Here is a 60,948-nt window from a genome sequence, read left to right on the forward strand (position 1 = left end):
AATGATGCCCTGGACTTGCTACAGTATAATTTGTACTGATGTAGATCACATTTATGTCCTTTTTATTGGTATCAGATATTTCCTTTTTTTCTCTTTTTGTTTTCTTAGACACTCCTTAAAAGCTCAAGCAGTAGCTGCAATTTTGTCACTTACCCAAAATTTGGCAAGAATTCTTTTGTCCCCGAGTTTTGTTTTTCTCCAGGGGCAGGTACACCTCTTAGAACCTGTTACTAGCTGATTTTGCAGCCTCCCACACTTCTAATTTACAGGCAAATTTGAACTGCTTTCTTCTGCTTGTGATGTGCCTCAGGTCTCCTGGGCATTGCAATGGCATGGTAATTCCTATCTTTTCCTTCCAGCTTGATGCTGAGCTGGCTCATCTGCCCTCCTGCTCCCAATTTCTCCTCTCAAATTATTTTGGGAACCATCACACTAGTCAAATGATGAGAAATGAGAAGTGAAAAATAGGGTTTAAAATAAAAAATTTAAATCACATCACTGTTTAATTTTTGGTGTTCATGTACTGCTCTTTGCCTTTTCTGCACTTTTGCACAAACAGGGAGGGATCTGATGAAAGTTGCTCAGGTCTAAGCAGTTTCATAGCTCATCTCATGTGTGGGAATGTGTAGATTTAGAGCACCAAAGAAAGAATTTGCACATGCTTTAAAGGGGATTGTCTATTCATTTTTGCTGTAATTCTCCAACATGCTTGCACTTGAAATATGTCCTCTTTCTCAGATAAAGAGGAAGCCAACCAGCCAGGGTAGGAGAGTGGAGCTCAGTGTGGAGTAAAGCACACTGCAGCTGCAGTTGTTGGAAATAGTCTTTTAACGTCCTGGCTTGGTGCCCCTGCTTTCTTGGTGCCCAAGGCAGTTTCACACATTTCCTAGCAATCCATCTGTGAACGATAGAAATGCAGCAACAATGCTCAATGCACAAGCATCAGTGAAGACAGAGGAAGAGCCTTTGCTCTCAATGGCTGAGCCCAGTAAGACACTGAGAAATTCATTCAATTCAGTTGACACATGCTGCAGAGCAAAAGGATGTTTAGGAAAAAAATCTTTACAACACACTATAAAACACACATCTGCAAGTGACTGTAATTGCTGACATACCTCTTCACCAACACAGATGTATAGAATATTGAGATTTTGGTGGTGACTGTCTGCAGGACAGGTTTTTATTAATAGGTAACTGTTGGGATTAGAAAATAATGAAATTGCATTCTGACACCATGAAAAGCCACTGATACTCTTTTGGAAGGTGAATTTTCAATAAAAATGTCCTCAGTGACTTTCAATTAGAGTATTTCAATTTTACCTGAAGTCTGTGTGGTAAAATAATATAATTCTCAGGAACATAGGATCTGGCTATTTTAAATAAATAAAATATATAACCTCTTTGTTTAGCATTCAATATTATATATATCCTTTTCATCCCTAATTAATTCCTTTAATGCCTTTAATTTTTGAGAAGCATCATCTGTAGATTTGGATGTTTAGTGAAGCTGGGTGATTTTCATGGAAGCAGGAGTGTTCCAAGGGTGTACTCTCACCCTTGCTACTTTTTCAAATCTGACCACCCTTAACAAAGAGGTATACCAGAAGACTGACATTGTCAGGGCAAGCACTCAAAACTCACAAATGCTTCATTTGTTTTAATTAACCCAAAAGCTGATCTGTAAAGAGCATCTTCTGACAATCCAGAAACTTTGTGCTGAATGAGTGCAGCAGTTCAGCCAGTGTGGAAAAAGGCTCCTATTGCAGTGTCCAGTGTGAAAACATGACTGAGACTTTGGATCATAAGTGAGAGGTGGTATTATTATTATTGGTGCATAGAATGCATTTTAATGTTGCTTCACATCAAAGGGCCTTGGTTAGATATTTGCTACTTGACCATGAAGATTCAGGAATGAGCAGAACATTCAAGATTATTAAGTCCAGTGAACCCTGAAATGAGAAGATATTACCTAGTTTACAATCTCTTTCTGAGATGGTAGCATGGCATTCCCTTGTAATGCTTTCCCTTTTTTTTTTAATTGCCTTTTCTTTTTCTTTTTTGCCTCCTCAGGTTTTTCTCATTTTAGTAATATCTTTGGGCCAGTAATTAACACTGTACTTGACAAAGGTACTTCCTTATCAATATGGTATTATTGATTTTAAATCTGTCTGCATTCATATTTTTATACTTGCTACGATAGGATGCTTTGGAGCAGAAATGATAAAGTCATTCACATTAACACCTGGACTTCCTGAAATATCTGTTTGCCTCCCAGTTCAAAAACTCTCTGCCTTTTGGGGAGAGGAAAAAAGGGAGGAACTTTTTCTTTTTTTTCTCTCATTTGTGTTTTTAATGGACTAGAAAACCCAATGGATTTATTGTAATTACAGTGCATTTAGTTTCACAGAATTAATGCTAATGCTACAAAGGATAAAGTTGATTTAAATTAGAGCTGTATGACTGGGCTTTTTATGCATTCAGCCCAGGAGTGTATGTAGGTACAGAGCCCCATCAGAACTGCTTAGCCACTTTAAATTCTAAGTTAATTTTACTGTGAGGAGAAATATTGGACTATAATGTATTGTACAGATTTCCTGGGCCAGTCTATGTGTACCTGAATGTGTTGGTGGCTACCTTTACTAAAAGATTTGACAATGAATTAAGAGAGGGATGCCAAACTGGCAGCTAACACTTTCATTAACTTGTGCATTTGCTGCGATTTCTTCATTGACAAACATATTTGTTAGAACACAGATCAGGCAGTGTCATCCTAGGAGGGAAGCAAGAACAAGGAAATTAAGACAGTTTGCTTGACATGCAAATTATCATCTCAACTCCAACCAGATTGTGAAAAAGATACACTTTACAAGAATGACACACACTAGAGAATACACATCAGCCTCATTTTATTTTCAGGAAACTGCTGTTCCATTTTTTCACAGTATTTAAGGTAAAGCCCCTCCTTTCCTAAGTATATTATTCTGGATTCTCTTTAAAGAGAGAAGCTTTTTGCTCCAGCTGCAAGTTTCCATCTTATTCACCTTTCTTCTCTCAGGCTGTAATTGAATCTGTAAGGCATGCTTCTTATGGTTCCGTAATCCGGTGTCATGGAAACTTTGGAGTCAGCCAAAAGGAAAGCGATTCAGAGGCTGGCAATCATTAAATAGTGCAAAGGATAGTTTCTGAAAACAAAGGCTTCAATATTTTAGACTTCCAGGAAGATATAGAAAAAGGTCTCCTTTGAGCAACACCCAGCACACACCCAAGTTCATATACTGACATCTTTCCTTAGAGTATTACAGTGATGGAGACCTGGACCAAAGCTATCAGCACTGGTAAAAGGGTTCTCATGAACTGAATTTTTCTAATACCTAACACTTAAACAACTTAAGAACTATTCAGGCCTAAAAAGAATGGTCTGAAAAAATATTTGTTTGAAGCTAAACTCTTCACTACTAAAAAAAAAAAATTAAAACAAAAAACAAACCAAAGAAGCCTAAAAGTTGAATTTCTAAGGTAAATCTATACCTTTTATGAACCAGAGCTGTAATAAAAATGCTGTCTGTGTGTATAAAAGCTGTTGTTTCACAAAGAAAATGATTTGATTTGTATTAATGCAATAGATGAGACAACAGCAGAAGAAAAGAGTCACAAATCAATGGCTATGCTTCTCAACAAATTGAATCTTCCATAGCAGCACTTTTCATACATACACATTAGGTATAGAGACTTCCAGAAGCAAAACTGAACACAGAGAAGGAAAAATCCTATACCTTTGCCCTATAATCTTAGTCATACATTGTTACAACCAAACTGCACTAATAAAGCAGCAAACTTGTCCCTTCAAGACTAAGAATAAATAACACCAATTGCAAGTGTGACATTACAAAAGAAATATATTTTGTCATGAAAAGTGGACACTGACAGTTAGGAAGTTGTAGCTAGACTGAGCCACACTGAATAAAATGTTTATTAAAGTCCTCTTCTAGCTAACAAAAAGCATTTCCAGTTCTCTGTTCTGAAGACAGCTAGGCCAAACAGCACAACTCAGAAATACATTTTAATGCAGCATTTCAGCTGCTGCACCTGCAGCAACTTAGTAAAAAGCATTTCACCGATCTCACAATGAGGTAACAGGGTGTGAGGAACTCAGATTTACTGTGGAAATGGTCTTATCTTCACCTTTTTCCACATGCAGGACCTCTGAAATGGCACCATGGCCTAATAGCTGAGGAACAAAAGGGCAAAAGCAAATTTTTATTTTCTTACTTTTCCTTAAACCAAAGATTTTACATTTCATAACTGGAAGGACGTTGCAAAGTGATGGGAAGCAAATATGAATAGTTCGGCAGTGCTAATACAGACACTGGAAAGCCTATACCTACTCTTGTGGTTCTGGTTTTAAAAAAGCCTCATTTTTTTGTGAGTAAAAGGAAAGGCCAGTTATTCAAACTGGTATTGCACAGGCAGCCTCATGAAAATAGGGCTAGCCCAGCAGATGAGCAAAAGCTTCCCCTATAAACAGAGCCAGCCCTTCCCAACAAGGGTAACACTCCCTGCTTGGAGTGAGGGGCACTTTGAGGGTTTGGAGAGTATCCCTAGATCTAAGAGCTCACTCTTTACAATTGCCATCACTACCTGTGGCCACATTTTTTGGATCTGATCCTTCCCTCAGGGATCTTGGTGTGAATTTTAACCACATCACAGTGGAAGTGTCAGGTTTTATGTGATGTTTTTGGCAGCAGATCCCACTTTAAAACTCCAGCTTGCATTTGGGTGCTTCCATTCTCAGCATTTACCCTTCTTGGTGATGATTTGACGCAAGTCCACTACAAGCAAGAAGCACTGGCACTGATGGGGTTTTCTCACTTGTAATTCTTTGAAAGAAAGGAAGCATGCTATTTGGGCTGCCCTGATGTTAGCATCTGTCTTGCTTTTGAGATTTTAAGCACTGAAGTACAATTTTCACAGCCAGTATTTATGACCAGATCTGATTGAAACAAGTAACCATCAATCATCTGGTGGTACCCATATATCAAGCACTGAAGGACCTAAATGGAATTAACTCCCTAGTGCTTAATTGTGGACATAGTATTTTTGGCTGCAACTTGTTTACCTGCAAATTCTGTGCGGAAAGCATATTCTAGGACTTAAAGATCTGGCCTCCAGATTTTTTCCTTTTTTTTTTTTTTTTTTGGTAATCTCCTCTCAGCTTGTATTTCTGCCTTTTTCTATTCAAGTTCAATATTTTAGACTTCCATGACACCAAAACTGACTTTTCAATCTTTGTTCAAGTTAGTAATTTCTTTGCAATGTCCCATTTATTTTAGTAAGTATTACTTGCAGGTGGAACACCTTGCTGGTTTGGACTCCTTTTCAGCAGAAGAGAAGGTACCCAACAGCAGTAATTATTTTCCAGCACATAGCAAGCACCAAACTGTCAGGAAGAATGTGTTTACTTTGGAATATGAAAAACAACTAAATGAAATGAATAGGCATGAGGCATCCATGAGACAGCAGCAGGTGAATGTTGTTTTCTTCTCCCCTCTTTCAAAACAAAAATATGATGTCCAGGAGAAACAAAATCATGATGCCAAATGGTGTCTCAGGAAGCTGTACTTGTGTGATGCTGTGGTCAGAACAAAGGACAATCTGCTATAACAATGGTCTACGTTTTTCTCACTGATGTTTTATTATAAGCAATCAGATAAAAGATGAAAAATACCTGTAACAAAATTTTTGATAAAATAAGGATTTCTCTCTCTTATTTGCATTATTAAACTTACTATCTTTTTCTGAGAAAGACACAGTACCATGCTTTATATTTTTGACATGTATAAAATGTAAATATTTTAACCAAATTGACACAGCTGCATGGCAGAGATATGCTTGGTATGGTTACCTTGCTTGTCAGTGGATTCACAGCTTCTTTTTAATTTGTTTTCTGCTGTGGCACCATGCACATCCTCTCTCATTTCCCTGGCAAGCAAAACAGAGCCTTAGGGCTCTTAGGGATGGTCCCAGCTCCATGGAACCTGGGCTGACTTTCTTGTCCGTGTGTGCTGGCTGAAAGTTGTTCTGATAACATTGCTGTGGAGAGTTTCTGCCAGAACAATGTCACCCTATCACTGCATTTGAAAGTAATTGTATCTGCCAAGGGAAGCCTCTGCAACGTGCATGCTAAAGTACACCTTATTTAATATATTTAATTACTCTGCATGGTCAAAACTGAGTTACAGATGCTGCTCAAAAGTTGTGGTTCATTCCTGCAGTCTGTCCACAAACAAAACTTACCGTCCACTGGTGAGGATGGCATTATTCAGTGCAAATAAATTTAGTGTGTGCAACAAATTCCATGAATGGAATTAATGGAATTAATTAATGAATTAATAGCTTGCAAACTGATTCCCTGCTTTTCTTGAAGACATCCTAGCACAGAAGAATTTGCTGGGCACAGCGTCTTTGCTGGCAGGCAGCTAAGCTACAGACCCCTTCCAACAGCCACTAGCTCTGCCAAGCCACCAGCACCTCAACTTCTGGTGCCTGTAATGTGAAAGCTGCAAATGGCAAACTGCACTCATAATCATGAACCTTCAGCACTTGCAAGTGCAAAGCATTCAGAGGCTATAAGTGTGTCTCAGACCCAAGGTCAGACTGAAGGGACTGTCCTCTGTACAGCTCACAGTCCCAGTTTTCACTTCTGCCCATGGAAAATATTCACAAATTGACTTATCTTCTTGGTTAGCTGATCTTATTTGCCTGTGCATGTGTGGGGAGACAGGGAGGGAAGGGATGGCAGGCAGATCACTGAAGAGGTGAAATTTACAGCAGATTTGTTCCCTCGTGGCTCTGCACTTGCAGACCATAGCTATGTACTGCAGACCACTGACCACCCCAGCACTAATCTATCTTCTAGGTAATTAGAAACACTCAGTATCACTTTTTTGATTAAGTTCTCGGTCCTCAGCATAAAACTAAAAGAAGTAGCTCTCTACTATTTTAAGAAGAAAGATTTTTCACCAGTTCATAAGGAATCACTGATACATTTTTTTTTGCTTTTTGGGACAATAACTTGTCCCAAAGGAAAACAAGCTGCCTACTTTCCTTGGACTTCATATTGTCAGTGGCAATTCTGTATTCTATAGGATAATGGCTTCAGGTTGACGGTGTTGGAGGCAGAAGTGTTGCTGGGGACACTGGTGCAGAATGAATATGTTTGTGTTTTGGTAGGCTTGGGACTTTGGCTGAAAAAAAGTGATGAATAGCAAACCACCTACTCAAGTCAGCCTCTCTAGATGTACATAACTAACTTTTAAAAGAGCAGTGTGGAAAAAACGTTAAACACCAAATACAGCTTCCAAGTGAGTCTGTCTAGTATATCTGGCTTTTTTGCATACACTAAATCATTTGGGGTTTGTTAGGCAGTATTATTTTTACTAAAATTATACTTTGCATTCCACAGCTTCCCATTTCCTGTAAAGGAAAACAGTCTTAAATACATTGCTAAGCAGCAGGAAGACAGGAACAAGCTAATGCATAGATTGGCTCCACCTGTATAAGCCAGAATTTTTTAAAAAGCCCAAAAACCAGCAAACAGATAAAAAGTTACAAAGGTGAAGTTGAAGCAGAAAGGCTTCCTCCTTAAACTTTGCAATTGTACTCAATTCCAAGTATCGAGAAGCACAGGACAGTATGCTGTGTAGGCTTTCAAGCTCACACCTTACTAGAGGTAGCCTTTTATTCCTGTCACAGGCTTCCTGACCGAAATAACCTCTCCCGGAAAAGTGGTGTCTCTCACAGGGTGCAGGACTGAGTGAAACTGCTAATTGCAGGTTACCAGGCAGCTGCTCCAGGAAAGCCATGTGCAGGGACACAGAACTGACCTGGTTGGGGAAGCTTTGAATAAACACTACAAGTGGCCTTGCTTCACCCCGGTTTTCACAGTGAGCTGGCTTTCCCTCTTCCCCTGCTGACACACATTTGTTAGCTCCTCCATGCATCACACTTTGTGTGGGCACAAGTGTCGCTGTTGAGCAGCTAGCAGAGTAATGAAAGCACCAGTTCTCAGTGGCAAGAAGGAATGACCTTTATTGTTTTGATTTCATCACATATATAGAGTTCTCAAAAGTCACCCAGATTGGTCAGTCAGAAGCCTTCCCCCAGGCCTGATTGGCCAGGCCTGCACTGTCCAAGTTCTGGGACACTGTTCCAATAACATCCAAACTTTATCTTTATTTATAAAACACAAGAAGAATTCTCGTGGGAAAAACCTGTGCTAGCCACACACAAGCACATAAGAAGGCAGAGAAAAACTTTTTGCCAGAGTCTGTCGTCACAGGATGAGAGACAAGAGTTTTGAACCAAAAGAGAGTAAGTTTTGATTGGATATAAGGAAGAAAATTTTACAATGAGGGTGGTAAGACACTGGAGTAAATTGCCCAGAGAAATTTGGGATGCCCTATACCTGTAAGTGTTCAAGGCCAGACTGAATGGGGCTTTGAGCAACCTGGTCTTGAGGAAGGCGTTCCTGTCTATGGCAGGGAGTTGTACTCGATGATTTAATGTCCCTTCCAAACCAAACTATTCCATGATTCTGTGTAAGATGAAGGGCAAAAGCCACCTTGACAATGAAACTAGTGCAGATGGCACTCAATATTTTGGCTGTGCTTAGATGCTCCTACTTCCCAGATGGGTAGCTACTTAGTGCAAAAAAGTTGCCAATCCTGCCTAAAATTACAGAAAATAGTGCCATTGCAATGCAATCCCTAATTCCCTGAAAAAACTCTGGACAAAGCCACACCAACACATGGAGCAACTGGGCTAGTGATATGGCAAAGCCACGGGAAGCTCCCTCCTCACTGGGAGCCAAACAGCGGCTCCTAACACACTTGGTGGAATCTGGAGGATGTGCATCATGTGATGGAGGCATCTCTGAGCCTTTCCCTGCTGTGCTGGGAGCAGCTTTGTGGTCGGTGTGTCACCCTTGTCACCAGCTGCTGCAGACATCCAGTCACTGCTGCCACATGAGTGGCATCTGTGAAATTGCTTCTGACTTCTGCTGGTGCTTGGGTTTATTAGTCCTGAAGTGTAAGTCCCCTCCAAGGCTGGAACTGGCGTGTGTCAGACATCTCCTCCCCACCTGTGATAACTGAGCTCATCAATGCCATGATACACCCTGGTAACCAGGAGAACGGTATTTTCAGTGCTGGAGTGTAGGCAAGGAGAAGTCCTAGTAGGGAACCTGAGAGTCTAGAAGAAAAAAACCCTCAAGAACAGGCAAATCCCAGAGCACAGGAGTCTCGTTTTGTCTCGTGCCTTTGACTTTGCTGTGTCTTTTGCCTTTGTTGATTATGGGACCAGCCCCTCAATTTTTCTAACATTTAGTTGCTATTTTCCTTGTTTGAGGCTTCCTACACCTGGTTTCTAGTTCTGAATTTGTCAAGCAAAGCATCTCAGAAATCTTTTTTAATGTCAGTTGCAATTCCTTTCTTATCGACCATTCTCTTCCATGTTTCCTTACTCACTGCTTTTGCCCATGCCCCAGGATGACAAGAATCTGCAGTGTTCCAATTTCCCTTCTCTCAGATACTCATTTATGAGGGATCTATCTAGCTGGTAACATATTTCTCATAAAAGCAAGATAAAAATGTAGCATTATGTTTTCAGAAAGTGGTGAATGCAACAAGAAGGCTTCCATGTCAATTGAAAGTCCAGACCAGTAGATTCCATGAGGTCTCCAAGCCTTTTGTTGTGAGGGCAGTTACCTCTGTAAGGCTTGTTGGGGCTCCAGCTTGCATGAGGGTGAGGAGAATGACTGGAATCCCTAGGAACATGGGAAACCCAGAAAGCAAGTAGCCCTACAACTCTGTTTAACCCAGTGTCCTGCAAAGTCAATGGGGAATATGAAAAATCAGCTGGCTTTGGATGAGGCCCCTGGTACCTTCCTGTTGGTTTGTAAGAAATAAGGAGGGCCAAGTGGTTACATGAAACCCATAATTCTTGGTGGGGATCTACACACAAGAAGCAGAGCTGCACACAGATATGTGTGTGTGTGAGAAAGTACCACTCTGCCATGGGAAGTTAGCTTAAGCTGTTGGGTTTTTTTAACAGAATTAAAACCAGAAGGTTTTTCAAACTTCAAATATTTATATGAACAGGAGTACTGTGCTATATCAATCACTTGTGGACTGAAAACACATTGAAACCTATGTACCTGCTCTCTCAGAGAGCTCTGTGAGCTGCATGGAGCTAGTTTATATTTAAAAAAAAAAAAATCTCTTGCCCAAATGACAATACCAGAGCTTGTTAGTTCTCTGTTTATGCTGTGTGAACTTAAGTTACCAGCATGACAGGAGAGGATGTATATTTTAGATAACACAATCTGGTTTCTATCTTTTGTATTTTTAGGTTTTAATCCTATCAGTCTCTTAGCCAAGCAACTGAGTATCAGATTTAACTATTGTTGTATAGAGGGAAAAATCCCAGCTTATCTTAAAAAAACAATAGGTTTGAGTATATCTATTTTAAAAAGTTAAACCTAATAATTCCCCTTGGAAACTGAGTCAAATTGCTCAGACTCCTCTTTCAGTTCATGAACTTAGCAGTGATAAAACAAAAGGAAATGGATTTGCAGAATTTTGATTCTGGTGCACGCCGTTCACGAACAGAAATAGACTCTGAGAACTACCTTCTGCAGGCATTATTTCTCAATGATTTCCATAACATTTCAAGTAAAACATCCATTTTTCCTCTGCCTGCCATGTAAACACCAATCTGAGAGTCAAGCCAGATACTCTGCTCTTTCCATGCAGTTGCAGAGCCCAGCCCCACACCCAGAGCAGTTCCAGGAACTAGTGGACCTGCTGGGAGCATCTGTCCTGCATGAACAGGCCACCTTCATTTTCTACCTCAGCTACTACTGCCTCACCTCACTCTCCTGCTCTCTGAAATAACACTTCAACCTAATAAGTCAACCTCTGCTCTGGCAGACTTATCTTAGATTTATCTGCATCAGACAAGTCCAGTGGTGCTGGGATTGAGGGGGAATATTTTGCAAAGGTCTGACTGCTGTCCCAGAAGAATGGATCAGTCTTCATGATGACCTTACCCAGCTGCGCCTGAGGTTCAGGAGCTGGCTGTGTCCAGGTGGTTTGCCCAAACCCTCCCTCACTGTTATGACCATATCTGTTGTGATAACCACTGCCTGCACCGGATGAGCAAGGATACCTTGGTCAAAGAAGGTTAGCATCAAGCTATGTGTGTAGGTCAGGGTATCATATCAAGCTGATTTCTACTAAAGCAAGAAAAGCCAGGGCATGACAAGATCCAAAGGCCTGGTTAAAATAAAAAGGAGTTTTGCCTGAGTAAGGTTTGTCACTCAGGCCTTTAATTCTAACCAAGTAAAGAAAAATATGTTTGACTCAGCACTAGGCTAGCTATTTTAAAAGCTTTGAACAGCACCTCTGATGTGAGTGACCTTGAAGAAATTTTGAATTCCTACCAAGGCTTTGCAGGGTGGTTTCCTAGGAAATTTATAGCAGTGGTAGTGAAAGCAGCAAAAGCAATTCAGATAAGCAAATAAGTACAGACCTGCATTACAGAGGGAGTAAAATGTAGAGCCAGAGAAAAAACAGAAGAATTCTGTTTTACCTAAATTATAGTACTTATTAATAGATAAGTTATCATTAACACATTATTAATTCCTAAGGAACAATAGATAGTTCACAACTGTATTGTATAACAACCACAGCAGCATTTACTGATGGACTTCAACTTGCCAGGAGGACAGACTAGGCAATCAGCTGCTGTGTATTTTCTCCCTTTGCCAGCACATTCTTGTGGGCTTTCTCCACTCCCTACAGTGATGCAGGCTGCTGCCATCCCTCATGGCCACTGCAGCCACCCACTCTCCCCCTCAGCCACATCACCCTTGCCACTACAGAGTTTGGTTTTCTCCGGTCCTGCTAGTCACACCTCACCTCACAGTTCAGTTAATAAAGTCCCAAATATATCACCTTGCAGCCGGTTAATAACCTTTTCAAAATGGTGTCATAAACATACCTTTTTACAAAGAAGAGCAACAAAATATTCAGGGTCAGTTCCACCTCCAAAGCAATTTTGGAAAAAGTATCTGCAAACACTGGCAATGTCCCCTTCATGGGTTTCTTTGCGGACTCATTGCCACCAATGTATTCCTTCCAGTTACTCCTGCATGAGCATGTCAAATTTGGTAATGCTTTAGAAACTACAGGAATATTTCTGAAGGTTTTCTTTGCCCCTGTCTTTGTCCTTTTCCCCCTGCAGGTACCCCCAGCACTCTGTGAGCCCAGGCACCTGTGGCCCCAGTGCCAGTGCTGCCTGCTGCACCGAAAGGCAGTGCATGGAGCCCTGGAGGAGGCTGAGTTCATGCTGATCCTGGGGCTTCTGGGCACTGCAGATAACCTCACCACAAGCTCAAGCTGACTTTTGCTTTGGTGGTGGTTGTGCTCTGCGATCCCCACTGCTCAGCTGTTTTCAGCCCCATTGCTTGATTTGCAGGGTGATTTATGATCTCTGTTCTATTCAGCATGAGGAGCTCGACTGATAAAAGGACAGGGCCAAGGGTCTTTTAAAGGAACAGATGATTATAGTCCTGTGACAAAAATCAGAAGACTTTTGAAGACCCTGAGGTATCAGAAGTCATCCTAGGAACATATTGACAAACTCATTTCAAGATATGCTGTCAAAGAAAATTAACTACCTAATTCTTTTCCTTGTCCAGTGCTGTAAATAGTTCATATTCATGTTTCATATTTTCCTGTGACCACATACAGTTATATCTCCTTAGCAATAAAAACCAGCACTTGTATCCACAGCTACAGGGCCTCAAAGCTTTATCCAAGATTGATATTTTGGTTGATCTTCAAAATCCTCTAGGCACAGGATCTATCTGTGGCATCCTTTAGTTTAATACATCAAATGTGAGGTAAGAGGCAAAGGCACTGATTGGAAACTAGAAACACAAATATCTGTGTGCCTCATTTCACTTTTTAAAGAGGTTTTACCACCCCTTGATTTCTGCAGAGGTTTAGGGACTGCATCACCTCTCTCTGCAGCACCTGAATGTGGCAGCATGCTAGCAATGGTATGGTGCAGGGGCCTTAGAGAGGGCCATCTTCTGGGGAGGCTCAGCTCATGCCCTACAACAGGAGAGCAAAGGGGCTCCTCTTCAGTGTCCTTAATATTTTCATGCTGGCTTTTGTGTGCACTGTGCCCCTCTCCCCTCACTGCAGCAGGACCTGAGAGCCAGCACATCCCTGACACCATGCCAGGGCAGTGACCAAAGCCAGCCTGGACATCTTTGAGTGCAGGTATGCCCAAGACAGGGGGAGGAGAAAGCCAGGAGAAATGCCTGAGACACAGATAGATTGAAACTCAGATAGAGAGGTGTTTAGAAGAGGAGGAAAGCAAGGCAGATGAATCATTACATGAATAGCAGCACACTGTCTCTGTTCATACCCCACTTAACAAACAATGTGATTTTCTAATGAGAGATCATGGGACACACCAGAAGCGAGCCAACAAGTGACTTACATAATAAGTTTACATTAAAGGATGAGATGCCAAAACACCCTGTAGCAAGGATACTAGAGAACACTTTTAATAATATATTCCAAACTTCCTGAGGTTGTTTATACCTTACTTCAGACTGATGAAATACTTTTTCTTACATGTGTACTGGTGTGAAATACCTTTCAACTGCCGCTAAAAGATCTGGGTGTAGAACACAACACATACTTTCTTAGCTAAAGACTATTGCTTATTCACCTCAAGAAAAAAGCCAGTCACCTAATTACAAGATTTGGGGTATATTCCAAAGCATTTCCTTCTATAAATTAGCATCTCAACTGGGAGATTAACTGTTATTTTAAGAGTAATTTTATGGCATATTTGTTCTTCTGCAACTTTTGCTTTCTCAGACATTAGAAGTACTCTGGTGATCAGTGGGGAGCTGAGAAACTTCATATGAAAATAATTAGTCTGACTAGAAAGAGGGACAGATCCAATTCTGTACCTGGATGTATGCTCACGCAAACCCCACTGACAGTGGCACAAAGTTCAAGAGGTACAACCAAAAATCAGACCCAAAGTCATTACAAATTGAAACTAGTTACTAATGAATGATTTGTTTGGTGAGCCATATGAAAAAAGATGGTGTTTTCAGTACAGATCCTAGAAGACAGATGTCCACATTTCAGAAATTACTTCCAAACTGGTGCTACTTGGCACTCTCAGAAGAGAGAAAAAGAGATTTGAAAGAACACTTTACATCTAAAAACGTATTTGTATCTGAACTATATTTACTTACAATGGCTTTTGAAATTTTGAAGGAAAGAATTAATTTTCTGCAGTTGTGTTGTTGATTGGGGCAATCTTAAGACCTCAGAAATACTTGAATGCATCTCACCTGAACTGATAAAAGCCAAAAGAGAATGCAGCTATTCTTAGTTTTAATTCATCTACAGAGTGTTGCAACCCTTTACACAAGCATCTCTCCATTTGTTTCCAGCTCATCTAATTTACTGAATTTCCACAAAGTTGCCAGGTAAGGATTCTAGTATAAAGGATTTAAAATGTCCCCTACAGGTTCTGAGCATGAGCACTTTTCATGGTCCTTTGTCCAGCTCAGAGACTGGAGAAGTTTCCACACCCAAAGGGAGCTCCACAGAGCCACAGGCTTGGCACATATTCAGAGTGAAGGAAAACCCAAATCTGCCCTGCTTTCCTCTGTACAAGGAGATTTGTAATTGCATCCCTTCCCCAGGAGACTGTCTTAACCTTGCAAACTGTTCCACACCGCTGAAAGGCTTCAGTAGTCTCTCCCCTTGGTGTGGTCTCACTTTGCACGTTACATTGAACACGAATTGCTCCAGAGGGAGCATTACAGTGTGGTGATTGGGGCACCCAGGTGGGAGCTGGGACACAGAGCACCATCAGCACTAATAAATATTTAATCTTTGTATGCAGAGTATAACAGCTTCATTGAGAGAGACTCTGCACCTGCCAGCTCTGCTCAGCCCAGAGCCTGCTCAGCAAGGGCTGCAGGAAGACGAGGCTTGAAGCAGATGGCGGAGTTGAACTTGGATCACCCAAACCACAAGCATGTGCTTTAGTCAATCTGTACATTCAGCCCAATTAGTGAATAGTGCCAGATCCGCCAAAGCCACATTTTTCTCACGCTAAACGATTGATCAAAACAAAAGAAAACATCTCACCCAGGCTCACCAGTCAGTCTTGCTGCTGATCTTGGCCCCACAGGCAGTGCCAGTGTTTCACAACAGTCGCTTTCCTCAGCTGTCAGCGTGCATCCTTTAGACACCAGCAGGAAATAAAGCACAAAACTGGAGACAGGAAATTGTTTAATGACAGAAATTGGCAAAGACAGGTGTAATCCTCAAGCTACTTTTAGCTCACTTTAGGAAATATGCAGGTATCATTTTGACAGCATGCTTTTAACAGAAAAAGGTAGAGATTTCCATGATAGGATGTGTTTTTCTTAGAGGTCCTACCCCTCATTCTGTTGGTAAATTGAGTGCCAATAATAGCTGGGATGTGAGTTTTTGTGAAATCAGTCTAGAAAAGGACATTTTAAATTCCACTTTTAGTGCCTTTTAATGCTATTGTTGAATGACAGCAGTGGTGTGATACAGATTGAGGGAAGTCTATTAGTACCTGCCCTTGGTTTCACAGCCTCTGTATAAACACCATCTTTGCCTCTGATATTGGCCTTTCCTCATCTACAGCTGCTCCTTTGCTGCAAACTTTGAGCCAGGTTTAACTTTGGTTCATTTAATCTCTAGCACCTTCCCTAGCTGTGGACTTGTCTCTGCACTTTTCCTGACTCTTCTCATTAGCCCAAGACACTCAGCTTTTCTTCTCAGTTCCCCATTTCTCATTAATTTATTTTCCAAGAAGCAAAAAGTGAAAATAATTATACATTGAAAACCCCAGGAAGTACCAAATTAAAACCAGGGAGCTGATTTGTGTCCTGAGAAGACTCCAAGGTCACAGTCCTCTACTGCTCCTCGTTGCAACCCCGAAGCCTCCCTGACAGCTCCAATGCACACAGCAAGAGCAGCTGTAGGAAAAAACAAGGACAAACATCACCACTCTCCAGCTGTGCCTTCACATACACAGACAAATCCTGCTAGGAAATGACAAGGAGCAGCTAAAGGAAATGGACTTCAGAGATACAAAACGCTCATCAGTGCCTCGCTTGGAATGGATGAGATGAAAGAGGAAGTGTCAAATCCAAACCAGACCCTGCACATACACCTGCATCTGGGTACACACAGCCATCTGAACCTGCAGGAGATGAAAAGCAGATGAACAACTCAATTTGATAAGGGAATACAGGTATTTATGTTGTTAGGTGCTAATGACTGCACATAGGACAGAGTATAAACCTGACTTTGTGAAAATGGGGGAGATAAATAGAAGTTAATCATGGCTTTCTTACAGTTCTGCTTTATATATATCTGAGACTGAAGGCTGTGCCTGAATCTCCCATTCAGTACAGCTTCTGAACTCTCTTTCAATTTATTCAGGTTGCTGCTAGTTATTAAAGCTCAACAGACAAGTTCTAGAACTATTTAGCAACAGATTCTGGGATTCTCATTTTAAAGAAGTTACTAGCAAATTGAAAAAGACAAGTTAAAGGACTTTTTCCCTGACAAAGCATGTAACTGAGTATACAGTTCTACTTAATCAGCTAAATGCTGATGGTTTTCCCACAGAGTGAATTTCTGGAGAAGCCCTGTAATCTGTGAACTCCCGTGGACTTCTGGCAGGAGAGTTGCACTGGTGATGTGCTGTATCAGATTCCTTTGCCATGTCTTTCTGATGGATGGTGAAGTCTCAGCTACTGGGATCACAGCTTGTTCACTGTCATTTGTGCATTGCTAACTCCCACTGTTGTGGATAAACAGCATCATGTGAAGCAATCACAAACTTGAAAGTCCATCAAGTGGAACTGAAAGAACCCAGCATGTTTTGTCTTGGTTTTAAATCTTGCCTTGGAGGATCAGCTTATGACTTGTCATTATTTAGTACAGCAATGCTGCAGGTTTTTTCTTGAGCACCATAATAATTTTGGCTCCTAGACATCAGTCAGGGTTAATAAGGTCAGCCAGTGAGGAGCAGATTGCCCACTATGTAATCAAGGCAGACTTTGAGTCAAAATCTTTCTATGCCAGTAGGAATATTTTCAGACTTGTACAAGAAGATGAATGGGATGAAATGAGGACTTTTTAAATAACCCTTTGATAATATTTTGGAAGCAGAGATGAAAATGGGCCTTTTTTTACAAAGGATTGAAGAGTCATGAATTGAGGAACTGGAGATGATATTGGGACACTGGTGCATATTATCCATTTATGGTTTTGATAATACTGTTTCTCTGCTTTGTCTGTCTCTTCTCCAACTGGCAGCTCTTGCATCAAAATGCATATTTTTAAAGAGACAATCTTTCTGAGTTCCTGCACAGTTACTCACATGTACATCCCTTTGAAATCTGTAGGCTTTAAACCCAAGGCCAATCTGTGATTCAAAGTATTGCAGCAAGCATGGAGCAAAGTACCTCAGTGAGCACTGAGCAAAGCATTTGTGTCCTCCAGAGCAATGTTCAGGCAAATGACTCACAGCACCTGCAGGGAGGGAAGAAGGAGTCAAACTGATTTTCCAAAGTACTGACCACTGACATACCATGGGGGTGATGTGGCCTTAAGGGAGAGGAAGGACAAGAAAGGACAGTAGTGTTGTTAGTTTGTGACTGCCATAATTATATGTTTGCAGAATTAGGAGGGAGGGAGGAAAGACAAATATTTATCAGTTGCCACTTTCTGCTTTTTGCATGCTAAGGAATCTTTCTGCCAATTTCTTTGCAAAAAGAGCTGAGCTTGCTGAAACCTAAGCTGGGGGAATTATATTGGGTACAGGACATGGGCAAGCCAAGCCACTGCCCAGGTAGCCCCAGCTCCTCCAACTCTCCTAGGACTTTCTCATGACCTAACATCCTTTGTTTTCATTACTCCATCCAAAACAATAGCTGCATTTTCATGCAAAGTGTTCTCTGCTGAGAAACTGTGGCCCTTTTGAGCAGATCTATAGCTGTACATTCACATATTTAACAGAATTTATTATACAGAATTACTGACAACTAAGATCACATGCAAAGGTTGATAAGCTAAAACTGCATGTCTAGATTTAAAATAAAATTTCAACAAACCATTTTTGATGTAGTCACGAAAATGTAAGGGAAAGTTTGAAAGATGTACAACTTCTGCAATAAATGAATATTCACTTTTGTTTTGAAGTATTAATACTTGTGTCTGGACATTGAGCACTTCCAATCACAGAGCTACTAAAGCCAGAAGAATTCAGGTGGCTAGCAAAAATAGTATGTCTTCAAGAAGTGCCTGCTGTACTAAAAAGGTTTTATCTCAGCCTAGGCTCTGGGTCATGTAAGATAGATTATAACTAATTTTCTATTGTTATTTTTAAAATAGTTTGTGTAATTTTAATTTTTTTACTATATTCTTTTTTCCAGATTCATTAAAATATTAGAAACTTGCAAACATTCCCAATATTTGGAGTGCTTGACTATTCAAAGAGAAAGAAGGTACAGTTACATACATATGAATATAGACAATCCAATTTCATGACATCCCATCAAGTTCAACAATATAATGATATAAAAATAATAATCTGACAGTATTTTAGCAGTTGCTTGGCTATTTGATGTAAAACTCTAGGTAAAATGAAGAGTGGGTGATTTGGGGTGTTGCCAGGAGGAGCAGTTGTCAGCCGTTCAAATCTAGCCTAGGCTGCTGACAGCACTAGGGGCAGCAATGGAACTACCACTGCCATTACCTTCTGGCAGCTGTTTGACTGGGTGAAATGAGGCAGTGGACTACTCCCATCTTTTTAGGTTGCCCATCCCTCTGTTTTCTAGACAGTGCCAAAAAAGCTCTCAGATCACTCCCCAGAAGAGAGATGTCGATGCACAAAACTCAGCAAGGGTGTCTTGATTGATGGTAAGTACATCTAGAAGTAAGAAACTTCAGGACAGAATCACAATATCCTCTGACCCCTAAAAGAGCCTCCTTCAATGCAGTGGCTTCTTATAAGATTTTGTGAAGGTTTCCTGGTGATATCCTCAAGTCTAAATCTTTTATTGTTTCTCTTGGTGAGCCAGGAGTGCCACACTTTTGGATTTACTGGTCTTGACCAATACTCCTGTGTGAATGACAACAAAGGTGCTTGCTTTGTCCTGGCCATGGTGACAGGGTTTAATCCCTACTAGGACTCTAGGGATGTGTCATATGATGATGTTTATCCTGTCTAGTGCTTACATGGTACTGTTCCTTCTCCTACCACGTACTACCATACAGGGGTCCTTCTACCTCCCTCTCCAGCAGCAGACCCTGTTTTTGGAGAGGTCTCTTGGAACAGAGGTACTGTTTCCCCACACCGTGAGTCAGACAGGTCTCAGCAGTAGGGCCAGCAGTATGTGTGTGGCTGAGGGACCTCATCAGGAGCCTGGGGACACCATGATAGACAGGCTGTTGGGATCAGATACATAGTACTAGAGAGAGGAGAAGCAGGGAGCCAGGTTTGCCCTGAGCTACATGACCACTGCTCCACAGACATGTAAGAAAATTCTTCTTTTCTGCTAACTTAGTATTCTCATGAGCCTCCTGGTCACTCCTTGGTGCAGGAGAAGAAGATAAACCTGAGCAGTGTTGTAACAAAATTCAGTGCTGGCACAGCAGAGCTCCCCTGGCTGAGATGGTCTCAGGATTCATATGTGGCAGGCTGGCAATGTCTTTTATGAGCCCTGTCCACATGGCTGGCAAAACCCAGGCAGCACTGGCAGCATCTCTAAAGGGCATGAAGTGGTAAGGCCGTGGTGGGGCTCAGAGCCTTCCTTCACCTTACTCCTCGGCCATCAAGGTGAGGGCCCCATGGGCAGGGAGCAGCCAGCAGGCAGGCGTGTGCCCAGGTACAAGCACTGCTGTGTTCCACTCACACACGTGAGCCCCTGTGTCAGGGACCCTCTCAGGAAAGGAGCCTCTCACTGGCTCCCAGGGCTGACTGCCACAGGGCACAGCAGGGCAACAAAATGCATTTTTCATGCCTGGACATCCTTCATCCACAGCCTGAGCAGCATCCCAGCAGAGGCAGCTCTCGTGCCCCTATCCTCTCCCAGCATTTATTTGGAACCTCAGGAGGGAGGACGTAAAAGTGGATTTCAACTGGGTCAAAAAACCCCAATAGCTTGCTTTTTACTCCATAGCAAAAAATGGAATTTTCAGGAGAAAATTTGAATACCAAAATATTCAAGCCAAAAAATAAAGTTTTTAATTTTTGGCAGCTCAGGACAGGTTTGGGATGCTCAGTTTTTGACAGTAAAGCAACATATATTCGCACCATTTTTTTCATCTTCTTTTACAGTATGCTGACATTTTCAAATGCATTTTCTCTCGAAATGCAGTTTCTCTTGAACATTTTCAACAACGCTTTTTCACGGTATTTAATTCTCAGGGTTTCTCACTGCCAGGGGAACAGCCAAGGATCCAGGATGGAGCCATGGAAATGCATTAGCTATGCCGGCTCTCAAGAGCAGCTTGAAGTGGCACTGGACCCCTTCAATCCTGGCCCTTGGCAGTGGCTGGTGTTGTCCAAGTTTGAAGTGGGGCAGACATGCAGCAGAGCTCCCAGCCCACTTCTCCAGGGGGAAAGCTGAAAAGGGTAGGCACAGGGGGAAAGAGCCAAGCCAAATGCACCTTGGATCAAATGGTGCAGTCTTAGCAAGACAGCAGAAAAAGCAGACTATGTCATGCCCCAGCATTGTCTCACTAATTGTGCCAAGCCTTGCAGTCAACACAGAGCATCTCCTGAGCAGCCCACAGCTGTAAGAGAGCATGGACAGTCCCCTGTACTTGCAGCCAAAGGCAGTCACAAGCCTCCGTGTTGCGCCATTGCATTGCACTTGGAAATGCTATGGAGGATCCTCTATACATTCCTGCTTTTGCATACATAAAAGCCAAGTGCAAGCAGCTCTGACCCAGCCCAGGAAGGGTTGGCAGTGGCACCCCTCCTTCTCTTCACAGAGCAATCTCTCTGGGCCATCCGACAGGGAGACACAGCTCAAAGAAGTATGAGAAGGTCTTGTGACAGAGTGGGAAAACACTTTTAACTAAATTCACCTGCCTTTTTTTACTGAATAAAAATGTTATGCCATTTTTTTTCTTCCAGGCATCTTTTCTCCTTCAAGGCTGTCCACCTCCACTAACTTCTAGCCAGAGGAATTCTCGCTTCATATGCAGAGCATCAGAGTGTTAAACACACATAACCAGAATTGCCAGAGGCAGACACAAGGAACTACGCTGCTGCTACTACTACTACTACTACTACTTACTACACTAAAAATTATTAAAATGTGCTGATGAAATCCCACTTCCCTGCTCATCCAGCCCACCAGACTAGAAATGATGAGGTTTCTGATCTCCTCTGAGCAAATAGTGTGAAAATACAAGTCTTGGTTTGGTGCATGCCCAGAGTGTTGAACTAATAACACTTGTCTCATATGTAAGCAGCTGCAAAACCTGATATTTACACAAGGATTCACAGAGATGAGAAAAGACTGCTTTTTTTTTTTCTTCTTCTTCTTTTTTTTTCTAGACGATAGGCTCTGGTTCAAATGGGAATTAATCTGGGAAAACCCTCTGGTTTGTCTCATACAGCATGCCAGGTTAAATGACAACAGTAGACTCTATTTTTTGTATAATTGAAGATTAGTTTTAGAGCATTGACATAGTTCCCACATCAGCATAGAAGCATTTTTACCTACCAAAGCACCCATAATTTTGCATGTCAAATAGATTGTGAACAAAGTAGGACTCTACATTTAAAAGCACTCAATCAACGAGATCACAAATGCACTTGGCATAAATACAATTACACCTAAATACGCTTGCTGGTGGGAGCCACTTTTTTGCAGAGCTGTCTCTGGAAACCCACACATGCTTGGCTTACCTTCAACAAGGTGGCTCCAATTTCAAAGCTCAGAGCTGCCTTTAAATAGGTTTTTCTAAGACTCTGGTATCAGCTGGCACATGCTTCTGCTGGCAACACAAGGGCTGTCGTCTCAGCCACCCAGAAGTAATATGCAAAATATAGCTTTTATGAGGCAAATTAGTAGAGCTGGAAAACACAACCCAAGTTTTAGCTACCCAAGACCTACCTCAAGACTTGAAGTGAGTTTCTTCTCATTTTTTTCAGATTTATCAGGTGATCTAATAAATTACATCCCCCTTCTTACAAAGCTTGCATCTTTTATGGAGAAATTATGAAGGAGGTGGTGCTCCTGCTGGCACAGCAAAGCTAATGGCAGGGTGGATACAGTAATGTCTAACACATCAGATTGGTGCAGGGAATAGCTTGCAAACTTGAGCTAACCTCAAACCCACATGCCTTATGGGGGTTACACTTTGGGGGTCTTGGTACATACATTAGGCTGGTCCCAAATATTTTTTCTGATTATCACAAAGGCACATGAATCTGGCTCTCAGCTCAGCAGTCCTTCTGGCTCCTCATCTAGCACCAGCACAACACTAAAGTGACAAAAGAATGAACACAGATAAACAGACATGTTTAACAGAGATTGGGATATATAAGGTCTCACTCCTTACCATATTTAAAAATCATCTTTTATTTTAAATCCCTCCCTCTCTCTCCACAAGAGGTAAGTTTTTTGAGGCAAAAGGCAGTGTCCTTCAGTGCTATCAGGGATAGCAAGGCACTTGCCAGTCTCATCCTGAGAAAAATTATGGTTATCACAATAGGTTCAAAGTTCTTCCAAAAAAACAGCTAGAGCTGATGGACGCTGCCCGTTCTTCCTATTGCTTTGAGAGCTCCAGCTGCTCTGCTTCTGCAGTGGCAGTACATCTGTGTTGCTGTGCAAGCAAAAACAGAAAAAGGAGGGTGAAAAGAACAATTTCACATATTTTTGTCTGATGCTTCCATCTTGTGGCCAACTCAGAAAAGAAAATTTTGGGTCTTTATTTCAGTTAAGTTATTATTAACAAATTAAAGGAAATGCTGGAATTTTTAGAGGTGGTTCTAATCCTTACCTCCAGTTGTTTGGATAGGAATGAATTCAGGTTGGAAGTTAGGCTTTCCCTTTGAAAAGCATTGAACATCAATGCCGCCAGAGGAAGGGGCTGGTGCCTCCTCTGCCACACGCTCTGTTCTGGTCTCACACGAGCTGGCTGTGCCACGGGGTGCAGGACAGAGCTGGGGTCAGAAGGACAAGCCCATGAGTGCAGAGTGCAACCCCTTACCTTGCTGTAGGCAGCAGTGATGGGACTCCCATGAAATATGGACTCTGCTTCAACTGCTGGCTCAATGAGCTAGCCCAGATCCACGAGGCAACTTTCTCTCCTTTGTTTTTGAGCTGACAAAGGCTTTTCTTTGTTTCCCTTTCATTTTTCCTGGGGATTATGCCAGCACACAACTCCCATACCACACAACCTCTAACAATGGGGATAACTTGATGGGACACAGCAATCTTGCTGAGACAGTTGCAAAGGCACCATGCCTCAGGTTTCCAGAGCCACTGGGAGAATCTCAATGTGGCTGGATAACTTCTTTCTGGGTGGTGAACATGCTGCTTCCTCTTTGCACCACTCATAGCAATACAGAAGCTTAGCCAAAAATCTTTTTATCTGCCTAACTTAAAGGCTCCTGCACAAAAGCTATGTGGAAAGCCATGCCCTTCCTATCCACCTGGCCAGAAGCTTGCCCTTCTCTGCTGCTCCAGCCACAGTGCTGCCCTCCCTCAGCTCCCTTTTCCTGGGCACACTGCCTCTGTTATGTGCCAGTGCACTGCCTCAGCACATTTCCAGCCAAATACTTGCTGAGGCCTCAAGATGGGGAGCAAGATGATGTGTAGAACTCATGTCAGACCCCCAGTCTGGTGGAGCGAGGGGCAGACTTTTGCCCAAAATGGATCTACTGAAGGTGAGAAACTCATTATCCATGCTCCCCAGCATGGACAGATATGCTCACATGCACTCACAGCCATACCCTGCACGTGGGAGAATGCTCTGTACCCAGGCTCTTGCATAGAGAGAGATTTCTGTACCCCACCCTTCACCCTGCACAGCAGAAATAACGAGTCCATCAGCCCTCATGTCTCACACAGCTGCTCAGCTTCCAGAAGAGCAGGTGCACAGCTGAGCAGGACGTAAGGGCACAAGCACTGCCAGGACTCTTTCCTGTCCCCCTGTGGTGACAGGAAGTGTTGTGTGTCCGTGCAGTGTTACAGGACAAAGACTCCTTTCAGCAATGAGATACAAAGGATAACCTACTCTAACTCTTATCTAAGGCAAAGGCCCAGGGGGAGATGTTAGATGGAGGGCTCATCTCCCAGCAAGTTCCCCCCAAGAACAGTGACCACCCCAAGGACAGAAGGTTGCTAACCTACCTATTCACAGGGCATTCCCACAGCCAGCCTTGCCTGGCTCCCGCTGGAAAACCAAGACAGGCTTTTGTGCAGGAAGCGCAGCTATCAAGTTTAACTCTGATTTCAGGTTGAGATCTTGCAAATCTTCTCAAATTCACATTCAGTTACATCCACTGTGTAAAATGGATTACTGTGGGAGCACAGAACTGTAGAAAAAAATCTGGTTTGATTTGCAAAGGAGGCAAGTTCAGCATAGGTTCAAAAAACCCTGCAGCCAGAGGACTTTCTCAAGTGTGTGCAGACAGCAGGATCAACCCCCCCAGCACACCCTGTGCCGAGGCCAAGGGTTTCATCTCATGCAGGGAGCCCAGTGCTCACCCACCCATCCACCCGGCGCTGGAGCACCACAGCTGCTCTGTTTTGGGAGACAATATGACAGCCCACAGATGTCACTTGTTATCCAGGTCATTTGCTGCCAGCATTTCCTCACTATGCCCTCTGGAAGGGCTCGGAGACACACTTGTCACTACTGCCTGATGGCTTTGCAGAGAACTCAATAAACCAAAAACCTCTTGAGGGAAAAAATCCCTGAGCAAGACTGATTCTTTACAACCATCTTTCAATAAGTGAGTATAGACCCCTCACATATCCTTAAATTATATATCATTTATTGAAATATAGAGATCTTAATTTACAAGATTTTTTCAAAGACAAAATATCAACAGGGGCATTTTTGAAATACATTTTGTGCCTACCATCACTCAGGCCAGTTTGCCCTTCTTCAAACATTTCACAACAGCCATCATTTTGGAAACACTTCCTTTTTTATTATTCTAAAATATAACTTTTGGACATTCAAAGTGCAACAGTTAACGTGCCTGTGGAATATATCACAGTACAAAAAATATAAACAAAGGCAGTGATATAGCTGTCATAAATGTTTTGGCAGTATTCTAGAAGTCTATATAAAAATACTTATATACATATTGATGTATAACATCATCATATCACACGTCCTTCATCATGTAATAGGACCATTTTGTACAAGTTGCAGGCCACGCTGTAAGGAATTGATTGGCCATTTCAAATCAAAGCTGCATTTCATAGGCTAACACTGATTGTCATTATATAATTACTGTAGCAAAAGGCTTGGGACTATTTCTTCCAGCGGCTTCTCAAAAAGTAAGCCATAAAAAAAAAGTCTGTAATACTGATAATATTGTGAAATTAAATTTATTCTCTCACACTTCTCCCTCTCTAGTAAATCCTCTCTCTTCCTCTGCTTCTCATTCCAGTTTCCAGGCCAGCTTATCTGATTCCAAGCCTGCAGTGAGCTGGGTTTGGCTAGACTCCTGCCATGGATACAATTCATCTGCACAATGCTCATGACAAGATGAAGAATTAACATTACTGTGGACCAGAAAATGAGCCAGCTCTGGTTCACCATCTGAGTCTAGCCTGAGATGCACTGTGAGATACAGAATGAAGCTGGTGAGGGGAAGGCAAATCTGCATGAAAATGTCCTTAGATTCCAGTAACTGATATAATAAAACATGCTGGGGCTGATTTTCAAACCCTGAAGAACACTAGGCCATGTGCAAAAATGCAGGTGAAATTGCTTGCCTAATTTGGATGTGCAGTTGTAAACACTACACATGCAAATCAAGGTACATATGGTCTCAAGTGGCCATTCAGATATCTGGGATATCCATAGACAATTTGTGTTTCCTCAATTCATAGTTCATAACTGGAGGGAGATTTCACATCATCTCATCCGTCTTGGCTATAACAAGAGTCTGTGTTTCACAGTTGACCCCATATGGAGCTCAGTGATGTGTTTGGCTAAAGCATGGTCCCAGGAAGACACTTGGTCTTAATCTGTCGAATGCAAGAAGTAGACAGATGAGCCATCAGTAACTCTTTCTTCTGATTGTCAGTTTCCATCAGGATTGAAAATGTGGGGTCTCACTTCAGGTCCTGTTTTCACATTTGCTGTAATCTTGTACATGGCCTCAGCCGGGTGACAGTTTGAAACCCAGATCCAGAATTATTTGCCGGTGGGGTGTCCCACCCTGTAACACTTCTGATATTGCATTTGCTTTTATTTGATCCATAACTGTCCACAACAAGTGAAATCAAGGGGACTTCTGAAACTTTTTGTAGGGCCATTTGAATTTATACTGTAGTTCAACATGGCAACATGTTCGCTCAGTCACTGCTGGTCCATCTTTCACACTTCCTAGGAAAGTACTGCAACACAGGAATGAGTTTGCACTGCATTTGCATTGCTTGTGTCATTACAGAGGCTAGGCACATCCTAGAAAGTGCTCATTGCACTCAATTAAGGCGAAGTTTGAAAGCTGAGTACCAGAAAGGATGGGGCCCTTGGCAGTGCTGTGTTTTTTTTCACATGTAAGTCTTCCAAAGCATCGTATCTCAATAACACATTGTACAGTGATAGCAGTAATCATAATACTTTGTTCATGTAAGTGGTGTCAAAAACCAACAATTGCAGGCTGAGAGCAGGTTCATTTTCATGCACCCTCTTCTGAAAAACACTCCTAGAAGTGTTTACCTTTTGTAGTTACAGTCTGCAAAGATAATAGAACTTTCTGCCCCTGTTTAAACCTGAAAACTAAGACAAGAATATTTGCTGCAGAATTATTTCTGCTTATTTGAACTCAAGTTTCAGGCTTGGAGAAATTCCTTGAACAGTTCAAATATCAAATCAATTCTTCGCAGCTAACCCCAGGATAAGATTTCTTTTGAGTACTCATGAAACACTAATGGGATATTGCTGGTGGTTTATCATAATCTTCCATTCTCCAGCATCTTGGAAACCTGGCATTTTATTTTTTTTTTAATTTAAATTTTTAGAACCTCACTTAACTAGAGGAAAACTAATTGCTTAGAGAATATCTGATTAGAAAAGCTACTCAGCTCATGAGAGAAAAAAGTCTTAATTTTTTTCTCCATGTTAAAGTAGTTTTAGCTAACCAGAACAATTACCATACTGTGTAGACTTAAAAAAAAAAAAGAATTGTTTCGTAAAATTTTTTGGGGCAGAATTTTCTCCCCTGCATTTAAAAAAGTTTTTTGATACTGTGCTTTTACTGAAGGACAATGGATTGTAAAATATACATTTAGTGTTACTGAAAACAGTAGTAGTATTATTTTGAAAACAGCTACCTTCTATAGTTAATAAAGACTTACTAGGTTTCTAACACCTATTATAGACTGGCTTTTAATTATCATTATTATTATCATTATTATTCCCCTTTACTTGCATTAATTGTAAGAAGTAACGTGTTTTATAGTACCGGTCAGTCCCTTGTGGTTTTAGACCTTTTTGGTCCAAAAGTGGTTTTTGCATGTTCTTCAATTCACATGATAGTTCAACAGCAGCTGACATTGAGATTGAAGGAGGAAGTACACAAAATTCATTAGTGACCTCTTCTAAAATCCATGGCATATATTCAATGTGCACCTCAAAAGATCCTTGAGTAGACAGTTATTTACATAATTACAATGGTGAAGTATTGCTGCAGTGGAAAATTGATCTGTCAAAGTCATATGAATGCCCTTGAAACACAAAACTGGTCTGTTTGTGGCCTTTCCCTTCATCCTCCTACCAGTTCGAATGGCAAACAACACTGAGATGCTACTGAAGTACTGCAAGAAGCAACACTAAAAAAATCCATCTTCAACATGTCTCTTTCATTCATACTCAGGCTGATTCCTCTGCCCATTGCTGGGAGTTCCTCTCTACAAATCCACCTCCTCTTCACATCCTTGACGTTGCAATAAAGTGGTTTTCTCTGTGGAGCAGAAGTCTGTAGACAGCACAGGAAGCTTCCCTGTGTGCAGAGCTGGCAGGTGTCTGTGGGGTTACAGGAAGCTGTCCTCCACCAGGTCTGAGGAGTCGATCCCAATGTCATCCATCATGTCAATGTCCTCAATGGTCTCGTCCTCTCTCTTGATGAAGGTAGAGCTACTGGAACCAGTTTCAATGGCACTTTCTTCAGATGTCTGTGAACTGGAAGAGACAAATATCTCAGAGATCAGGTACATGGTGAATGTGGCTGGGTAAATACTACAGTCTCCAGCAGAACTGAACGCTACCTCCCCAGATGCTTTCTGACCCACAGTGCAATCTTAGGTGACTATGACCACCAGTTTCTTAGGATAAGATGTATCTTGTATATCAAAAGTAGTGAACCCTTCAAAGGAGCAGGGTTCTTCATATGTTTCTCCAAGCACTTTCAGCCTTGCTGGAGAAATAGTGTTATGACACTACTGTGACAATAGCTCACTTAGGTAAATCTGAGAAGGTCAGATGAAAATAAGATAGCACTAACAGATAGTAATATAGGAGAAACAGAGAGGTAATACGTCTTAATTTGGATAGTACTTCTTAAGGACTTCTTTCTTCCCTCTCGAAAATAATACACAAAAATATTTTTAAAAAAGAAAATAACAAAACCCAACCCCCCCAAAAAACCCCCAAAACACCAAAAAACAAACAACAAAAACCCCAAACAACCACCACACAACATTTCTAGGTTGCTGATTCTATACACTATGAATTAGGTGCTGAATTGAATCTCCACCATTCACAATTAGGGTCACACAGAGTGTTGTGTTGTAGTGGAATTGGTCATGGAAACTGACAAGAGAGACATTAAACGTTCTCGAATTCCCTGCTTTCATAGAAAACTATACCATAGAAGATATTATAAACAACTTCTCCCAAATTTTGGGATTTGTCTCATACAGAGCAAATCAATCCTTTGAGATCTCATATAAAGCGCCAAGCTGTTGAGCTGTGGAGGCAAGATGTGTTGCAAAATGTGCCCACAGAACCACCAGAGTTGACCAAGCTATTAAGGGAGTCCCAGAAACACACAGAAACATCCTACCTGCAGTCTCCTTCCCCTGGCAACCACAAAACTGGGAAAATTATTTTTTTCCCACTGTAAAACCTGTGGGAGTCATACTACCATATTCATATGCAACTCCCCCAATAAGTAGTTTCAACAGAGCTAAGGAAACCATTTGCAGAGTATGATGCTGAAAAGTCTAAGTGGACATTGCCAAACATGATACCAAATGCTGACTATGGACTATGGGATCTGTAAACTGCACCTACCTGTGTCTGTTTCTTTTGCCAAGCTCATCTTCAGAAACAGGGTCAATGTCAGGCAGGGGGATGATGTATCCACTGTCAGCACTCAGCCTCTGCTCATCAAATCCACTCTCCCTGTCCTTTAGTTTGTCTTCGTTCTTGTAGGTTACACCAATGTAAGCATTGTCACAGTCCCCTCTCATGCGTGTGACAGCTGGATGATCACTTTTCAGGAAGTCCAGATGAATCTTCTCATAGCTCTGAAAATATTCATTTCAACCCCCTCATTAGATACTATTGACTAAGGCTGCCTTTCTTCAGATAGGCAGCTGTGATTCATTAGCCTAGCAAATATTCTGCCCTATGAGCCAGCAACACTGAATAGAGAAGTCCAGAATCTTCAATTGCTTTGAAGGGACAAGTGACATGTAAGTTTTAGATGATGTGGGAGCAAATGTGGCAGCACAAAGCAGACAAATAGATGTGAAAGAAGGACAGGGAGAGGGAGAAGGGAGTTAAGGTAGGTGGGAAAAATGAAACACTGAACTATGGAGCAGGCAAAACTTGTCCACAGCTGAGTTCTGCTTCCCAGTTAATACTGCAGTAGTGCTTCTCTCAGTAAGCTCGAATGAAGGAATGGAACATGCGATGTCCAAGTGCTAATCACATAATTCACGTAGGTTAGGAGGTGCCAGTTGAATGCTCATGGCTCTAATGGCTGGAACAACACTTACAATTCCCTCTGAAGCGGTGTACAGAAAGCACAGAAAATTACAAAGAGCAAACCTTTTTGTATTCTCCAGGCAACAAGCTCTCCACAATTTCACTCAAATGGTAGAAAGAAGGTCTTTTCTCTGGTTCACTGTTCCAGCACTTCACCATAATCTCATACCTGCAGATAAGATGGAAACCAATTTAACCAACTGGAAGAGGAACATAACTAATCAAACAGAAACTAAAGCCAAAATTCTGTGGCCAGGTGTGGAAAAGCCAAATGAACACATACACTTCATTGGTAGCATGGTCAGGTTTGGCCATTCGGTATCCACTCTTGATCTTATTGTAGAAAGTAGAATCAACCATCATGCCAGGATATGGTGTGCCACCTGCAGATAAAAGAGAAGCAAAAATGCTACTCTGTACCTGACTACCCATGCAGAGTTCCCAAATACTGTCTTCCTGTTCATGTCATGAAATGTTAATGCTATAATTTAACCTGACATCGGAATGATTCTCTCCTAGCCAGTGTTTCACATCAGAGCTATTGTCTTGATGACATTAAGCCCTAACATGAAACATTGGCTGGGAAAGATTGAAGCAGGTACTAGTTAGGGAAAAAAAAAAAAACTTTGCAGTGTTTATAGAATGTACTGGGGACAGAGATTGGATGATACCTGGACCAGGTCATCGGCCTGCATGGCTGAGGTCACAGCTCTGCCCTGCCACTGCCATTCTGTGAGAACTTAGCCTGGACACTTGCACTGCCTGGTATTATTGCCTTTGGCCCCTGCAGGACAGCTGAGTGGCATGGCCTCAGTAACACACCTCATCCTGGCTGCAAGGGCAAAGCCTTGGGGTGAGCACCCTCTCTACCCCAGTCATCCCAGCTGGGCAGCTGGCTTCAGGCGATAGCTAGCATGTCAGGTGCATAGGTTGTCAGAAAGTTTGGACTTGGCCCAAGCTGACACAGTTAACTGAAAATTTGGGGCTGCAGCACAGAGACATCATTGCACTTGTGCTCTGCTGTTGCTGATGTGTAAAAGGGTCAGCATGGTAGCAAGATGTTAAAACTGACCTTAACAAACACTGCTGAGGATATGTTTTGCTTTCCAAGAAAGAACAAATTTCTCAGATGGAGAAGGCATACTATAATATTACTGCAGGAGCCTCAGCCCTTCCAAAAGCAGGATTTTCACCTAAAACTGAGCTTTGGAACCTTCTTTACAAGAAGGGAAGTGAAGTACAGTGCTTCACATCCTGAGCTATCCGACAGCACTCCCATGCCTCCAAGGGCTGTTGGGGAATGGATATTTACAGGATTCTATGATGCCCAGAGATTACAGTAATCAATACCATAAATAGAGGTGCACCTGTTGTTTTCTGAGAAGCAGTTATGTGACAACTTATTCTAGAAAATAGCATTAGGCTTGGGGTTGCCGTGGGGCAGCAGTAGCTACCATACAGGCATGACTAATTCTGCTTGCAGTAAATCTGGGCAATGCACGCTCACTGAAGGGGGCCATCCACCCATCCAGGAGGCTAATTAATGAGGCTGAGGAAAGAGCCAGGCTGTTCCCAGCTGGGAACTGTACATTGTCTGTAAATGCTATATATTGTCATAACCACTTTACGCTGCCATAAACCAACTGCGTGAACAGTGTTGACCTGGAAATGAGAAATCAGTGTCCCAGAAGATTGACATTTATTTTCATTCTGTAATGGGACTAAGACAGGCTCTTGTGAAATGTGTATGAAGAAACTGTTTCAAAACAGCCACTGAGCTGGGCTGCAGCCCCAGGCACACGATTGCAAGGGAGAAATATGTTCCTTCTCATATTAGACAGAAAATCAATCCTGTCATGGCACAGCAATACTTTTCCACAAAAGACTTTCACACAGTTCTTTAAGTTTTCTGGAAAAAAAAAAGGTATCTTGCAAAAAAACAAACAAAAACCCCCAAAACAAAAAAACAACAACAACAACAAAACAACAAACAAACAAAACCAAACAAAACCAAAAAACCTACCCCAAACAAACAACAAAAAAACCCCAACCAAAACCAGAAACCAAAACAAATAAAAAAATCCCCACCAAAACTAAAGAGAACTGTGGGAGAGTATGGACACTTCACACCTAACATGGAAATCTGAAACCTCACGTAGAAGAACAACTAACAGTGGATTTCATACATGCTTTTTTATATGTAGAATTTTAAATACTTCATGTAGAACAATTTGAGCTGAAAAAACTTAATCACTACACATAGGAAAATATTCATAGTACATACCAAGAGAAAATATTTCCCACAGCAGAATGCCATAAGACCAGACGTCACTTAATGTTGTGTAGAGGTTGTCAAAAATACTTTCAGGTGCCATCCATTTTACTGGAAGAAAAGTCTGTAATAAAAAGAAAGAAAGCCCAAATACACAGATTAGTCATTAAAGAAATACTTACCATTGCCATTGTTGTTTGATAGCCAGGAATAACCTCTCTCTATAAGAAAAGTTGTGTTAACCTTGCTAGTGTTTATTTTTAATTCAATTTAATACAGAGATAGTGGGATTATAAGCAATGCTACTCATTGCCCCCCACAAAAACTAGTTAAGCCATAAGTGTATTCATTTTATGACTAGCAAATGACCAGGCTGATTGAACGTATGATGGAAAATCTGGCACTGCTGAACTAGGTCTGGTATGTCATTGCATGACAGTTCCTTAATTATTTATCCAGTCACAAAACTTGCCAGTTAAAAATGTAAGACTGTGGAGTACTAAATGTGTACTTTTTTGCTTTAAAGCAGAGTTAGAAACATTACAGGAACTAATGAACTGAAGATTAATTGTTCTGAGGAACATTCCTCCCAATGGTCAATTAGTGTAACCAACACTGAATGGCAAGAACATGAAATAGCATTTAAACCTAACACTTTTCATTTCAGCTAAAGCAGAGCTCAGGAAATTAAGTACATACACTGCCCTTGGAGACATAGTTGGAATCATGCATGATGTCTCTAGCCAGCCCAAAGTCACAGATCTTCACAATTTTTCCTTGAGCCAGGAGGACATTACGAGCTGCCAAGTCACGGTGCACACACTGTATGGAGAAAAATTAGGTTGTTCAAGACATGTTTATTCCATGAGGGCCATTGCCCATACAAAAGGGTTGACTTTCTTATTACAGTCCTAACAAGAGCTTCTACTGAACAAGCACCTGCTAACAGGGGCAGGGAGGCACCAGTCCTCAGGACCAGCAAGGTCTCACGTGGATGCGTTGTAGGGGGAAGGAGTGAGATCACCCTTTTCCATTCTATCCATGAAGTACTAATGATTGCCTGTGCTTCTGGCCATGTTGGTCTGTGACTGTATGGACCCTTCACCCAGACCCTGCTTTGATCTCTACCCTCTCTGGCACCCTGACTCCAGCAATGTCACAGGATGCAGCAGGAGAGGACTGACTGCTGCTTTGGCTTTTTCTCACCACGGTGATCTACATTTCCAGTTAAGTGAGAAAGCTGTCTGTATCTCCAAAAAGAATATTATATTGTGTCATATGTTCAAAATCTAAATTTAAAACCCATAGCTGGGGAAGAAGACATTTTTACACCTTATTCTATTTTGCTTACTTTTTAAATTTACTTACATTTTTAGAAGCCAAGAATTCCATTCCCCGTGCAACCTGGTAGGTGAAGCTCAGCAAATCCAGTAGGCTGAGGCCCTCTGAACTGTCATCTGAAAGAAGGTTTTTGACTTCTGATTCTATTTAAAAAAAAAAAAAGAAAAAGAAAAATGGGATTTTGCTGCGGAGTGTGAAAGTAGCATCCATTTTCCCCTACCTATCATGATTCTGAGCTGATGATTTCAGCAGAGTACCATGACCAAAACAGTCTTTTCATGGTAATTATTACCCCTTTTAATGTCTGCATCAGTCACTGACACATGCTGCATTCTTAAAAATATACAGTCTTAAAGACTTTGGGTTTTCTCCTGTTTGTAATTGCTTCCCCTGGGAATGGTAGGAAAAAGTAAAATTAAAAAGGCTTACTGAAATGTCACACAGGTTGTTTACTCAGTGTGTGGAACAAAAATATTTATGTAGAGGTGATGCCTTCATCAGGATTTTTTGCATGCATATACATTCTTATCTATTTACATTTGCGGAACACTGTTGCTTCCCTGGAAGTATTCACTGGGACTAGTCCAATACCAGCAAAAAGGGTCAGGAATTCTGTGGCAACAATTCATATTTCTCTTATGAAAAATGTCAGAAAAAAACCAGTCAAAATTCAGTGATTCATTTTCCCCGACTGTCCTAGAGCACAACATGAGTACATAAGTCTGCCATGTAAATCTGGGGCTGGAAATGGTTCAGTTTCTGAGGCCTGGAGGCAGAAGTGACGGTGTCTGTTTTTAAACAAAAGCATATTTGGTTTCTGAGAACAGGGACAGGGAATAGGATGCATTCATTATCTTCATTACATAATCCAGGAAAGTATTTGGGAGTGTTCTGCATTTGGTAAGTGTCAGTTAATGTGAAATGTAAGTGGAAACAGAACAATATGAACTACTATTATTATTGGTCATTGCTATTGCTCAAAATCCTTCAAACTACAAGACTGATAAAATCACTGCCTCCAAAGATTGCCTACAGCCTCACTGCAGAGCACAACCACCCAGTGCTTCAGCACAGAAACAAACACACAACTGGAGTCCTTCTGCTCCAGCAACAGGCACTCCTACCCCCACAGCATAATGGAAGAGCACAACCACAAGCTTTCAGCTTACAGTTTATGCTCACACTCTTGCTGACCAGAGCTAAGCAGTTTGTGTTCATTTAGAGGACAAAAATAAGATATGTGTTTACACAAGAGCCATTTGTATTAACAGCATGTGCAGAAGGGACAGTTCTGCATTACCTGACATGGATTTCTTCTTATATGAAGCAGGCCGATCATACACAGATCTCTGAATATCAGAGTATTTAGAACCCTCCTTCCTTTCCAGCATTGGCACATACTGAGTGGTATCAGCTTGTTTCATGTCCATGTATTCTCCAGTGTTTTCAAATGATAATATCACATAACTGAAATTGAAAAAAGATACAAGTGTGTCAGCTTGTGACTTCCTTGTCACAGTTTGTGCATATCTGACAGTTCACTTAAGTTGTACCATTGTATTGCTGTGAAATGCAGCTGCTGGCTTCTTGATAGGGAATATATATATAGAGATAAATAGATAGATACATAGATAGATAAAGATCATTACCATATATCCCATATATAACATAACCATTACTTATTAGTACATGTTACTGTGCATTACTGTAGTCAAATACAAGTGCTTCAAACTTAGTCTTTTACCAACAGTCAGGTATGTAACCCCCAAGCATGGAAACAAGGAAACAAGTAGATGCACTCTACTTTTAAAAGTTGGGTGTGTAGAGACAAAGGGATGGTTTTTTTACAGAAAAAAAAAAAAAAAAAGAGAAACACTTGGCTGTGATCTATTAATTAGAATCAGGATTTCTGTGGAGAAATCACAGGGGTCCTTGGACTGCCAGCATCTCTACATGCCGGAAACACAAATCTAGGACATTGTGTCAGGGAGACTGAACAAAAACTGTTGAAACCTTTCCAGACCTATGAAACCTGACAAATAAAAGCCTAATGAGAAAAATTAGGGAGGGTTTTAAACCAATGAATGAGATAAATGAAATAAGGGTTACACATTACTTAAATCCTTAATTCATAGGTCATGTATTTCCTTTTTCATTTTTTTCCCACCTCCTTGTGCTTTCATCAGCGGGGTTCATCCCAAAGATATCCAAATCTTTTTTTGGCTTTTCTGGGTGTCTGTTCAGGAAATTGTCCCTGTTCTTATGTAGGTAGTTCACCAAATCACCATAAAAGCAGTATTCAGTAATGATGTAAATAGGACCTGTTAAAATAAAGCAAAATTACGCATTGATGAGTAGGGTCTTTGAAAAACAAAAGGAAATACAAAAATACCCCAACAAAACCACAAAAAGGCTACAAAAATAGTAGAAAATAGAATATAAAACATCAAAAGTATTGTGAGTTAATATATTTCTATCTACTAAGTTATGACTGCAATTACTACCAAACACCAAGCAAGTTTCTTAACCCTCTGTTTGTATTTATATTATTGTCAAATCACTTATATGAAACCTGTGTGCTTGTCAAACAGTGAATGAGGACCCCCACAGCAAACCATTATTTTGTCAGCCAAACCCACCTGATTTTGTACAAGCTCCAAGCAGATTCACAATATTCAGGTGGGGGCCAAGATGTGTCATTATCTTCAGTTCAGACATGAGTGCCTGTTTTTCACTGGATCTAGCTGTAGCTGTAGAAAAAACACATTAACCACTCAGTGGGAGCAGTCACCTTTTTCAGAGTAACAAGCAATTTCTCTTTGCTTGCCTCACTGGAGTATTGCTGGGGTGCAGTGGATTGCCCACATGGCACAGAAGCACTCTACAAGCTGCTCATTCAACACAAGTAAGCTCCGCATTTCTCCTACAGAATCACTGCATCAGATTCTCAGTTCTCATGAACCAGGAAACCTTCAGTGAACTTAAGATTCTTGCACAAGATCTGCCTGTTTCCCCTTGTCTAGCTTTCATTTGTTCACAGATATTCATGGTTACTTTATTTTTCTCACTATTTGTTGAGTTATTGTGGCTGCTCAGCTGAACCTAAACTCTGGATGTTTTCAAAAGTCTGGATACTTTCAGACTTGAAATCCCATAAGGCAATCTAACATATAATTTTAAAATCCAGTCATTCCACCTTGATTTTCAACTTTAGATAGGAAGAATTAATTTATAACTAGCAATGTTTGAGTAACCCTCCGGGAACCTGCCCTACCTAGCTTGGGGAATGGAACCATAACCACTTACGTTTCAGCATTTTCACAGCTACTTTCATCACTGGTTGAGAGCGACTCAGTCCATATGCAGTCCCTTCAACTACTTTTCCAAATGCACCTGAACCAAGGATCCGACCTGAACACAAGGGAGAGAATTATTTATTTCAGAAAGTAACAGCAATTCAGCTCCTTTCCTGTCTCCTTTCCTCTAAAAATTGATTCTTGTGTGGAAAGGCATATTCCCTTAGCCAGACCACTGGCTAATCATTGCTATTACTGCTGTTTCTAAACAGAAAAAGCAGATATGAAATGCTGTTATTAAGTACAATTCTTAAAATTATGCAAGCAATCATCAAGAGCACATCTACACCTGGAAGCTCAGCTCATTAAAATTCTTCTCTTCCTGTGCCCCACTATCTTCACTTTACGGTCTCTAATCATGGATTGTCCTGGTCTTAAGCTGACCTCTTTGCCTCAGTCAGCACTTCATTACAATACAGTTGTGCTCCTGAACTACAAATCTGAATTGGATCCCTCAACTGTAGTTTCGATCTATTGTATAATGCTGGATATATCTAATAGTAAAATGGACCAAAGCATATCAAGAGAACATTCAGAAATAGACAGGCAGGACCATTTCAGATCTGCAAGAAGCTCAAATACATGTTGATCACATATGAGGGGAAGCTTCTCTGAAGTTTAATGTACAAGTGTGTTTCATCTGCTGGAATAAATTGTATTGCAAATTTCCAAGTGCTGTAATGAAACAGCTAATGTTTACAGACCCTTTGCTCTTCCCACAAATCAATTTAGGCAAAAATTTAGGATTAATATATCCTGTTTTCTAATATGGATACAATCTCCAGAAGAATTATGTGCAGATTGAGTGAGATTTTAGAGAAATATGAACTACACAAATATACTCCAAAATTCTGTGTTCCATGGCTTTGAAAACCAAGTTCATCAAGACAATGCTTGATGAACAAACCTGTATATGAGGTCCAGATGCCAGAATATAATCATATGCCTGACAAGCTGTCTCTTTGACTTTATGTTACTTTTTAACTTTCATCACAGAAAGAATAAGTGGTGACTTTTACTGTGGAGATATATAGCATTTTGTCTTTGACATTCGTTTGCAGTTTGAACTTGTCACCTTTTACACTTCTGAAGGTGTTATGTGGCATGCAATGCCATATGTTTCCGTTATCCTCTAGCTACTGCCCCCACTTTTATTGTATACATGCTTTTAAAAGAAAATTTCCAGCCAAATGACATCTACATCATTAACAAATATAAGAAATGGTTAAAGAACTCTTAGCTGAATTAACACTGACGAACCTCTCCAAGATTATGACAGCATAGTTTGTCATACCCACAGAAATGATGTGATTTATTTTCAAGAATGCCGTGCTCCAAAGGTTATTCTTCCCAATCAGGATGTGAGAAAGCTTCACACTAAATTTTAGACTAATTCAAACAACCTGAGTTTGAAATTTGGCCCCTGAAACTTTTCAGACTGAAGGTCTGGGAGCCATATGGCAGGATGCAGCCCTTCAGAATGTGATGGCATTTGCTGATGCTCCTTGATCTTCTTGTCTTCACAAGCCAATTCCTCCCCAGAACCATATTGTCAGCTGAGCACGAGGCATACATCTCCCTCTCCATCACCTCTGCTGGGCTGGGGTGCACGTGGAGACAGTGAGAGCACTTCCGGAGTGGCAGGGAGCCATCACTGCTATTTCCCCTTTTCAACCCTCTCTGCAGATGTAGCACAAGCCCCATGTCTTTTACACTTGAAATTTGGAGCCAGGTGGGAGCTAAGTGCTCAGGAATTGGAAGCATCTGTAATGCCATCATATTCTTGGTGAGTGCTTCATTGAAGCTCAAAATTAAAGTGTGAGTTTATCTTTCAGTATAAAGGCACTGCTGTGATCTGCTTGGTGCAGGAGCAGAACTGCTTTACCACCACAGAGGGACTGTGCAGAGACAGCAGAAGCTCAAGACCCCTCAAACTAGTGGAGGAACAGCAGCTAATTGAGCCTCTGTACCCATCCATAGAGCTTATCTGCTGTGCCTGCCAGAGAGGTGCTGCTTTTCTGCTCAGAGGGCACAAATACAAAGGTGAAGTCTGTGAATTTGTTCCAGATGCAACCATCTCAGCTGGATGCTTCTTTTGCCAAAATTGACCTAGGATAATCAATCCACCGCAAATTAAACCCTAAGTCTCATGGTCTATATTAAAAGCCAAAATATTGTCAAGCTTTATAATCTACCATTGTCAAGCTTTATAATCTACACCCAGTTTCTAAACTCATGAAATTATGTACCACATCTCTGAATGCTGTGTGACTTGAATCTTAACTTGCTTTTTGCAGATGGGCATGGGTCTGATTCTGTGTCAGACCAACATTTCATTTTATTAAGGTCACCAGGAAAAATTAGAGGCTTGCTGGGAAGTGATGAGAGCAACTCTGCTGTCTCCATACAGCCACCCTAAGATCCTGAGCAGCAGCATTCAGACCCCATTCCTCCAAAGGTCCTACTCTCAGCTCAGTGAGCCAGCCAAAGAGGCCCTGCTGGGACCTCACTACTTCTCAGCAGAGCCAGGAGAAGGCAGTGGTGTTCAAACAGCTCATGGTATTATTGCATTGCTCCTTCTGGTACACACCTCCTAGACTTGCTCCTGAGCCCTTTAAACAGCAGCACACTGCATACACTGTGGAGCAATGATTACAAAGGGAAATTTGCAGTGTAACCCAAATTTATCAATTGAAGCTCCATCCAGCCCATGCTCAGAGTTGGCGTTTAACACAGCACTGCACTCCAGGCACTACTGGCTAGAAGGAGCAAAAAAATGCCAGCTGGCTTACACAGCTAAGATGGGAAATACTCATCTGGCAAAACCAAAATGGGTTTGTAACCTGATTCAGGGCCTCTCTGAACTAAGGTGTAATTGCTTTGTTGTCATCTCCCACTTAGATAAGAGAAAATCCACATAAACAGAATTGCCAGCCCCAGAAACAGAAGAGGGTCCCCCCTCACCTGCAAATGTTTAATATGGCAAAAGTGCCAGCAGGCAAATGTGTCAAGAAGAGGGCCTGTGCAATCCAGATTCCTAAAAGGATATGGAGCACTGGGTTTTAAAGTTACTGACTATTTTCAGTACACTTATAAAAAAAAAAAAGACGTTGAAGCAGGCTGATGTGCATGAGTCAGAGGGAGGCAAAGTCACAGTGGTGGTCTTTAACAACTCAGATCTGACAAATCCTATTTAGGCATATAATTAAAGTCTGGGTTGTAATAAAATAATTCCATAAAACCTCCACCCTCCTCTAGTCTTCAATTAGCAACATGCATTTAATTAAAGGATATTGTTCCTGAACCAGAAAGTTTTGTCTTGCTTCTTTCAAGAATTAACATCAACTCTTTCTCTGTGATGGTGAAGAGCTACACCAGGGGAGTATGTTTCTTGAAATATGTCAAACAAAAGACATAATTCATCTTCTTCTCCTGTATTTTGTGATACAATTTGGTGCACAGATATCTCCAAGAGAGAGAATTCTTGTATGTTTCAAGCAATATCTGGATAGAACATTAAAATTTTCTATAGCTATTACACTTTCAATTGATATAAATGACAGAATGGGCCAGCCTTGAGGAACTAATTACGACTGAATTCTGCATGAATTCCAATGAGGAACACAAAGCAAGAAAGCAGAAGGGGGAGGAAGAAGGACAGTAGCCACAAAAATATGCAGTTGCTCAGCACTGATATGTGAATGGCAGGGATTAATAATTTAAAAAATATTTTTAATAAAACTACATAACTACTTGCAGATTTTCTTGGCCTCTGCACATAAGTACATAAATGTCTTGCAGATAAAAAGTACTGATGTCCGTCTTGTGGATGCCTTAGCAGAAGTGAGTGTTGAAAAGGGAATTTAACACTGAGAGAGTCCCCTAAGCCACGTGGGGGTGGACACTGCACACAGGGTATGTGGAAGAGAGCTGAAACAGAGGCCCACAATGGGCTCAGGGCTGATGCCACTGCAGAAGAAACAGAGGATCAGGAAAGAGATCTGAGGAGAGCAGACAGACACAGAGAGACTCTGGACTTTGTGGCCATAACTTCCATTGCAAATCCTGCAGAGACCTCAGAATGGTCATTAAATGTCTTTCTCCCCAGAGAAGGGTGAGGTTTGTCCCTTACAGAAAACTTACCAAGAACTAACCCATCTCGAGGAAACTCCCATCTGGAGTCATAAGGCAGTTGCATAGGGTCCACATAAATGTACTCATGGCCATCAGGGCTGATAGACTCAATGACTCTCCATCTGATCTCATACCTCGGCTTCTGCAGAGCACATTGAATGCAAAACCAACCATTAGTTCTGTGCCTGACTTTAGAGCGGATCAAAACCCAGCAGGGCTCAGCACCCAAATGAAAATATTTTTCTACATTACCTGTTTCCATATGATGACCAGGACAATCAGTGAAATTATCACAATCACTAAAAGCACTAAGACAGCAGCAGCCACTGTTAGCTCTGATCTCAAGGCTGTGGAGTAAAAAGATAGACCATATTTTCCTCCTGAGCCAAGAGGAACCTGACACACACATAAGACACCCACCTCCCCATCACTGCCTTTCCCGTGTCTTGCAGATGTGGCAGGAGCAGTTCCTGAGGCTGGTGACTGTAAAGCCTTTCCAAGCCCAGAGCTTCTCTGCTGTTTTGTTTCAAAACCAAATGCAGATTGTCTAGAAGAATGTCCCCTAGCCAGTGCTAATAAAATGGTAAAATGAATTATGGAACCACATAATAAGCAAAAAGCAGATCCACCATAAAGACCTGTAGAATGCCTCATCCTCAGCAGTTCCAGGTTGGAAAAAAATCCATTTTAATTTACTATCTACAACAATTCATGTTTTTATCCATTAGGACTGAACTGGGATGTGTTAGAGCAGGGTCAAACTGGCTCTGTAGCTGCGTAGAAGGACAAAGAGAACTCACTGGGAGCCACAAGCTTCAGTTCTCGAGTAACGGCACCAAGGTCATTCCTTGCCACACATCGCACAGCCAGGGTTTCCTCTACCTTCTGGAAGGTCACCTGGCTTTCCACCATATTTTTCTCATCCAAGTGGGCTTCCATGTGTATATCAGAGATATTGTTAGTCAGAAGGGTCCATGAGGTGTCATTGCTGCACCTGCAGAGAAGAGTAATGGGGGAAATGGGTGTTTGGTGTGGTCATGGATAAATAAGGGTGAACAGAACAAGAATCACCTTCCCCTGCAAACTTCTTCTGACAACAATCTTTCTAAGGGCCAGAAGGGTCTTTAGACAGCCTCTGTGAAAAACCTGCACCTTTCTTCCCTCAAAATAATTTGCCTTCTTATCCTCCTTACTGCTGTTGATGAGAGAGCCCAACAAAGCAGCCCAACAGGTCTGGTAGAGATAGACTTTGGTGTCACTGTCAAGGAGTTATGGTACTGGATGGATCTCTATTTCTCCTGGAATCCTTTGCACAGGACAAGGCTCCCAGGGGCAGGGCTGGGAGGACAACCATCCCACCAGGCAGTAAGTGGTTTTAGCACAATGAAAGCAGAACTCAGCCTCTTAGCCTTCTTCCATGCATGGTCCCCCTCTCCCTGTAGGATAATATCCTAGGGAAAAAAGCAGCTTTCCACTAGACACAGAAAGAGCCAGCCTGGAACTAGCAAAAATGGGAGCAATTACTCCACATATCTAAAATACTTCGAAGGTCAAAATTATCATTAGGGAGGAATAATTACAAGTGAAAATTTAGAAACACACACAAGTGGTAATGAGGCAAACTGAACTATTCAGGAAATTAAAAATACTCCCTGAATGGAGTGACAGCTACTTCTCAAAGTCCTTACTTAAGCCGGGACTGTGAAATCCACAGAATTGGCTCACTGAACAGAAAGCTTTTATGAGAGAAAACTGAATTGATGTATTGTTTTGTGTAAAAGGAAGGGCACTGACAACCTCTCTTGAAATATAAGCAACATGTCTCTACAAAGAAATAAAAATTATCTAGAACCTACTGGCTCTTGATGAGGAAAACATGGTACAGTAACTAATCACATTAAGCGACTTGAGGATACAAGTAATATTTCAGGTAAGAAACCACTCACTCCTCTTACTTTTTAATGTCCTTGCAAACCAGCCATTCCACATCAGGAAGTGGGGTCCCCTCTGCCAAGCACCTCACTGTCTGCCCACCTGCAGAGCCATGGTGATCATCCACGAGGGCTGAGATCAGAGCTGGAACTGGGAAGGAGTCAGGAGTTTGTTAAACTATTTGTCAGTGCCTACAAAAAAAACACCTTCAAATTTCAAAGAAGGACATGTGTTGTTTGGCTAACATCTTAGCAAGACCTACAGACCCAGCCTCATTCAGGAGGCGCTTATCCCCTGTAGGACAGAGTGGATTCTAGGCTAGAGCAATGAGAAGGAAGTGCTGCAGTTGTGCCACGTCTTCATGTCATGCTAAATGAGCTATCATCCTGCTGTCAGCTGGAATAACTTAGCTGGGAGGATAAAGTTTCTTTTTGGCTCAAGGCCAGTGCAGAAGTTAAAGCCAGGATCAGGGTAGAAAAGCTCCAGAGACTTACACACACGCACTCCTCCGCAAACCCTGGTTCATGCCTTTTGTATATCCACACCCCAGGCAATCCAGTGTGTAAGTGGATTAAGTCCTCTACATGCCATGAGTTCTGGTGGGCAAGACTTTGGGGCTCCTTACCTTGTATCAGCAACGAGAAGGTGTATCTTTTAATCTCATCTTCATTTTCAGCAACCAAAGTATAGTATCCACTGTCTTCTTCCTTGGCCCGTATCAATTTTAAAATGCTCTGAAACCTGCAGAAATGCAAGTTTTTGTTTGTATTTTTAAAGCAGGCATAAAAAAATCATTTTGGTGCAACACATAATATAGGTGCATTGTGACTATAACATTTAGCATATCTAGCATGCCTTTAACTAAAGTCATTGCTCAAGTGGCAAATAACTATCAACATACAACTGAGAAAGAATTGGGCTTAATTGTTTTCTGCAGAGGCCTGATGAAGCCCTGATTTTACTGGAGACAGCTGGAAATTACTGGTGTGGAGACATATTGATGGGAATGAAGAGGTTTAGTGCTCAGGAGCGTTGGAGAGGTTGATGTTATGGAGTAAGAAGAAATAAATTAGGTATCACCCTTTTAAATAGAAAACAAATAAACTATTTTTAAATGCCACTGAGGAAGAAGCCACAAACTGAGGTGCAAAGAGTGAGCAGGAGCAGTGCCCTGGTTTCTGGGAGAGGAACTCAAGTTAGCATGGCAAAGTAAGGGTCAGAAGGTTTTTACCTTGTTTCCTGGACTCTGTTGGAACTGGTAACAATCTCTGTAAGATTTTCAATCAGAGTCACATTATCCTTCAACCAGTACATCTTCGGTGCTGGGTAAGCCTGCACATCAACAACAAAGTTTTTGACTTCATGCAGGTTAACAGCTTCCAGAGGGCTAAACTGAGGCTCCAGGTGAACAAAGCCTTTGTCTGTAAATGAAAAAGCCTTGCATAAACAACACCATAGAACATTTTTGAAGAATTGTGTTTTCCAATGTGTTAATAATTTTGGACACTAAAATAAGACTATACCATGAACTGTAATGACTACTTTCTTATTTTCCTTAACCTCCTTGGTTGCATGCCGGGCAGTACATTCATAATCCCCTGTGTCTTTCACTGATGCCTCAGGAATGGTCAAGGTGTAAACCAGCTTCTGCGATGGGACTTTGATATCATCAAGTTTTATCAGACCTTTTTCTTTCTGTAGTTTGGAGAAGGAAAAAAAACTTTGCTTAAGTAACTGAGCTGAAAGCACAACACTGAGGATCTTTGACATACCTGAAGTGAGAGCAACCATCTAAATCCTATATGGCAGACTTGTTTACTCAGTTAAGGATGCCCTTTCCAGCCACAAGCAGAAAAGCTGTGCCTATGAAAATACACCCTTTTGGGGGCAGGCATAGAAGGATGAGGAGGTTGAGAGCTCACATTTTGTTCACACAAAACAAATTCCTTTGAAAATTTAGGTAAACAACTTGCAAAAGTGATTCACTGCTTATGCACTACCTTTTCCTCAGATATAAAAGCCGCTTGACTTCCCTTTGTTCAGTGTCCATGAAGTAAGATGATTTTTTATCCCCTTCACCAGACAAAAAGTAACCAAAGTAACAAAAAGTAACAAAAGTTACTAGATGCTATGTTCTGCCTCCTCTCAAAACAAAAATAATTTATGTACGAGGAGAAAACTCCAGAGAGTAAAGGGATGGTGAGAATGACAGACCATGTTATCATGAGAGGCTGGAACAAAAATACACTGGGGCTAGTTTAAAAGGTGGCATGTAGCAGAGACTACACTGATGTGTAAGATAGAAAACAAAACAAAACTTTCTCAAATAATTTTTCCTCTTGGGCTTTTAACTTGCTTAAATAAAGGTGTGATTTGGAGTAACAACTAGATAGATTTCAATTACTCCATTCTTAAGTAACCAGACTTTTTACATGGATACTCTGAAATTGCCTGGGACTGGCCCTAGCCGAGTTTCACCGAATAAGAGTTTTCACTGCAAAAGGATGTGAAACTAGTTTGAAAATTTTCAGGGCCCTACAAAAGTTTTAAGATGTTCTAAAGATGTTTCTCATTATTAATTACAGTGATTGTAAGAATCATTTCAGTTTATGCCTGCATAACGAAGAACAGTTAAGATTATAGACTTGATTCTTCATTGTCCTTTATTATCCCCAAGAATCAGGATTTAAGAGAGCCATTTTAGAGGTTCAAGACCTTCAGCAGCAGAGCTCTATTCAGATGTCCAACACACCTAGATCTTTCTATTTTCACAACATTTCTTTCTTTGCAGCAGCACAAGACCTGAGAGACAGCATTCCTTCCTCAGCCATACCTCACCTTCTTCTCATGCTTTGCATAGTTACTAACAGTTTACTTTAACTTTTGGGACTGACTTTCTTTTATGGTAACCTAAAATTGAAAGAACTTGGTTTTCTCTCTTCAGCTGTCCTCATTCAGATAAGAATATTTTACAACCCCAATTGCTTGTCTAATAAGTAACTACAAACTTTGAGGGGAAAAAAAAAAGAGCGAGAGATATTTACCACTTTCCCAGGATAATTCCACTGTAAATTAACCACCTCATTGTCAAACACCACACAAGTTACTACAATGGTCTCGCCTGTTTTGTAGACAGTTTTAAGAGCTTCAATTTCAACAGGCAGCTGTGAAGTAGCTAAGAGGAGAGAGAGAGAGAGAGAGAACTCATTTAGTTTTTAAAAGAATGTGATTTTCACATGGTGCAATTTCAGAGGAAGATTTCCATTTCACTTCCTCTACTGAGGAATCACCTTGAAAATTCAGTAAAAGTACAGCTTAGCTATACTAATATAAACAATTTGTATTTAAAGAATGAAGGCATTCATACAGGCATTGAGTTCAATCCCACAAAGAAATGATCCACAAATAGAAATTCAATTAGAAGTTCCTTTCTCAAATCCCCCTGTAAAAAGGCACTGGGTATAAAAGCAATTTCCCATTTTGCTAATCAGTCTTTGAGATTCCCTTGATGGCCAGGAAAAATGTTTTCCAAACAATTAAATTACAATGTTTTTCAGGCTACCTGAAGTTCTACAGTTCAATGCCACTGGGAAACACCAGTCTTTTAAGCTGCAAGTCAGCAAATAGGATGAAAATACATGGACTACCAAACATTTCTCTTGCAATAATTTGCGAGAGAAGATAAAGTTAGGAACATTATTCTCATCAAAATTGTAAGTAAACTCACAACTAAGAAACTGGCAATACTGCTAGAGGAGCAAGGAGCTCATCATTGGAGAAATACCAGACATAACCCCCTGATGCTGATGCTAATATGGCTCTTATGGTGTGAAGAAAGAACACATTTTTTTTTAAATGAACATAAATAAATACCTCTTATAATATAGATGAGGAACTCATCAGACTTGAACTCCATGCCTTTAACCATTGTTTTGCATGTGTATGAGCCAGCAGGAAAATTCCCTATGAAGCCTTGTTTGGTGTCATATAAAGCATACACAGGCTTGTCTAAACTGTTAACTAAAGTCACTTGAGCATCTGGGTCACTTGTCCGGCAAGGGATAACTGTGGGATCACCTTCTTCTACTAGGATGAACTGGTCTTCTGGTATAGAAGGAACAAAAGGCATGTCTGGGTCTGTAAAAAACAAGAGGCAACAATACACAGTTTATTTATAGCTAGTCCATGTACAAGAATTGGATATCAATAAACACTTATAGGTCATAACTGAAACCTGCACAGTTCATTATTCCACTTTTTCAGATATTGCAGGTAAGGTTTACTAATTTTGTGCAGTATTTCATTTTAGCTATTTGATGTGACATGTAGTGAGACATCTCTCCTAAGCACAAAGAAGGAAAGGGCTTGGGTTCCTTTGTGACAAAGACAGGACAAAGACAGAAAAAGACAAAAGATTCACCCCCACACAAAAAAAAGGTAAAGTGTTATTATTCCCAACTCACATAATTTTAAGTTAGATTTTTTTCCCCCTTTTTAATTAGTAGCTCCTAACCAATATATATGCAGTGGGGAAAATGAAAATAAAATAAAAAATCCAAACACTTTCCAAGTCTAAAAAAGTAGAAATCAGTTTCATGTTGTTTATGTTGAACACCACTAAAGCCACATTTCATCAAAAATAGTTCAAGGTACTTATCTTCATGTATTTCTAACATGTCCAACATTACAGTTATGAGACATAGTTAATTATGGTCACAGCATGTGGTTTTCAAAATATGGTATTCCACTAGGAAAAAAAGCAAACAAGGACCTGATAGTTTTATTTCTTTTAAAGTCAACAAAATACATGCCAGCTTTCCTACCCAGCCAATCCAAAGTCTGAGTTTAAAACATAATTGCATAACATTATGCATAAAAAGCATAGCCCTGAAATCATCTCCATTTGGCCATTCAGAATAAACAAATAATTCCTGCTAGCCTGAAGCTTCTGTGCAAAGCTTTATAATAAAATTTAATAAATAGCAATCCAAATCCCTCCAACAATAGACTTTCTGCTGCACTGGCAGACTCTTTGTAGCAATATTCCAAACACAGCTCTCCATCCCAAAAACGCTGCCAACTCCTGTATTCATTTTCCCACTGTAATTTAAAACAGAAACAGGATTCACCTAGTTTGGTTTTCTATGTGCTGTTAGTGAAAATAGGATATTGTGTGAAGTCTCAACGTAATCCTCCCTGGCTAAAGTGGGTTGCTGCCACCCATTGCCCTTCTAATTCATTGCAGGAAAAACAATTGTAAAGACAAAATTTACAGTGGAAACAGAGACATTCTCTATAATTTGGAGAAAAGGATATGTTTCTGCATTTCTGACATCTTGATGGTTAGCAAGTGGAAAAAATTACAGGGTGTCTCTGCCCTGCAAATCTAGTAGCCTGATGTCCAGAGGCTTTCAAAAACCAAACTAAAAAGCCCTCTTGAAGAAATCCCCATCTCTTGCCTTTATATGCCTTCAATGAGTGAATTACAAGACTGCTTAACATAGACAACATCTTCTGGTAATTTGGTTAGAGCTGCTTGGATATTGAGATATATGTGCCAAAGCTGGCAGCCTCTGCTGAAACATCTTGCTTCAAAAATGAATGCAAACACTTTACATTTGTTGTGGGAAATGGAGAGAAAGTCTTGGAAGAATCACTGTCCTTGAGTCACACACTGTCAACAGAAAAAACTTAATGCCACTGCAAAATAGCCTTTAAAACAAGTCCTGTTGTTGCTTCCTGGCTTTTTGCCCTTCCAGAATCTTCCTTGCCATTGCAGACATCATCTCCTTCAGAACATACTGCAGTTTTGCAGGATGATTTGCAATCTCTTCTTCTCTCTTTTGTTTCCTGTTCAAAATATTTACTGCAAATCCAGTGGCTTGATCTCTTCTGGCCCTGCAGTTGTGACCCTCACCCCCTGAAGCCCAGCCAATGCCAAGTAAGCATCCAGACAGGGCTTTACAAACGCAGTCAGTCGTGGCTCAGCCTTTGGTGCCCATGTCAGCTACGACAATAAAGATTTTCATCCCATGGACATTGTGGAAAGCCTTTAAGCAGATTTCCAGTCAGAGCACAGGGGTGGGAGGGCAAAGCTGGAAATAGGCATTTCCAAAAAGAAGGGATGCCATTTCTTCTGAGTCCAGCAGTTTTCCACCACTAAAGAGAAATGCAACACAGGGCCTGGGAAGGCTGTGTTTGCTTTGAAAATTACAGGGCACTGCATGGTATCACCATGTGTTTAATCTTGCATCAGAGTGGCCAGCAAGAAGACTTCTTTCTTCTCCTTCTGACAGTCATCCCCAAGACATCACCATTGCTTTACACTTCCAAGGCCCTGCGCACACATGAGCATTTTCCAGCTCTCAGTTCAAGCCTAATTCAGATTAAGAACAAGATATGGCCTTCCTCATCTGGCAGCAGCTTTAGTATCATATATGGCGCCTGTTTGCTCTGTACACAGCCTGAAATATCCACCCAATTCCACCCTGAAAAGACTGGCATTTCTGTTAAACCCCTCCTGGGAGCCAGGCAAACCTGAAGGTTGGACATACTCCCACGGATGAGCTGACCTGGCCACCAAGGTCTACTCTCCAGTCCCTGGTGGGTCAGAAGACCTCAGCTCTAAAATTGTGAGTTCATCACTCTTCCTAAGAACTAAAATTCTTATCAAAAAGCATAAACAAATAAAAAAAAGAAGAATATATCCATAGATTCACAGAAGCTTTTCTTGATTTACACATTAGGAAATGGCCCTGGGGTTATTTCTCTTCTTCTGACAGCAAATTACCACCAGCAACACACCTCTTTTAAACATCCACGGTTCACCTCTCCCACCCAAACCTCCAGCTGCAGCTGTGGCATCCCCCACTCACCAGGCACATAGATGTAGATGTCCTTCCCTTCCACTTCCCCATCCTCCACCTGTGTGTGGTTATAATAGCAAACATACAAGCCTGTATGGGCAGCCGAGGCATTTCCTACTTCGAGCACTGTCACGAAGAGGCCACTGTTGTTTTCTTCATGTCTAATGTCTATCCTGTGGTTTCCCTCGGTCACTGGGAACTGCCAGCTCACTTCACTGTCTCCAGAGCATTTGAGTGTGAAATTGGAATTCAGCTGTACTACCATTTCATTCCTATTGGGAACAATAGTTGGCAGAGGAAGCTGGCAAAACGTTAGGAATGGTCCTGCAAAAAGACACAAATAAACAGCATGTGAATACACAAAACAATCTCAGCACAGGGATGTGAAAGGAAGCAGAGAGCACCCAGAGCAGCTTTTTTTTCTGACTATTTCAGACCTGCTGATGTTCCAGGAAATTTGCCCTTGTTAAAAGCCAGAGCTTTGCCCAAGGGATAGCAAATGGCTTTCCTTTGAAATGTTAAGTGTTTGTTTGCTAACTTCTGTTTGTCAAATCAAGAGGTGAAAGACAGACAAAGGTGAAGTTAGAGATAGCTCCCAATCCATACCATAGCTTTCCAGCCCCAAAGGTGTACACAGCTCTACTGCAGACCAGTGAATTCCACACCTTGACTGCTGGGTCACGGGCATGTCACACCTCCTTACAGCCCTGGCCAGGAAACCAGCAGTCCTGTCAGCCTTCAAGTCAGCTCATAGCTGAAATTTGGAAACCACTTACCAAGACTAATACTTGAATTTTACATCTGATTTCAATTTCTGCAAAGGGCTGGAGCAGAAGCTTGTACGTCAGGTCTGCCTCTAGCCAAAATGTACAGAAGGCTTATAGCCAAATAAAACTGCAATTCACCGAACTAGATGTTGTAGATGGTTGGCACTGGTTTTCAGATGCAGTCTCCAGTTACAGTCTGAGATTTGCAACTCTAGGTAATTTGCAGGTGGGTTGGTGCATGTCCAACTTTCAGAAGGAAAATTAGAGGATCCAAACCCTAAAAAATTAGGAACTCACCAAGGAAATGCGTTTGTGGTTTCAGTCTACAAATGACCTGTACAATAAACAAGCACCTAGGCCCGTTGTGTGAAATTGGCACTCTCTGCAATAAACCAACACCGGGAATTCAGACTGTCTTTGAAGCTAATTTCCACTGTTACCTAGAGTTACCTCTCTCTACAGGCCCTTTCTATATTTGGCACCCTGTGCAAAGGCTGCCCTGCCCTCCCATGGCCATTTGTTCGGCAGATGTTGGGAGGCTGGGCCGGCAGTCCTGGTGAGTGTGGCGGTGTGGTGTGGCGTGGGAGGATGCGGGGAGCCCACACAAGCAGAGAAACTCCCGTGGGACAGGCTTGGGACAGCTGGAGGTGGGCAGGCTCACTTTCCCTGCACAGGCAGACAAGTCGGGTGGGAGGCTAGAGCAGCACAGGAAAGCCAAAGTGGCCAACAGGGGCCAGTGAAAGTACTGCCTTCTCAGTAGGTCTTGTCAGAGCCTACTGGAGGGAAAAGCAGAAAAAACAGGTCTGTAGCCAGCTGGCAACCATGTGGCATTTGTTATTGTGGGCAAAAGGAAAGCGAGTTTAAATATGGGTTTGTGAAGGGTTAGGGGTGGAGAGGCTTAGAGGACTGAGGAACATTACCTGTGAGAAAACATCCCAGGATCAGGAATGTCCGTGGGGAAGTACCCATAGCTACCAACAACTGAAACAGAAAGGAAAAGGCAAGAGAGAGACAGTTAATGGACTGACAACTGTGTAAGACATAGTAGGACCCCTCTTCTGTAGCACCCAGGTGCAGCCTCCCATCACTCCACATGGTGCCACAAAGAGGAATGGCCCAGGGACCCCAGCTCACAGCCACAGCCCATGGAGATTCCTGCCACCTCTGCCACGAGGTGCGTGTGGCCACAGACAGATCACAGGCAGATGGGGCTTTAACCCCTTCTCTCCACTGGCAGTGTAAAGAACCAGGTTCCAGTGTATCCCCTTTCAAACAGCCTGCAAGCGGCTCTGCTCCCCTGTGTAGCCTCTGGGACTGAGCCCACAGAAACACCCCTGCACAGAGGCAGCACCCTCAAAGTCATCGATAAAGATGTAACGTCTTTATGCACTAAGTTCCGACCTTTCAGCTGCAAGCAGCTCTTTGGAAGAGAAAACAGATTTTAAAGCAACTCGTATTAGAAATAGTACAACCCCGAGTGATATTTTTGTTTTGCCATTGTACATATGTGTATATATAGCTTACAGAATACAATGTAATACAATAGTGCTTATTGCTTATTTAGCAAGAATTCCCTTGATCGAGAGACGAGCTATTTAAAACAGATGCTGAAATTTTCTAGCAAAATAAATCCATCACAGACTCTAGGCCAGCACTGCCATTCACAGAGCATCTCTTCTCCCCAACAGTGCAGAGAGTCATAGATCACATGCAATCATTTCAGCTTTCAAACACATAATCCTAAGGCATCTGTTTTACTGAGGCAACAATGGCAATCATCTTCTATGTAATTTTTGTGCCATGTAATGACATTTCTACATAAAACCCTCAAGCAGCCTGTTAGGTAATTTCTAAAAGAGACGATGCTACAATGCCTGCCCCCATTGAAAACAACAGATGTTTTGTTGGTGACTTCTAATAGCAACTGGATTTGGCCCAAATCCAATATAGATTTAAAAAACTGGATGGAAGAGCCCCTAACGTGAAACACAGACCAAACATTAAAATAAAGGGTGATGTATCAAGACAGGGACTACTTTTCAAAGGTTCTGAAGAGTTTCTATTAATGCTCTGGTATTCAGTTTCTGATGCTGAGATAGGAAAGCACGTAGGTGCTTCTAGTTATTACAGCTGTGGCAATGCCATATGGGAGCTAAATGCTTTCAACATGCCAATGGGTGTTTCTGAACTAGTCCTGCTTTCCTCCTGCAATGTGTGGAGCAGAGAGCACCCCTTTGTGAAGCAAAAGAATTTGATGCTCCCATCAAACATAAAGGTCTCAGCAGCAGGATTAGAAGACTACCTGCCTCAAAAGCATGTACAAACACCTTCAGAAATTCAGCTAATGGTGCTCCAACAGAGACAAGTCATCTTGCCTGATTCTTCAATTAGCAATAATTGCTATGTGTTTATGTATCTATCTCTTATTGAAAACAGACTTTTGCATATCAAATAATTCCCTCAGTTTCAGCCTCCTTACTCATTTTTATCACATTTATATCCTGCATTTTTTTCTAATCAAGTAACCCACTATAACTCTTTAAAGGTTTACCATGGTCTGCTTTATTGATCTGACTCCTCCCAAAATCCACAAGACAATGTTACCCCCTTTCTGCCAAGTTTCCTCCCTTTCCTCACTGAAAAGGGAACTCTCTCACCCTTTCATGCTGTTTTACCAGATTATTTAGTGCAAGTGATGCAGCACAGGAGGAGAAAAAGCAAAGCTAGCTCAGCTCTTGCACACCAGAAGTTCTGCTGAAGTGGACTTGCAGTACTGCAGAGCTGTATGTGTAAGTGAGGATTGAAGACAAATGATGTAAACACAGGGGATGGCATTTCCAAAGTGCTGCTTTGAACTTGTTGTCTTTGTTGGGCTGACACTGAAATCATTGAGGGTCTCAGTGTAGCATTGCAGTTTAAAAACACAAGGACTTAACTAAATTTGCTTTCTCCATCTGCCTCTTCTTTCACAACCCAGGGCTTTGATCTCTCCTCAATGACCCGTTAATCTCATCAAGACCCAGAGCAACACTTGCTCACGGTGCAAGACAGAATAATGTACTAAGAATTCACCATCATCTGTATTCAAAACCTATTTGCACTGATTTAGTTACATCATGCATCTGACTTAAGAATGCTGGTACCATCGCCAGCATATCCTCACACATCCATGCTGGACTCAAGGTTTAACACAAGCGCAGTTTATGGGCAGGAGAGAGTTTCCTCATTCCCAAACACCAACCTATCCTGGCTGTCTTTATTCACAAGCACAGACACCTTTGTAGCCACTTATTTAGCTCTTTTCCCTCCTTACGGCAGAACAGTTCTGTTTGTCCCCAGCTATCCAAATCTCAGCCCTGGATAAATACATCAGGTTCAGTTCCTAACACTGGTCTATCAACCCATAACTTGGTGTAGCCTTACTGAAGCCAGTAGGTTCATGCAAGCTGAAACCTAGAATTAACAGGACACATACAATGTGAATTTGAGCCAACCTTAATTCCTTGCATACTCAGAACATTGCTAGCTAAAATAGAAACATGGCTGTGTATAGTAAAATCTAGGTGATGCCCTGAGGAGTTTGCCAAACTCTTTGCAGGCATTTGCCCAGGGTTGAGCAGTTATTGAATTTACATAGGTTTTGAAAGGTTCTGACTGAAATCCTGGTATCTCTCTTGAGCGCTTTAGTGTTAAAAAAAAAAAAATCAGAAAAATAACTCTGAAGAGCTATTACCGGTCAGGAGTCAATTTTTCAAACACTAAGTGCCAAGCACTGGCTTCCTATAAGAAAAGGTTTCATTGACTGCACCACAGAAGACAAGGTAAAATCAATGTTCAGAAACTCAACAGAAATACATGTTTAGAAAATCATGCTATTCCTAGGTGAGTGCTCCACAAGACCTAAAGAGAAAGAGCGGATGGGGACCAAGAACAGCCAAGGGTATATATTGTTTTCACGCTGCTGTGAATCAACCGAAGACCTCTTTCAAGGCAGAAAACGAAGCCATCTGGAGGAGCACCGGAGCCTGCCGGGCTCTTTGCTGCCTGCTGCCCGCGCACTGCAGTTCATGCTCGTGGCCACACGATGGCAATGTTGATCCACGTCAAGGAGCAGCGTTTCCTGCTCTCCACCTTAGCAGTCGCAGCCCAAACTGGGACTCATGGATCAACTCAGAATTCCTGCATTCTTCATTTCAGGTGATTTAAAAAAAAAATCAAAAAAAACCCCCAAAAAAACCCCAAACAAACAACAAAACAAAACAAACAGGAAAAGGGAACACCGAAAAACCCAACCAAAACCCCAAGCCTGGTCCCATTTGCTCTGTATTTACACAAGTGATAGGACAGTATTTGGATTGTAAATCTTGGCACGTAATGATATGATTACCCTTGTTATGAGAGGGCTGGGTAATTTCAGTCGTGATTTTGTCAGAGTGGCAGCCTGTCCTTCTGGAAAAGCTGATGTTTTCCAGGAAGAGCTACGGCCAGCCCAAGAAAAGACATTTTTTTCTTGTGGTATATGTCACCAGCTGAATGTAAGTGTTCAGACAGGACCTCCTACAACATTTCTTGGTCCTCAATTTGCAAACTCAACTCTGCACCAGAGCAATGCTGCCCTGAAGCACTAACATGTGGGTCTCATGGTTTTGCTGGGGAAAGGCTCGAACAACAAAAGAAGTCTTCAATGAAATAGACTCACATAAATATTCTCCTAAAATGAGGCTTGTTTCACATCCTTTAACAAATATTTGAATTCAGCATAGCCTGTACATAGAAAAACTATGCCTCAAGAAAAGCCCAAGGAATAGCCATGCATCAAGGATAGCCCAGTACTGGGCTCCTGATGAGTGCTTTGGGCTCTGCAGGACACAAAATGATGGCTGCCTCCCGATGAGCCTTCTAGTCAGTCCCAATTCTTCAGCCTAACCCTTCAGGACAGAGTCCCTCAGTCTAGGAGCTAAAGGTGGTGGGCGATTTGCAAAGTCTAAATTTTCCCTCTTGATCTAAGGAGGGTTTTCCAGACTGTCTCAGAAAAAAACCAAAAAACAAAACAAAAAAAAAAAACCACCAAAAAAACCACAAAAAAAAAAAAACCACAACCAAACCGGCACTTCCAAATAATACATCTCCCTTAGGTTCCTCAAATCAAAGAACACCACAGATCCCAACTCAAGTGCTAAGAAGCACTGTGCATTGTGCAAGAAAAAAATATCCATCTCTGTTGACCACAAGAACTAGGAAGCCTAGCTATTGCAAACTTTTCCCTTGGGTGCAAAGCTTTATAGGTTTGAAAGAGATGAATCAAGCAGGAGAGCAAGGCAAGATGGAGAGAAAGGATCTCTTGCTTTGTTGCTTGTTTTTTTAAGTGTATCAGCAATCCTTGCCACCATCAGGAAAAATCACCTCTCAGAAGTCATACCTTTGTCTTTAAGACTTTAAAGAAATAAAAGAAGACAACTTCTATTAAAAAATTTAGAGTTCACATGCAAAAGTATGTACCACTCTGGTCATGATAAAATAAGGAAGAAAGCAAGAGACGAATTATATGAAGTTATACATTTCAGCCTCATTTTTAGACCAACTGGTATAGCTGGAAATAATCTGCGAGGTCTGGGCTATGCAAAACTTTCTGTCTATATATCCTGTACTTGAATCCTAGCCCAATGCTGTAGTACAGAAGAGAGGTATTTTATTAAAATATTTATTACTTCCTGCTTTCTTGAAACTTAATACCTATATACTACCCTCAGAGCCACATGAAGGTTTCCCATACATCAACAAACTAGTAACAGCAAAGATGGCCCCAGTGCCCGATGGCAGCTGGACTAGCACTCCTCCTTCCTCTCAGGGCCTGGAGAGGAGTACCAGAACAAGGAATCTCATTTAAAAGCAGCAGGAGAGCGCCTGGAGGCTGGGAGAGCTGGTTTGCTTGTGGACTCCTAAATCCCAGTGTTTTGTGAGGTCTCATTTTTCTTCAAACGTTTTTCCCCAAAAAGACTTTGAGTTTGGCTAAACCACTGTTTAGCTAAGGGCCGTTCTAAAATGTGCATTGTTAACTAGAAGCTAAACCCGAAGTCCCTTGCTGGGAGATCTTTTCCTATCGTTTCTACACCCAGAGTTAAAAGTTGGACCTCTACAGTTCAGGTTTTGATGAGACGACGACAGAGGAATCTTTGATGCCTGTCTCCTTGCTTTGATCCTGTCTCTTGTCCCATCTAAGAACACAGAGCTTAGTCAGCCAAGCTGGGGCTCCAGCTGAGCTCTGCATAGGCCCTGGGAGATGCTGAGAGCATAACAAGCCACCCCGCTTCCCCCAGTGCATCCCTTCAGGGGGACAGCGGCCGCCTGCAGCCAGTCGGGACTGGGGTGTGGATGGTGGTGGGAAGTTCCGTTCACAATCTCCAGCCCCCATCAGGCTGCAGGCGCTTGGCAGACCCTGCCAGCCCGTGGGGAGCCCGGGCTGCAGCCCCTGGGGAGCGGGAGAGCTGCGCTGCCGCGGCTCCCCCTGGGTCTGCCCACCCCCGGCGCTGCGCGACGGCGGGAGCCGCTACAGATCAAAGGCTGCTCGGGACACCGAGCAAACCTAGCAGAGATGGCAGCTCCCAGCTACTTGGCTGTTTGTCTGGGAAACAATAGGAAAGCCTTTGCCAAGCTGGAGAGACGACTTTTTTTTTTTTTTCCCCCTAATGCGAGGTAGCCGGGAGAAAGAAAAAGCGGAGTAGGAGAGACGGAGAGCAGCAGAGCGCAGACGTGTTTCCCTACGGAGCTGGTGCTACCCCTCGGCGCTGCTTCACCAGACCTCCAGGCGAAGCACGAACCCCGAGGGCGCTAGGTCTGGAGAGGGGCGGGAGTCCCGCCGGGGGACAGAGGCTGCGTCCCGCCTGGGAGCTGTGGGACCAAGCGGGAGCGATGTGCCCGCAGCCCCGGGACCGGGTTCGTAGGTCCCATGAGGGCCGAGGCGATGCCCTGCGCACTCCCGGCGTGCAGACTTAGGCCCCGAAGGAGCGCTAGGGAGCTCGAACATTGGCAAGAGACGCGCCGAAAACGCCGTCGAGGGGCGCTGGAAACATGCCCCCGGCACTGGTGGGGACCAGGGCATCGCCCTCGCCTCAAGTCCGCAGCCGCCTCCCCGACGGGGTGCGGACGAGCCCCGGGGGCTGGCGGCTCTGCCCTGGGACTGCTGCTGCCTTGCTAGATTTGTCGCTGCTGGCTCCAGAAAAAGCTGTCCAAGTCCTGTTCTCTGGAACGGTTCCTGAGCTACGGGATCCGCGTCCAAAAATGTTGAGCAATGCCGCGAACAGCCAAAAAGCCATTTCCTACTTGCTCCTAGGACTTTTCCAGGGGACTCCAGCCTGGCAGAGGCTGGCAAGTTTGCAACTCCGCGCTTGACAAAATCCAAAAGGTGGCCGCGAAGACTTCGTCCTTCCTGAGGCAGGAGGCAGCGGGGTCCAGCAGTCCGGCAGGGCATACGGCAGGGCTGGCGTTCCCGTTGCGAGAGGGACTGCAGGCTGGAAAGTCTCCAGGTACCAGCCCTGCCTAAATTCAGCATCCTCCCTTTCACCGAGACACGTTAAAGAAAAAAAAGAAAGACGGGGCGCGCAGGGATGGAGATCGGGTCGCTTTTGGGGGATTGTGTGCGCGCCTCCGCTCGGGATCGCGGGGAATTTAGGTTACCGGGTCTGGGGAGCGAGGTGAGAAAGGGGATCTAAAGAAGGGAAGGTGGTGAAAAACAAAGGGTGGGGGAAGGGACTGGAGAGGCAACGGTGTGAAGGAAGCGAGGGATGCGAGAATAGGGGGAGCCGCTTACTTGTTCGATGCGCGTCCCCGCTTTCTCCCCCGGGGCGAGCACCGCCGCTGCCCGCGGAGCCCCGGCGGGTCGCTCCCGCCCCCGCGGCAGGAATGCGGCGCGGTGGCCCCGCCGTCCCAATGTGTTTGTCATTAGCGCTACCCGCGCTGCTCGCCGCCGCACCCCGACGGCCGGCACAGCGCACCGCCGCACCCCCACTCCCCTCCGCAGGGACCCCAACGCCCCCCGCCCGAGCCCCGCGGGAAGGAGCCTTCCGCTCGGCTCAGAGCATCGGGGGGAAAGAAAGAAAGAAAAAAAAAAAGAAAAAGGAAAAAAGAACAGAAGAAAACTCCCGACAAATAAATAAATAAAAACTAATAAAATAAACGAGGAAAAAAACGCGGGAGAAAAGGTGCAAAAAATAAAAAGGTGTGGAAAGTGCCCCGCACCTCTTACCTTCTCCTTTACAATCCGCAGCCCCAATCCTGCAGATTGTAAAACATCCAAAATATGTCCACGTCTTTTGTGACTTTCCCCGCTCAGCCGCGCTCTTTCCCTCTCGCTTGCCCTCCCTCCCGATCCGACTGTAATGGTCTCACAAACCGCGTCCCGTAATTGATTCAATGTTATAGACCATCCTTCCAAAACTAATCATTTGCTTTAAGTAAATAGCTGTCAGGAAATGAAGCCCCCCTCAGGCCCCTTCAGAATAAGAGTGTCCTGGCTCTCCCGGCGCCCCCAGCCCCGCGGCCGGAGGCGGGCGCGCCGGCGGGAGGCTCTTACGCAGGCAGGGGGGCCAGTCTCTGCCTCCAGATTTCGGCAGCCTTGCAGGGGAGGGGGAGGTTGGCCATATGGCAGGGGCGAGGGGGAGGAAAGGGGGAAGAGGGGAGTTTTGCACTGCAGGGGGAGAAAATTTAAAAAAAAAAAAAAAAAAAGAAAAGATCCAAAAAACTTTCATGAAAACTCAGAGTGCTCCCAATTTCATGAATGAGCCTTCCCTCCTCAGACCCTACAGGACGGTGGGTCGGGCGCCGGGCTCGATGTCCACGGTCACAGTGTGAGTTTATGGATGGGGAGTTTGATTTGGAAACGAATTCGCGCTTCCTCGTGTCCTTTGTACACCGCTGAGCTCGGGTTTGGGCTAGAAAGCTGGATGGACGGCCGTGAGCCAGCCAGGACCAGGAGGCACAGAGAGAGAGGGGGAGAGAGGAATCACTAACATTTATGAATGAAAGACACAACGAAAGGTATCCTTCGCCAGGAGTGAGCCCCCCCAAAGCCCGCAGCTCCGACGGGATCGAAAACGCTCTTCTCTTCTTCTCTGCCTCGGCTTTGCCCAGCTCAAACAGAGCCCAGTAATAACCAAACCAGGGACACGGCCAGGGCCGGAGGTGCCGGCGGAGGCGCGGGCAGCGCACGTCCGAGCCCGTCCTGTTTGAACACGCTCCAGACGGAGCTTTGATCCCCGCCGGGGAGCCAGCACTGGGTATCTCTGCTTTGTTGGCCGTCGCTATCACTGGCGATAAGGGGTGGCCGAGGGAGCTGCCGGGGAGCTGCCCTCGCAGCCCTTTTGCTGCAGGCTTCGCGCGGAGCGAGGCGAGCGGGGCTGGCGGGGAGAGGCGATGCGGCGGCCGCGGGAGAGGGGGCAGTGCAGCCCCAGGAACGGAACGGAGCGCAGCGGAGCGGGTCCCTGCCCGTCGGCTGCCTCTTGGGGAGGGCACCGGCCCCACAGCTGCGTCCCGGGCTCTTTCCCGCTTCCTTCCTTCCCCAGCCTGGCACTACCACCACCCGCACCTCTTTTTCCCGTTTATTATTAAACAAAAGTTTGTTCTCAAAGTCAAGAGCCAGGACCCAGTGGTTTTTCTCTTTCTTAAGAGAGGGAGAGTTCAGGCTCTGAAATGAAGATGCCCTGAAGAGAATAGAGGCAGAAACGGTAACCAACTCCCACGGATGCGCGCTCAGGCTGCGGTACCCCTGGCTGGTCTCGCAGGGTCCCCGGCGGCGCTCCCGGCCCTTTGCACGCCCTCCACTAGTGCATCCTCGGCTCGGGTGAGTGCACAACCTCGCTATTGCTTCCACATGTTCCTCCAGGAAATCATCGGAGTGAGATCTATGAGCAGCCCCTGGTCGGAATGCTA

General features: G+C 42.7%; 1 protein-coding gene across 2 annotated transcripts; it reads right to left on the reverse strand.

Annotated features, from left to right (window-relative positions):
• Positions 1-25,154: 25,154 nt before the first annotated feature.
• Positions 25,155-59,501, reverse strand: PDGFRA (platelet derived growth factor receptor alpha). 2 transcript variants are annotated; one of them, XM_085058949.1, is made up of 23 exons: positions 59,267-59,501; positions 51,945-52,005; positions 50,267-50,581; positions 47,265-47,528; positions 46,436-46,566; positions 44,915-45,086; positions 44,623-44,812; positions 44,017-44,132; positions 43,415-43,541; positions 42,260-42,453; positions 41,712-41,806; positions 41,469-41,601; positions 37,276-37,380; positions 36,609-36,719; positions 36,137-36,290; positions 35,270-35,436; positions 33,997-34,112; positions 33,328-33,450; positions 32,641-32,752; positions 30,640-30,739; positions 30,420-30,525; positions 29,658-29,893; positions 25,155-28,544 (listed from the first exon to the last, which is right to left on the reverse strand). In XM_085058949.1, exons 2-23 carry the CDS (start codon positions 51,991-51,993, stop codon positions 28,397-28,399), a joined length of 3,264 nt encoding a protein of 1,087 aa, XP_084915075.1. In that variant the 5' UTR covers positions 51,994-52,005; positions 59,267-59,501; the 3' UTR covers positions 25,155-28,396. The 2 variants fall into 2 exon arrangements, with proteins under 2 accessions (XP_084915075.1, XP_084915074.1); XM_085058948.1 differs by lacking the exon at positions 59,267-59,501 and adding an exon at positions 58,832-58,853.
• Positions 59,502-60,948: the final 1,447 nt, after the last annotated feature.

Source organism: Lichenostomus cassidix, chromosome 4, assembly GCF_008360975.1.
Source record: "Lichenostomus cassidix isolate B80296 chromosome 4, HeHo_3.0, whole genome shotgun sequence".
Classification (NCBI taxonomy): domain Eukaryota; kingdom Metazoa; phylum Chordata; class Aves; order Passeriformes; family Meliphagidae; genus Lichenostomus; species Lichenostomus cassidix.

Excerpts from the sequence above, each read along its gene's own strand:
- PDGFRA (XM_085058949.1), bottom strand. The coding sequence starts at position 51,993 with ATGGGTACTTCCCCACGGACATTCCTGATCCTGGGATGTTTTCTCACA. Across the intron at positions 32,753-33,327 it reads ACTATGTCTCCAAGGGCAGT|ACTTTTCTTCCAGTAAAATG; the intron begins GTATGTACTTAA and ends TTTTTATTACAG. Across the intron at positions 28,545-29,657 it reads GGCAAAAGAAACAGACACAG|TTCACAGACATCTGAAGAAA; the intron begins GTAGGTGCAGTT and ends TGTCTCTTCCAG.